Genomic DNA, 72,089 nt, shown 5'->3' with positions numbered 1-72,089 from the left:
TATTTATTTAAGATTTCTGTCTCTTCCCTGCCACCGCCTCCCATTTCCCTCCCCTCGCCCAATCAAGTCCCCCTCCCTCGTCAGCCCAAAGATCAATCAGGATTCCTGCCCTGTGGGAGGTCCAAGAACCACCCACCTCCATACAACAAAAGTATATGCTCAACTATGTTCATAGCAGCATTGTTTGCAATAGCCAGAACCTGGAAACAACCTAGATGCCCTTCAATGGAAGAATGGATGAAGAAAGTATGGAATATATACATACTAGAGTATTGAGTTCTTTATATATTTGGAGATCAGACCTTTGTCAGTTGCAGGGTTGGTGAAGATCTTCTCCCAGTCAGTGGGTTGCCTTTGTGTCTTAGTGACAGTGTCCTTTGCTTTACAGAAGCTTCTCAGTCTCAGGAGGTCCCATTTATTCAATGTTGCCCTTAATGTCTGTGCTGCTGGGGTTATACGTAGGAAGTGATCTCCTGTGCCCACGTGTTGCAGCGTACTTCCCACTATCTCTTCTATTAGTTTCAGTGTGTTCGGACTGATATTGAGGTCTTTAATCCACTTGGACTTGAGTTTTGTGCATGGTGATAGCTATGGATCTATTTTCATTCTTCCACAGATTGACATCCAGTTTTGCCAGCACAATTTGTTGAAGATGCTCTCTTTTTTCCATTGTATACTTTTAGCTCCTTTATCGAAAATCAGGTGTTCGTAGGTTTGTGAGTTAAAGTCAGGGTCATCTATTCGATTCCATTGGTCGACTTCTCTGTTTTTATGCCAATACCAAGCTGTTTTCAATACTGTAGCTCTGTAATAGTTTGAATTCAGGGACAGTAATGCCTCCAGACGATCCTTTATTGCATAAGATTGTTTTGGCTATCCTGGGTTTTTTGTTTTTCCATATAAAGTTGATTATTGTCCTCTCAAGATCTGTGAAGAATTTTGATGGGGATTGCATTGAATCTATAGATTGCTTTCGGTAGAATTGCCATTTTTACTATGTTGATCCTCCCAATCCAAGAGCAAGGGAGATCCTTCCATTTTCTGGTGTCGTCTTCAATTTCTTTCTTCAAAGACTTAAAGTTCTTGTCAAATAGATCTTTCACTTCCTTGGTCAGAGTTACCCCAAGATATTTTATGCTATTTGTGGCTATCATGAAAGGTGATGCTTCTCTGATTTCCCTCTCTGCTTCTGTATCCTTAGTGTATAGGAAGGCAACTGATTTTTTGGAGTTGATCTTGTATCCTGCCACATTACTAAAGGTGTTTATCAGCTGTAGGAGTTCTTTGGTAGAGTTTTTGAGGTCGCTTATGTATACTATCATATCATCTGCAAATAACAAAAGCTTAATTTCTTCCTTTCCAATACGAATTTCCTTGATCCCCTTATGTTTTCTTATTGCTATTGCTAGAACTTCAAGCACTATATTGAAGAGGTATGGAGAGAGTGGACATCCTTGTCGTGTTCCTGATTTTAGTGGGATGGCTTTGAGTTTTTCTCTGTTTAATTTAATGTTAGCTGTCAGCTTGGTGTAAATAGCTTTTATAATATTTAGGTATGACCCTTGTATCCCTAATCTCTCCAAGACCTTTATCAAAAAGGGGTGTTGAATTTTGTCGAATGCTTTTTAGCATCTAATGAAATGATCATATGGTTTTTTCTTTCAGTTTATTTATATGGTGGATTACATTGATAGATTTTCATATGTTGAACCAGCCCTGCATCCCTGGGATGAAGCCTACTTGATCATAATGGATAATTTTTCTAATGTGTTCTTGGATTCGGTTTGCTAATATTTTATTGAGAATTTTTGCATCGATATTCATGAGTGAGATAGGCCTGTAATTCTCTTTCTTGGTTGGGTCTTTGTGTGGTTTTGGTATCAGGGTAACTGTAGCTTCATAAAAGGAATTTGGCAATGACTCTTCTGTTTCTATATTGAGAAATACATTAAGGAGTATAGGTATTAGCTCTTCTTGGAAGTTCTGGTAGAATTCTGCATTGAAACCATCTGGTCCTGGGCTTTTTTTCGAAGGGAGATTTTTGATAACAGTTTCTAGTTCTTCACGACTAACAGGTCTATTTAAATCATTCACCTGGTCTTGATTTAGCTTTAGTATATGGTACTTATCTAAAAAAAAATGTCCATTTCTTTTGCATTTTCCAGTTTTGTGGCATACAAGCTTTTGTAGTAAGATCTAATGATTCTCTGAATTTCCTCTGTGTCTGTGGTTATGTCCTCCTTTTCATTTCTGATCTTATTTATTTGCATGTTCCCTCTCTGTCGCTTAATTAGTTTGGATAGGGGTTTGTCGATCTTGTTGATTTTCTCCAAGAACCAACTTTTTGTTTCATTGATTCTTTGGACTGTTTTCTGTGTTTCTATTTTGTTGATTTCCACCCTCAGTTTGATTATTTCCAGTCTTCTACTCCTCCTGGGCGAGTCTGCTTTTTTTTTTTCTAGAGCTCTCAGGTGTGCTGTTAAGTCCTCAATGTATGCTTTCTCTGTTTTCTTTAAGTGGGCACTTAGTGCTGTGAGCTTGCCTCTTATCACTGCTTTCATCATGTCCCATAGGTTTGAGTATGTTGTCTCTTTATTTTCATTAAATTCAAGGAAGACTTTGATTTCTTTCTTAATTTCTTCCTTGACCCAGGTGTGGTTCAGTAGTTGACTGTTCAGTTTCCATGATTTTGTCAGCTTTCTGGGGGTAGGATTGTTGTTGCCTTCTAACTTTAGTCCATGGTGATCTGATAAGACACAGGTGGACACTGATATTTTTTTGTATCTGTGGAGGTTTCCTTTGTTTCCGAGTATGTGGTCAATTTTCGAGAAGGTTACATGAGCTGTAGAGAAGAAGGTATATTCTTTCCTATTTGGGTGGAGTGTTCTATAGATGTCTGTTAAGTCCATTTGCTTCATTACCTCCAATAATTCTCTTAATTCTCTATTAGGTTTCTGTCTGATTGACCTGTCCATCGGAGAAGGAGGTGTGTTGAAATCTCCTACTACTAGTGTGTGTGGGTGTTTTTATTATAGATGATTATTTTATTAACATATATTTCTTAATTATATATTACATTTTTTTATTGAGAAAAGGAGAAAAAAACAAGTTTCTGCCTCTTCCCAGCCTCTCATTTCCCTCCCTCTCCTCCCACCCTTCTCCCCCTCCTCCCACCCTTCTCCCCCCCCTTCTCTCCCCCTCCCTCTCCAGTCCAAAGAGCAGTCAGGGTTCCCTGCCCTGTGGTAAGTCCTATGTCCTCCCCCCTCCATCCATATCTAGGAAGGTGAACATCCAAACTGGCTAGGCTCCCACAAAGCCAGCACATTGAACATGGCGAACAATGAGGGCTGATGAGAAGCCAAGGACAACGGCACGGGGTTTTGATCCTACTTAGTGTGTGTGGTTTGATGTCTGTCTTGAGTTCTAGTAATATTTCTTTTACATAAGTGGAAACTTTTATATTAGGGGCGTAGATATTCAGGATTGAGACTTCATCCTGATGAATTTTTCCTGTTATGAGTATAAAGTGTCCATCTCGATCTCTTCTGATTGACTTTAGTTTGAAGTCAGTTTTGTTAGAAATTAGTATGGCCACACCTGCTTTTTTCTTAGGACCATTTGCTTGAAACACCTTTTCCCAACCCTTTACTCTGAGTAGATGCCTGTCTTTGTGGTTGAGATGTGTTTCTTACAAACAGCAGAATGTTGGATCCTGTTTTCGTATCCAGTCTCTTAGCCTGTGCCTTTTTATAGGTGAATTGAGACCATTAATATTAAGTGATATTAATGACCAGTGGTTGTTTACTGCGGTTATTCTTATTGTTTTTGGTAGTAGAGTTTGTGTGTCTCCCTTCTTTGAGTTGTGCTGGTGAAGGTTCGCTAGACGCCTGAGTTATTGTAGGCATTGTTGGCAATGTTGGATTCCTTGGGTTGTGATTTTCCTTCTATTACTTTCTGTAGGGCTGGATTTGTGGCTACGTATTGTTTAAATTTGTTCTTATCTTAGAATGTCATGTTTTCTCCATTGATAGTGAACAATAGCTTGGCTGGGTATAGTAGTTTGGATTTGCATCCATGGTCTCTTAGTTTCTGAAGTACCTCTATCCAGGACCTTCTGGCTTTCATGGTTTCCATAGAGAAGTCAGGTGTAAGTCTGATCAGTTTACCTTTATAAGTTACTTGCCTTTTTTCCTTTGCAGCTCTTAATATTCTTTCTTTAACTTGTACATTTTGTGTTTTGATTATTATATGGTGAGGGGATGTTTTTCTTTGATCCAGTCTGTTTGGTGTTCTGTATGCTTCTTGAATATTCAAAGGACTATCTTTCTTTATATTGGGAAAGTTTTCTTCCATAATTTTTATTAAAAATATTTTCTGGGCCTTTGAGCTGTGACTCCTCTCCTTCTTCTATCCCTATTATTCTTAGGTTTGGTCTTTTTATTGTGTCCCATATTTCCTGAATGTTTTGTGATGAGTATTTGTTGGCTTTGCTGTTTTCTTTGATCAGTGTGTTTATTTTCTCTATGGTGTCCTCAGAATCTGAGATTATTTCTTCTATCTCTTGTATTCTATTGATTATGCTTGTTTCTGTAGACTTTGCTCGTTGACCTAGATTTTCCATATCCAGCTGGTCCTCAGTTTGTGTTTTCTTCCTTGCTTCCATTTCAGTTTTCAATTCTTGAACTGTTTCCATTACCTGTTTGATTGTTTTTTCTTGGTTTCCCAGAGTATCATGTACGTATTTCCTCATTTCTTCAAACTTTTTGTTATACTTCTCATCTATTTCTATAAGGGCATTTTTTACATGTTGTTTAAGGGACTCTATTGCTTTCATAAAGTCAATTTTTTCCACTTCTTCTGTGTTAGGATGTTCAAGTCCTTCTGTTGTAAGATCATTGGGTTTTGGTGTTTTCATGTCGTTTTTCAGATTGTTGGGTGAATTCTTGCCTTGACATCTGCCCATCTCCTCCTATCGATGCTATCTAATGGGTCTTTAAAACCGGATCAGGTTTCCCTGCTGGCCAGGAGCTCCGCTTACAAAATGCCCTCGCTCTGTTTCCTGGCTCCTGCCGTGGGCCAAGATCCCTCTCACCACTCAGAGGGGTCTTCAGGAACAGGACCAGGCTCCCCGTTCTCCAGGGACCTCGACAATAAAAGGCCTACCTCTTTGATTTAATTGTAGTGGGGCGATCTGCTCTCGGTGTTGTGTGCCGGTCCCCGCCGCTTGCGTGTCCCTCACACTGCTGCACGTCTGCGGCCGTAAAGGACAATTTGTTTAGGGCTTCCTCATCTGCAAACAATTCCTATACTTGATATATAAGTGGTACCTACGTTTGGATCCAAAACCATGGCTCTGAATCCCACTGTGATAGTTCAAATGAGAATAGTTCCCATAGGCTCATATATTTGAATACTTCATCTACAGTTGTTGGAACTGCTTGAGAAGAATTAAGAGGTGTGGCCTTATTTGATGAGGTGCTGTTACTTGGAGCAAGCTTTGAGGTTTCAAAAGACTTTTGCCATTCCGTGTATGTGTGTGTGTGTGTGTGTGTGTGTGTGTGTGTGTGTGCCTCTCTGTGTGTTTATGTGTGTGTTCTTCCTACTTGTGAACCAAAATGTGAGCTCTCAGTTACTGCTATAGCACCACGCCTGCCTGCTTGCTGCCATGCTTCCTGCCATGGTGGTCATGTACCCTCTGAAACTTTAAGCCCCAAATTAAACATTTTCTCTTATAAGTTGCCTTGGCAATGATGCTTTAACACAGAAATAGAAGAATAAGACACTCCCTAACAAATTAAAGAAACAATCAATAGTGAAAAGCAGGAAAGAAAGATTGAGAGATCAACTCTTTGCTTCAGTCCCTCAGACCACTTTCCATGAATTCTGCCGTGACTGCTCTGCTGCAGTCCCACTAAACAACACAAGAGGGCACCCTATGAATGCCGGTGACTAGCTCAGCAGAGAAGTGGGTCTCCAATCTGGGATGTATGGAGGGTGAAATGAGGACAGAAACACGGGGTTCTGATGTAAGCTGACAGGATATCAGCGTCAGGGAAGGTTCTTCTTCTCCCCTGAGCTTCAAACCTCAGTCTTTTATTGTAAATTTTACACAAGGAAAATGATTATTTTTTTTCTTGCCACAGGTTAATCATTACATGGGCAAAGCAGTTCACACAAAGTATAAAGATTCTTTGAAATCAGAACATCAGTATTCATCATGACATTTTGCCAGTTCCCAATTTTTAGCTGAGTTAATCATAAAACAACTTCTGAGGCTTTCACCGCAGAGGCTAACTACTTGCAGTTAACAGAAGCATAGTTCAGTGGGTTTTACTCCATTGTTATATCTTTCCCATTGTGTTCCTCACAATTCCAATTTTTGATTTATAAGGCCATAAGCAGTCAGCCCAAAAGCCCTAGGATCTCAGAAACTTAATTCATCATAGCTAAGTTCTTTTCTGTTTCAGTATAATTCTTTTGCCAAGTTTTATAATCGGGCCAACAACAATTTCTGCATTTTTCCCAATTCTTTCATCAGGCAGATTTCCCCCCCCCCCCATAACCTGCTTTACAGCCTTAATGCCTGCCCACCCTATCAGATCAGGAAGACTCACAACTATTGTAGAGCACAGCCATATTTTCAGAAGCCACTGGTGTGGAACATAAAGAACAATACACTGGTAGAATTGCTATAACCAGAATCATCTACAACATTGCCTAATGCATATGCAGATGCTATAGAAACAGTCCTCGGGGCATGCAGATGTTTTCTCACTAGTACTCAAGTAACAAGCTTGTTTAGCTGCCACTGGGTTGCCTGAAGGGAATTGCTTCCTGTATTTCAGGAACTGCACATGGAAGGGGGCTACGTTTTGCCATCTCCAGCATATGAAGGCCTGTTGATGTTGACTTATGATAGTACATCGGGAAGAGGAACAAAGAGGTTTATTGACTCCTCCACCAAGGCCATCTTCAGGTATCATGAGGTTTAGTGTTAAACAAAGTCGAGAGTCCATATCTCAGCAGTGCTGGTCAAGGTATTCCCTCCCTCCTGACCCCCATTACCATTGTCTGAGCTTCAGCCTCTCCTGGAAAGTGATATGACAGATTTTAAGTCTCTTTCCAGAAAATAAGTCCTTCTTTTGGCTTACTCGAGGGTCTTAGCTTGTTCCGTTATCCCATCATGAGATTCTTGGTATCAACAGTATCAGCTGTCTTATACCAAAGGGAAGACTAAACATGTCCTTTTACATTATTTCATGCCTGCCAGGATGATTATAGAAGTAGATGATGCTTTGTGACTAGGAACCACTGCTTTGAGCCCTTACACTTCCTCCTTCCTCTATAGTTTCCACATATGGCACAGTAGAACACACACAATGAAATGACAGAATTTACCACGCATCATAAATCCTACATCTAAACTAAGATCTACAAGGGGAACTCAGATCTAAGGATGTGACTTTGCCCTCAGTGGAAGGGTTGGCCAAGTGTTTAAGACTTCTGCTTTATGTCTATCCTCCCTGCTTAAAACACATGTGAGAGTTAAGGTGGCTTGAGAAATAGGAAGTGGGAAAAAGAGATTCTGGAAATCCCCCAAGAATTTCTGGAGGTGAAGACATATGGCTGTTAAAGCTATCTGCAACTAGGGCTGGTGCCTGCGATGTCAAGAATGACAAAGGAAGGGGGTAGAAAGCTGTACCCCACGTGTAATAGAAAGCAGAGACTTTATATGTAACCATTCTTTCAAAAGTAAAAATATTCTAAATAAAATTTTGCTTTCTTCCCTTTGGCTTTCTTACCATCAAAACAATGATAGCCTATAAATTGGAATTTCCTCTGGAATATCATGGCAGAAAGAAATGGCTGAGGCCATGGTGTCAGCCCATGGGGAATGTTATTCTGTGAGACATACTTCTCTCTCCCGTTTTTCTAAGCCCAAGCTTTGGGCATGTGGTTAATAGGAAAGAAAGACAAATGTTCTAAATATTTTGGATGCAATGGAGGGTGATGCTTTTCATAAGATAAGGAACACTATGGGAACAGACAGGAAGTTTAATTTCATTTAAAGATCTTTAAGTCTAAGATGCTTGTTATATATGTAAGTAGAAAATCCAGGTAGCAAACTGGATATATGATTACAGAGTCTGTGAGAAGCAAATACTAGAGAAATGGTAAGGATAGGAAACCCAGAATTCAGAACATTTTTGGACCAAACCTCCCCATTTTCTACCTTCTACATCTGTATTGCTAGAAGCCAAGAACTTTCTTTGTTGCCTCTCATTTCACCATTGGCCAGCCACACCTTCCTGAGTGCAGTATTGATGAGTAGGTGGATATAAGGTGCTTCGAAGTGAGAATTCAAAGAAAAAGTGAATGTGAAGAAATGGGAGCATGAAGATTAAATGATATAGAAAATTATTGTGACAAGTTTGAAAATGCAGTGAAGCTATAGGAGGTTACAAATCAAGGGGAAATTATTTTTTTAACATGAGATGAATTATAAAATACTGATCTTACTAGTGAAGATGTCTCAGTAGTAAAGGAAAAATGTTCAGTTCAGTAAATTATAGAAATTACCCAACAAGTCATGGGCAAAACAGCAAGGATCCAATGTCTTTACTTTGTGAACATAAGAATAAGAAGGGAATTTCAAGGGGAGTCCCACCTAGGCCATAGGGAATTGCAACTTCAGGTATAGTTCAGTTCTAACCGCCAATAGAAGAAAACAGGGGGAATTGGATGGAGAAAACACTGGCAGCGTACTTACTGAGAATCCAGTACATTACCTCTGCTCAACGTGATGCTCCATAGTGTAGAAGGAGCTGCAGGCCTGATTTTTGTCCCACCTGGCTCCCGCACAGCTAGCTTTACACCCGAAATAACAACACACAAATTGTGTTCTTTTAAACACTGCCTGGCCCATTATATCTATCCTCTTCTTGGCTAACTCTCATATCTTTCTCAACCCATTTCTAATAATCTGTGTAGCACCACGAGATGGTGTCTTACTGGGAAAGATTCAGCATGTCTGATCTGTTGGCAGGATCCATGGCGTCTGACCTCACTTCCCTTCTTCCTAGCATTCTATTCTGTCTACTCCACCCACCTATGTTATGCCCTATCAAATGGGCCAAGGCAGTTTCTTTATTAACCAATGAGAGTAACACATAGACAGATCATCATTTCCTCCATCACTTCCCCTTTTTTTCTGTTTAAACAAAAAAGAAAGACTTTTACTTTAACATAGTAAAATTAAATATAACAAAACAGTAATCAAGCAAGAATTACAGTTTTAATATTTATATCTATTTTTTATTTTATCATAACAAAGGAAAACAACTATAACTATAACTAACTATTTATTTTTCAACTCCATCAAAGACTCCAGAAAGATACAATACCCTTTATAGGAGAATACCATAAAAGGCAGAGAAGGGAAGACAGCCTCAAATACAAGAGCACAGAAAATGCTTTTCAAGGGAAAATACCTAAACAAAGAAGAGCTGAGAAAGAGTTCATCATATCTAGCACAATAAATCAGAAACCCCTAAAATAATTAGTAGGGAGAAAATCAAACAATAAATGTTGAAGGAGCTACGGGCTGTGTTCCGCTGCCCAACTCCTGGCTGCCTGGCTAGCTTATGTCCCGAAATAACAACACACAAATTGTATTGATTTAAACACTGCTTGGCCCACTAGCTCTAGCCTCTAACTGGCTAATTCTCATATTTTGACTAACCCATTTCTAATAATCTGTGTAGCACCAGTCTTACCTGGAAAGATTCAGCATGTCTGACCTGGCGGCTTGCTTCATCATATCTGACCCAGAGCGGAGAGGCATGGCGATTATATCACTTCTTCTTCCTTCCAGCATTCTGTTCTGTTTACTCCACCCACCTATGTTCTAACCTATCAGGCAAGCAGTTTCTTTATTAGCCAATGACCTTCCTCCATCAAATAAACAGCTAACACAATTATCAGACTGAATAAATATAGTTTAGTAATAACATTAAATGCAAGTGGATTCAGTTCACCAATGAAGAGAAAAGAGTGGTTGACTGAGTTTTAAAAAAAACAACTAGATCCAACTTTCTGTTATCTCTAAGAAACACACCTTACTAGGAAAAACACACACTTACACACTTACTAGTTAAGATAACCACAGACAAATAACCAAAAGATGGAAAACAATCAAGTTAAAGGAAACAAATGAATCTAACACAGCCACTCTTCTACCAAATGAAGTAATTAAATTCGAATTTAGAAAGGCTAACGAAAACTACTTCATAGTAAAAAATGGAACACTTATTGAAATATGGCAATGTAAAAATATATGCATTAAATATTAGTGTCCCCAATTTCATAAAACGAAGTCCAATAGACATAAAAGGTCAGGTGGAACCCAATACAATAATATTGTGTAATTTCAATGCCCCAGTTTCATTTCAAGGTAAGTCATTCAAGCTAAAGGTTAAAAACATTCTGAGTTAAACCATACTTATAGTAAATGGAGTTCACAGCTGTATACAGAACATTTCATCAACAGACAGTAAAAACATTCTTCTCAGGAGTTTGTCAGCCTTCTCTAACTCAGACTACATTCTAGACCATAAATCAAGTCTTAGCAAAAATAAAATTACCAACAGAATATCTTGTGTCTTACCAGATTACAGTGCAAAAAAGAAAAAACCTATAGTTAAGTAGCAAGGGCAAATAAAAAATGACACAAATACAAAGAAAATGAACAGAACATTCTTGAATGACCAGCAGGCCTTTTGAAGAATTCAAAAAACCCTATAACCAAATGAAAATGAAACTACATTAGATCAGAACTTCTGGGATATAACTAAGGCAGTTTGATGCAGAAAAATATAGTTTTGAGTACTTTAAAAAAAACCAGAAAGATCTAGAATAAATAACTTAAGGATATACATCAAGGTCTTAGAAAACAAAAAAAGTCCAAACTCTAAAGTAGTCTATGGCAATAAATAATTAATGTCAAGGCAGAAAATAAGGAAACAGAGATGAAAGGAATATTATAGAGAACCAATAAAAAGTTTGAAAAAAAAAAGATTGTCAAATCCCTACCAAACTTTTCAAAAAAGAGAAAAGACTCAAATTAAAAAATTAGGTAAAATGCAGGAATCATTAAGTGGTACATTGAAAACGTATATACCTTCCCAAACTGAGAAATATAGAAAAATGGATAAATTTGGAGGCAAATTATCTACCAAAATCCAAACAAGAAGTTATAGAGAACTTAAACAGAATCATAATAATAATTATGAGTCAATTTCTCTGATGAATATTGATCCAAGTAGCTTCAATAAAATTCTTGCAAGCCGAAATAAAGAACATATTAAGAAATTCGTGATCCTAGAGAAGCGAAATAAGAAGGTGAACCCAAAGAAAAACATATAGTCATCCTCTTGGATATTAACCTTCATCAGGCGATGAAAGGAGACAGAGACAGAGACCCACATTGGAGCACCGGACTGAAACCCCAAGGTCCAAATCAGGAGCAGAAGAAGAGAGAGCACGAGCAAGGAACTCAGGACCGCGAGAAGTGCACCCACACACTGAGACAACGGGGATGTTCTACTGGGAACTCATCAAGGGCAGCTGGCCTGGGTCTGAAAAAGCCTGGGATAAAACCGGACTCACTGACCATAGCGGACAATGAGGACTGCTGAGAAGTCAAGAACAACGGTACTGGGTTTTGATCCTATTGCACATACTGGCTTTGTGGGAGCCTAGGCAGTTTGGATGCTCACCTTACTAGACCTGGAAGGAGGTGGGAGGTCCTTGGACTCCCCACAGGGCAGGGAACCCTGACTGCTCTTAGGACTGATGAGGGAGGGGGAGTTGACTGGGGGAAGGGGAGGGAAATGGGAGGCGGTGGCGGGGAAGAGACAGAAATCTTAAATAAATAAATAAATAAATAAATATGAAATACAGGATCCCAGGCAGAAAAAACCCCACAAAAAATAAAAAAAATAAAATACAAAAAGAAAAAAGAAAATCGTATACAAGACCAAGTTGGTTTCACACCAAGGATGCATGAATGTTTCAACATGAGTAAATAAGTATAATTTAGAACATAAGTAGACTAAGAGATAGAAATCACATAATCAAAGTAATCAAAGAAAAAAAATGGTCTTGGAAAAAGTCCATCATCCCTTCATGATAAAACCCCAAAGAGACTAGGAACATAAGAAATGATAATTTAAAGATAATAAAGGTAGAATACAAGCATCAGTGTTGTACTAATTGGGGAAAACTGGGAGAATTTCCTCTAATATCTATAATGAAAAAGGGATGCACATTCCTTCTGTTGTTATTAAATACAAAATCTTAGACATTAAGACAGAGAATTGAGAAAGAGGAAACAGACTATAAGGCAGGTGGATTCCTGCCATCTGCAGACAGCACCACCTTATACTTAACAGACCCTAACCTAAAGCTTCCACCAGGAAACTATAAGCTCTGACAAACACTTTCAGTAGAGGAGCAGGATATAAAAATTAACACACAAAATAGTACCCTTTCTATATATCAATAGTAAACTCACTGGGAAGGAAGTTAGGGGAAATTCCATTCATAATTGCTTTTAAGAAATAGTTGGGAATAAGCCCAACCATAAAAGTAAAAGACCAATGAGGAAAATTTAAGAAACTAAAGAAAGAAATTGATGAAGATACTAGAAGATGGAACTACTTCTTGTTCTTTCAGATAGGCAGAATATTGTGTATATGGCTATATTACTGAAAGCAATGTACATATCCTGTCAAAATGGCATTCTTCACAGAACAAGACAATCCTAAAGCTCATATGGAAGCCTGGAACTCCTGATAACTACTGTAGCTCTTAGCAGAAAGAGTAATGCAGAATATGTCACAATATCCAATCTCAAATTGTATTACACAGTTATTGTGACAGAAATAGCATTACACTGCCACAAAACCAGATATGTAGATCAGTGGACTAGAATAGATGACTTGGAAATAAAGCCATATAGTTACAGTCATCTCATTTTGGAAAAGCTGTCCAAAATATAAATTGGAGACAAAATAGCTCCTTTAAAAGTGATTTGGGGGAAATGATTTACATGTAAAAGGACACAACTAGATCTCTCTATTTCTCACCCTCTACACTATCAATCCAAAATGAATCAAAGACATCAAGATGAGATGAGAAACTCTGCAACTGTTAGAAGAAACTCTGAGTAAAACACCTGAGGATACAGGCATACACATTTTTGGAAAACGACTTTAATATATAAGAAATAGTTCTAAGAAGTAACAAATGAGAGATTACGTGAAATTAAAACATCTAATTCACAGCAAAGGAAACAACACTAGAATGAAGAGATAAACTACTAAATGGGGAAAATTTATCAATTCACAAAAGACAAGTCATTAATTTCTAAGATATATAAGGAACTGCAAAAATGGAATGTGTAAAAATGAAGCACCTAAATCAATAAATGTGTCAATGAACTAAATAGACTATTCTCAAATGAAGAAATACAAATGGACAATAACTACTTGGAAAGTGTTCAAAATCATCAAAGAGATACAAAACTGTTTTGAAATTCCATTTCAGTCCAGCCAGAATGACAATGATCAAGAAAACAAATGTAGAAGAGGATGAGCCAGGGAGGAGAACCCTGGTGGGAAATCAAACCTGTGCCGCCACTGTGGAAATAAGTATGGAGGCTCCCCAGAAAACTAAAAGTAGAATGATCATTTCCACCTCCTATGCCTTTCTTCTGTGTATATTTGGAGAAGACTAAGTTAACATAGCATAGAGTACCTTACCTACAGATCCACATTTATTTCTGTACTATTTATAATTGCCTGAAATAGAACCAGGCAACAATAAATGGATAAAGGAAACACGATACATAGTCACAGTAGAATTTTATGATTCTATAAATAAAAAACGAAATCATGGCATTTGTCAGGAAAACAGGTACAACTGAAATCATGATGTGAAATAAGTTGAACTCCAAGTTGAAAGCCCAATACCACACTTTCTCTCGGATGCAGGACTCACATAAATCTGTTTCTCATGACACCAACTTCTCTAGGACTAGAAATAATATTGTCCAACTAGCAGTCCTAAAATATAGATTTAACCATGTTGCTGTCCTATTTTAAGCCTTTCAAATGTCCCTTTTATTTTCAGCTCACAACGCAGTGCTCAAAGCTTATAACCTGGTCCTCAAGGCTACTGTGGTCTGAATTGCCCTCTTCTCTTAACACAACCCTCTGTACACTAGAGTCCACACTTTAGCTCAGTGCAAAGCACTCTTGTTGAAGCACACTTATACACTTCACAGCGCTGCACTCTCTGACTGGTGGCATCTTGTGTATCTGTAAAAGCCAACTTAATGCCAGTCTTCTCAGATTCCCCACCTTTGTCTTTTGTATTATATTGTATGGTGACACTCTGCAGTTGCATTTTTTGTTGGTTCACATTCTGAGAACGGTGTTAATGACTCCAGGAGTCAGGTTCCCGGAGCCCAGCTCAGGACCTGATACGTGGCAAGTACTCAGTAGGCAACAAATGGCTTGGTGCACAGCTGTCAATTCTCTGTATTTTGCCCCTCGGTGAATGTTTAGGCCTTGACACTTGTAGAAAATTGCCCTCGAGAGACCCAGTTTCAGTTGCTGTCACCAAGCACTTCTGCTTCTTTGGTTATGTGTGCCTTTTGCCATTCCATTCTGGGCAGTGGAAACCCCAAGGCTCTCTACCACAATGACTTAAAGGTCCTCTTCAATGAGGCCTTCCCCTTGTACTTCCCCTGAGATGATATTTGGAGGAAAAGAGCATTTTCCTTTTGCTTTGTTGAGCAAAACTTAACAGAAAAGCTAATATAGCTTTGGGTACAATATCAACCTGAGTTTATATCAGGACATGAAATACTCAACCTTACTATAGAATCCAGTGAATATTTATTTTGTATTTTGTATGTACCAGTCCCTTAGCCAGGTCTTCCAGCTATGAGCTTGTATCTCAGGTCAAAGTGTGCAGTAACCACAGCATAAGACAGATCATGGCACTTGCTATCTGCATACCTGCTTTCATCCAGAACATATAAAGAGGTTTGTTGGTTTGTTATGGGATATTTGGTTGCACTGTGAACCTGGAGATTGTGTTAAAAAAAATCCACCTTGGGTCAGGAGACAGAGCCAGCAACTAGATGACAGGAATTAGCCATAAAGAATATGAAGGAGCCAGGAAGACAGATAGAGAGACACACAGGAAGTAGTAGGGAGACTTGGAGTTTTGTCATTCTTTTTGGTTTAGAACAACTGGAGAAACACTCTCTTGCTGGGTCGCCAACCAAAGATGAAGGTCAATTGGTTGCTTTTAGGCTTCTCTGAGCTAGTAGGTTTTCACCCCAGTGTCTGACTCCTAGGTCTTTATTGGTAAATAGAGTGATAGAGACTTAGTTTAAAAACTACATTTCGTGGCAGTGGCCAAACTGGTGCCAATGGAACCAGATAGTCCCACTAGGCTGCAGCTTGAGCAGAGGGGCATTGGCTGTGGGGCTGCGGACCGTAGTTAAAATAGCAATAGATTCAGATGCAGCTGCTAAGCTGATGGTATAACAACAGAGGTTTCCTGACTGTATCCTCAAAGGTAATCTCACCCCTGGCTTCCTACTCCTTGGTTCACTTCCCCTATCCTTTCCCGTTCCATTCCCTTGCACCTCTATATCCTTAGATAACACTCCACCCCACCAGCCAGGTGGCACGACACTTCTCTTTCTCAGGTATCAATCCACTCACTGAATTCACAACTAGTTGGGTCTCTCCAGAACCCTCTTGAGTCTTTCCCCTGAACACAGGAAGAAAATAAGGGGAACTCCTGCTTGCAATTGTGCTCATTAGATAGCCTGAAGTTCAGTCTCCTCAGTGAGAAAAGCAGCTCCCACCAGAAACCTTGTCACTCTGAACCTCTAGTTTTTGTTTTAAACAAAATCAAAACAACATTTTGTTTAATGTTGTTTTGGATTTGTTTAAAATAAATTTTTTTTAAAACAAAAAATTAAAAAAAATGTTTAAAAAAATTTTGTTTAGGGCTGGAGAGATGGCTCAGAGGGTAAGGGCACTGGCTGCTCTTCCAGAGGTCCCGAGTTCGATTCCCAGCAACCACATGGTGGCTCACAACCATCTGTAATGAGACCTGGTGCCTTCCTTGCCAGCAGTACATTGTATGCTTAATAAATAAACCTTTAAAAAATGTGTAAAATTACCCATGAGAAAAAAACTATTTAAAAAAAAATTTTGTTTAAACAAAATGTTGGGTCCAGGGGGGTCGAGCAAAGATGGGGACAGACCACCAAAGTTTAATAAACCAGAAGCAAACTTTATTCCAGAAACCAGAATCCAAATAAAATAAAATAAAAAAATCTCCATAGAGCACAAAAAGCTTTTCAGCTAGCTGAGACTACAGCCAGAGGTGGGCTTTTTTTTTTTTAAAGGCTGTGGCTGAGGCTGGTTTTTGAACCCATCTTTTTAATGTAGGGGCACCAAGCATTTGGTCTGAACAAAGGAATTTTTACAATTTTTTACATTCCTTTTTCTGGAATTTACATTTTTATATTCTTATCCTTGGACCCTTCAACAAACAAAGCAAAAAATAACCCAGGGAACTGGTTTTTCTCCAATGGATTTTTCTGACCATGAAGGCCTGACCCCACAAGACTGAAGGAGGGCATGGGAGACACACTGATGGGGTTCTGTGTGTATTTCTCTTACTCCTTTTGTGCTTCAACCGTGTTATTAGTGTTAGTATGTCACGTCCAAAAGAAACTGGGGACAAATGACTAACTGTGGTACCTCTAAGCATATCAAAGCACATGTTGGTCCCCAGGCTCATCCATTGTTGGAATGCAAACTTGCACAACCACTTGGGAAATCAATGTGGAGGTTTCTTAGGAAACTGGGAGTCAGCCTACCTCAGGACCCAGCAATTCCACTCTTGGGAATATACCCAAGAGATGCCCAATCATACTATAAAAGCATTTGTTCAACTATGTTCATAGCAGCACTATTTGTAATAGTCAAAACCAGGAAACAACCTAGGTGCCCCTCAATAGAATGGATAAAAAAGGTGTGGCAATATACACTTTAGAGTTTTACTCAACGGTAAAAAACAATGACATCTTGAATTTTGCATGTAAATGGATGGAAATAGAAAATGCTTTATTGAGTGAGATAACCCAGACCCAAAAAGAGGAATGTGATATGTACTCACTCATAAGTGGATTCTAGCCATAAATAAAGGACATTGAGCCTATAATTAGTGATCCTAGAAAAGTTAAATAAGAAAGTGAACCCAAAGAAAAACATAGTTATCCTCCTGGATATTGGAAGTAGACAAGATTGCCAGGCAAAAGTTGGGAGCACGGGGGTGGGGGTGGGGTGGGAGTAAGGAGAGATGGGGAGAGAGAAGGGAGAAGGGGAGGATTGGGGAGAGCTTGGGAGAATGGGATGGTTGGGATGGAGGAAGGGTAGATATGGGAGCAGGGAAGTAGATATCTTAATTAAGGGAGCCATTTTAGGGTTGGCAAGAGACTTGACTATAGAGGGGTTCCCAGGTGTCCAAGGAGATGTCCCCAGCTTGTTCCTTTGGCAGCAGAGGAGAGGGTGCCTGAACTGGCCTTATCCTATAGCCACACCGATGAATATCTTGCATATAACCATAGAACCTTTATCCGGCGATGGATGGAGATAGAGACAGAGACCCACATTGGAGCACTGGACTGAGCTCCCAAGGTCCAAATGAGGAGAAGAAGGAGGGAGAACATGAACAAGGAAGTCAGGACCACGAGGGATGCGTCCACCCACTGAGACGGTGGGAGATCACTGATCTAATGGGAGATCACTAAGGCCAGCTGGACTGGGACTGATGGAGCATGTGATCAAACCAGACTCTCTGAATGTAGCTGACAATAAGGGCTGACTGAGAAGCCAAAGACAATGGCACTGAGTTTTGATTCTACTGCATGGACTGGCCTTGTGGGATCCTAGTCTGTTTGGATGCTCACCTTCCACCTGGATGGAGGGGGGAGGACCTTGGACTTCCCACAGGGCAGGGAATCCTGACTGCTCTTAGGACTGGAGAGGGAGGGGGAGTGGAGAGAGTGGGAGGGAAATGGGAGGAAGGGAGGAGGTGGAGATTTTTAAATAAATAATAATAATAAAAAAACTTGTTTCTGCTTTCTACGGATTAGGATTATACTCTGGGTCTCAGGACCACAGCTAAAAACTAGAGACTAAAATATTCCTTGTAATCTCCTGTCTTTACTAAAATTGGTAAGCTGTAACTGATTGGGTAAAGTGTATGTCCAAATTAACTTATGTGTCTAATTTAGATATACCCAACAGGTAAAGGTGCCCTGATCCTCAACTGCCTTTACAGATCTGAGAGTATGGCATTAAATTTTTAAAAAGCGTCTTTTGTGAGAGAGACATGCCAGCTCCTGCAGCATCCTGTAGCTCCTCTAAGAAGACACATGGCTGCAAAAGAACTTCCTCCTGGAGGCTTGCTTTGGATGTGACAAATTCAGTCACACAGAAAACACCTGCCTTTTATCTCATTAGCTGCCTGGGGCCTGCCTGGAGCCTGCCCGGAGCCTGCCTGGGGTGGACAACAGGACACTGGGAATTTGATTGCCTCATCCTGCCAAGACAGGAGGACCACACCCTACCCTCACAGGAAAACCTGTCAGGCCTCCTGGGCTCAACCGCTAAAGGCAAGTACCTTCTGAGACCGGTGCTAGCCAAGAGCATGGAGAGACTTGGGATTGCCTGGGTAACTGGAAAAACTGTGTCACTTCTTTTCATTTACTTATCCCTCTCAGATCTGTCTGATGGCATCTGATGAAGGGTTCTGGTAGTGCATTAGTTTATGTTGGGTCCATGGGGGTTGCACGAAGATGGGGACAGACCAGGAAAGTCTAATAAACCAGAAGCAAGCTTTATTCCAGAAACCAGAATCCAGGAAAAAAAAATAAAAATAAAAATCTCCATGGGGCACAAAAAGCTTATCAGCTAGCAGAGACCACAGCCAGAGATAGATTTTGTAAGGCTGTGGTGAAGGCTGGTTTCTGATCCCACCTTTTTATAGTAGGGGAACCAGGCATTAGGTCTGAACAAAGGAATTTTTATAATCTCAAGGTAAAACTCATATTGCTTTACTTTACAATCTCCATTAACAGAGTTTCTTAGTTAAACTAGTGTTTGTACTTAATCTATTGTCTTCCTTGGTACCTCTAGGAAGTATTACTGAAGCCCCATGGTCTCCCCTTTGATGCCGCCAGTTTCATATAGCAGGGATACTGTGTAACCCAGAGGTCATATATCCATCTCCTAAAATTTAACTCAGCTCATATCCGTCATTAATCAAGGATGGCCTGGGGTGTTAAGCTCTCAGTTTGCAGAGAGATGCTTCAGCCTTGTAAATAGAGCTATGGGTTATAAAATGAAATAACCCATGGTTAATAGTTAACCCTCAAGCTGCTGAGAAAGCTGCTGACAGTCTGTTCTCATTCTCCTATGCTTACAACTTTATATTTCTTTATTTCTACATTCCTATTTCTGGAATCTACATTTTTATATTCTTATTCTTGGACCCTTCAGTTTATTAGTTAAGTTTCCTGCTAAAAATAAAGGCAGGTGTGCCTCTTTCACAGGTTTCATAGCCCAGGATTAACAGATTTCAGATGTAACTTCAGAGATTCAGACTTTTAAAATTTCCTTCGTCTTCTAAAATGTTCATGCCTTTTAACCTAAAGCCATAGCCATTTGCTATGACACAAAGATGTAACTCTGTTTCAGCTGTCTTACAGATAGATACCTGCAGATTCCTGGGAGAAGTTCTACTGCTATATCAAGAAATCTGGTCTGATAAAATCTATCAGTCTCCAAAGCCTATTTTGATCCCACCCATTTTTGAGCATATTTTACAGGTCACTCCTGCTATTTAGGCCAAGACCAACCTACAGAGGGTTCTCCAGATATGCCAGCACCTGCACCAGTTCCTGAGACTTCACCATTGGTACCACTTCTCTAGGCTCAAATGGGCACCTCCCAGTAACTAGAATCTGGTTTTAAAGGGCTCTATTGTCTCACTTAGTCACCCATGCCTCTCCTGTACAACCAGGGTACTCCGTTGCATTCTTTCTGGAAGGTAATCACCCTTTCCATGGCTATCCTCATTCCTAGGACTGATAATAACAGTCTAATTTTTCTCCTAGCAACCTGCCTTCTCAGTTCTCCCCCAAAAGAAGATGCCTGAGGTCTCCACAATGGTAGTTAACCAGATGCTTCTTCACCCACACCCCCTGCTGAGCGTGAGCTCACCAAAGCACCAAATCCCAACTCCTCTCTCCCCTGTCATCCTATGCCTGCAGGAAGCAGCCAGATATGAACCTGTGTCCATATACCCAGAGTCTGGGATGTTCTGGGAAAAGCCTCATCCCAGCCCCTGGCATCCATATAACAAAAGAGTCTGGAATGTTGGGGTGGAAGCTCCACTCCAAGCCACCTCCCCATCTCTCTCCAAACCCTGTTACATCTCAAAAAGCCCACCAAATGATGACCCCTCTCGCAGAGATGCTCAAGACCACTCCCACAAGGTATTCAAACTGCCCTGCCCCCGAGAAAACAGACATGTGGTTTCCCCATCTTTCCCCTCTCATCTCTGGGGGAGAGGGGGTGGAAAGCCATCCAGGAACATTGTATCTATTAAACCTGGGCTTTTTCTAATTTAGTTTGATTTGGTCTCATTTGCAGAGCAATATTTTGTCTGATTTGGTGGAGAGGCTTACCGAGGTGCATAAACTTTTTATTGTACTCTCCTTCATATCTATAATAATAATAATAATAATAATAATAATAATAATAATAATAATAATAAACCCAAAACTTTTCCTCAACCATACCTTGGAGAGGCCGTCATGTCCTCATTTTATATAATGAAAGACTATTGTTCTGGACAGAGACTCTGCCTTGGTCAGGGGCTTCAAAATAGGGAAGTAGCTAAATTCAGAGGCGTTTAAGAGCCAAACAGAGTGAGAACTCCCCCAAGCGATCTCCAAAGAAGCAGCAAAAAGCCCAGCAAAATTTCAGGTTCCTCCTTTGGGGAAAAGTGAAGTTGACCTCAGCAGTTTCTTTTGAAACCACTTGTCTCACCTACCTTGTCATGCAGCTTGTATCATCGTGGATACTCATCACTTGGGATCTTAGAGTTCTGTCCTCTTGTCTCCTATCACAATCGTCGCTTCTTCTTGGTCAGAATAGAAAAGAGTCCCAACTGTTAGGTCATTTCAGCCAAGTCCTAGACATTAAGGAACAAATACTAGTTAGCCCTATTGGGTCCTCTCAAATGTCAGGGTCACGAGAAACACCCCCACACCCCCACACATGTAGAAAGCCACCTGATTACTATTTTAAACCATGAGTATTGAGAGGGTGGCTTATTATAAGCATAGACAATTGGACATAGGAGTACTTTTGCAAGTACAGTGGAAATATACAAGGATGAACACACTAATAAAACACTGACAGCAAAAAAAAAAAAAAGAAACGATGCAAAAAGATGAAGTTTTTAACTCACTATTAAGATGACACATATTCTCCTTGCTGTTTTCGTGGCCATCACTAGTAGTTCATTCAGTCCTGTCTGGGCTCTCAAACTTCTCCAATAGAAGCTTCTAGATAAAATATGCACAAAGAAAGACTTAGTCAGGCCATAGATACTTTTCTTTCATATTTGTGTTGTTGGAGATTGAACCCAGGCAAGCATGCTAACCAGCTGCCCTACCGATATGACAAATCCCAGGTCCTAAGTCAAAGGACTTTTTAAATATGGAAATATTGGCAAATCTTTCCCTGTCATCTCTATCTCCCCAATTAGCCTACCCCACTTAATTCACAATGAATAAAATTCAGAGCTTCAGAACTGTCGCACAGCTTCAGAGTCCAGCTGCCTTAGCTTTTAATTTGGGAAGTATCTATATTTGAACCTACTAGAGTGGCTTCTTCATTCAACAGATCCTTGGACTATGCATGGCGTGCTATAGTTTTTCCTGGACTAAAACTCCTTGTAGGCTGGAAAGTTTTGTTGTTGTTTAATCTAGTACACACCAGTCCTGGTACATTGTTCCTTAGTCTAAATTTATGGAGTAATACAATAAACATACGGTTTTCAGTTTCCACCTGTTATGTCTGACCTGCTCAGAGTGTATTGGGGTAGGATCTATTTTACACAAAATTCTACATATAGACCCAGCAAGGAATGAAGACTCACGGCCACAGACTGTAGTGGTTAGTGGAAAATATTTTCCATGTTCTTGTATGTGCTTCCTGTCAGCTACATGCCTCTTACCCTCATTGCCCTCTGGGTGCTACTCTGCCTCCTAGACTTTTTATATTATACTTTATTGATATGTAAACTTCCTTTTTCTTCTTTTTTTTTGGTGGGGATGGTAAAAATTTTTCTTTCTCTTTTTTATCAAGTCTTAAAATGCAATTATTTGGAAAACCTCCAAAATAAATTAAATAAAGCACAAAATTTTTAGAAACATTAAAAATAGCTCATTTTTGATCAATTTTTTTATAAATATAAAATCTAAATAGTCCTATAGTTTTGAAGTAAGTCTATTTCACTTATTCAACAAATATCCACTGCTTGCCTTTCCTGGGTCCAGACTTGGGCAATAGATGGAGCAATAAGAGATGCAAAAGGTACCCTTGACCACAGAAGACTTATTGAAATTATTAGGCAACATTCTTCCATTACTTTGTCAGAAATTCTGAGCATCACAGGAATGTGGGGGGTGGAAACAAACCTTGTATCATTTTAGTGGTCCTTAGGCTACTCAAACCTGATTAGAAGCCAGAAAGGAGTTTGCCTTTAGCCTTGTGATTCTGTGGGCTAACAGAAATAGTCACAGAAGAATTTTGCATGGTAAAATTTTATAGAAATATAGTGGCCCTATAATCATGAATTGTTCTGTTCTGTATGGGTACTCCAAAAAGAAGAGTTTATGTTAAGTAGATGTGCGGAGATAGCCGAGGGAAATGCTGTGAGAGGAGGTGGGGACGGAGCCAGAAGAAACTGGCAAAGCTGCAAGAGAGTAATCCAGGACTGATCCTTGTGAGGAAGGAAGCAAAGTATGAGAAGTAGGCTCAGGCTCTGAGAGCACTAGGAAAGTAGAATAATATAATGTACATGTCGTATAGGAAAGTTGTATAACCTGTTGTATAGGAGTGTGGCTTCACAGTCCTGCCTTGATGTCACTGGCTAGAAACAGACTATGGGACCTGTGGCAAAGTTGGTGGTAAGTTTAAAACAGATCAGCTGGGGCTCTGATAGCTCCTATGTTTCCATGGCTACCACATGTTTCTATTTCCGAGCACCCTAAGCAACCTCTCTCCCTTCCTCCTCAACTCTATTGACTGATCATAAATACAAGTTGCAAATGTATTTTTCTTCCATGTTTGCAGTTGCTCATAACAATCTGCTGCAAAGAATTAAAATTACAGCATATATGGAGGGAGAGTGAGAAACACATTTGATTTTTCCCAGGATATAACTGTCTCTATTTCTCCACCACTGGCTCTTTAGTTTGAAGCTGTCAGGTAAGCACAGCTCCTCACCTCCCTGCATTCAGCAGCTGCCTTCACTGCTACACACGTACTTAGGTGAGGAGACGTAAGCTCCAACCCAAAGTCTGCAACGTCGCTTTAGTCACCGATTTCACCATCTCCACCAAGCTTCTCTCTGAATCGCTACCAAAGCTCAACAAAATGCGAGATTTGCTCTTAACTTGAAATGGTGGACCTCTGGAGTTCTGTACTCACTGGGTCAGGGGGCAACCGAGAAGCCGAGCCATCACTAGTTCATCAGAGAATGAAGGGCAGCACCACTGAGCCCCTACATCTCACCAGACACGGTGGCAGTCATGTTATCTAGGCCATCTCCTTTAGTGTTACTTCAACCCTCTAAAGTCATTCTAGATGGCTTCCTTTTTCAAAGTACAGGCCCCAGCCAAACCACAGGAAACAGGAAGAAGGACTTGTCTACAACTGATACCAGGCACTGTGACTCTAACATCATTGCTCCTTCTAATTTCTCCCATGATTTCTGACCCAGATACAGGGTAATACATATGATTGAAGAATATGTATGAAGGACTAGAAAGGGAGCTCAGTAGATAAGAGCACTTTCTGCTTCTTCAAGGTATCCCAGCACCCATAGCCTGCAACTTCAGTTCTAAGGAGCCCAACACCCTCTTCCAGTTTCCACAGACACTGCAAGTGCTTGCTGCATATGCATAAACTCAGGCACAGGCATAAAACAAAAGTAGATACTTTAAAAAGAATATTACTAAGTTGGGCATAAAGCTAGGTTGTTTGCTATCAGAAATTATAAATATGAGAAGAAAGGAGCTAACTTTTTTCTCCTCTCAACCTAGTGTATCTACATTTCAAGTGTAGTATTGTCACAGGCACTCTGAAGGGCCTCTGGTTCCCAGGAGCTTACAGGGATCTGATTCTCTACATCCTCTCATTCTTGGTGCTTAAAATGAATCATAAGAGGAAGAGGAAGTGGTGTTTCTCTGAAACATTTTTTTCTCTTTCACAGTTCTAACTTTTGCTTTCACACACAGCCCACATACGTAAAGAGAAATTCCAGCAGTGTTCAAATATGATCACCCCATCTGCTGCCCAACCTTGTCTTTGTATTAGTTGCTGCCTTGGCCTTCGGGTGGACCGTTCCAGTTAGCTCTGCCAGGGAAGATGACTGACTGCGAGTTCATGTATATCCACTCACTGGCTGAGGACTATCTTCAGTATGTACTGCAAGTTCCTGCTTTTGAATCGGCTCCAAGCAAAACATCCAGGGTGCTACAAAGAGTTGCTTTCTCAGTTCAGAAAAAAGTCGAAAAGAATCTGAAATTATACTTGGATGATTTTGATGTGGAATCCATAGATACTGCCAGAACAATATTCAATCAAGTAATGGAAAAAGAATTTGAAGATGGCATCATCAACTGGGGAAGGATTGTGACTATATTTGCTTTTGGGGGTGTTCTCCTTAAAAAACTTCCACAAGAGCAGATTGACTTGGATGTGGACACTTACAAGCAAGTTTCCAGTTTTGTGGCTGAATTCATAATGAATAACACAGGAGAATGGATACGCCAGAATGGAGGCTGGGTATGTGTGATGACATTCTTTTTACATTTCTCTGCAAAATTGGAATAGAGAGTTTCCTTACTAGTTAAAACAAATGAGAAAATTCTAACTAAAAGATTGCAGTCTGTATATCTTATTTTAGATGCTATTAATTAAAAGTAAACAAAACAAAAACCTCCCGGGTCATTTCCAGTGGACCCTACAACTTTATAGTTGGCAAACATTTGTGTCTCCAGCTTTTCTTCTCATCTTGTGAACTACATTCATGAGGTCTGGGCCTGAAAGCAGCAGCATTTTGCTGAATCTTTGGAATCAGCAGCGCAGACCCCCAAGCGTCTGCCTTTTGCTGGGATTCTCACGCCAATGGAGAATTAGCACAGAAAGAGCTGATGTTAGATCTTGTTATTTGTACTTTGCTGTACTGTAGTAGTCAGCTGCATGGTTTTGTACATTCATTACTTACACACTGACATGTCCTCATCTATAATACACAAATTACAGGCTATTCAAGTTTCATGATAAAAATAATGTGTTGCCTCACTGGAAGGAATCCTTTTAAAGCAAATTCAAATATAAAAATTTGCTTTTATTTTCTAATCAGTATCTCAGAAAGCCAAGACTATGCCAAGGTTTTGGAGCTTGGGTTATTGGGAAGCCCTTCCTGGCTAGACTTAGATGCTTAACTTTGTGTCTTAATATGCTTACCACAGAGTTGGAAACCATTTCTATCCCCATGTAGTCTCTCTCCCAGCCCCAGTTTTTATCTCTCTCAAGCAATGCCCACTGTTACTATTGTATATACAAGGCATGTTTATTGAACACACCCAAAGAAAATATTTGTAGCATCTAACACCCCCATTTGAGAGATCTCACCATGTTGCCCAGGCTGGCCTCCAACCCCCAGAGTACAGTGATTCTATCACCCTTGGCCTTCCTCTTATCTGGGGTTCTGGATGTACACCATCAGGCTTGGCTAGCAAGACTCCCCACCCCACCCTGCCCCCAGCCCTTTGTCACCAGGGATCAAACCTAGAACCTAACACAATCTGAGCACATGCTCTATCACTGCACTGTATCCTCAGGCTCATGATAGTCTTTCTGAAAAACATTTTACAAATTAGTATTTGGGCTACACATGGCAGTGCCCATCTATAATCCCACAGCTCAGGAACAAAACAGAAGAGGACCAAAAGGTCAGGGTCATCTTCAACTCCATAGAGAGTCAGTAGAAAGTCAGATTTGCCCATAGGAAGTCCTGCTTAACCCCCACCTCAAATAGTATATGGACTTATTCTGTAACTGTTTCTTTTTAACCCGGGGCACTAAAAATAGCACTTTAAAGAGTACTTTAGGGACTGGATCAATTTTTTTTTGTGGAACTCCTGTGTTGCATGAACAAGGTCCCTAATACAATTCCTAGTACATTAAATAAACAAAAATTAAGAGAGTTCTTAATATGTTCTGTTGAATGTACATGCTGTCAAAGAGCTGGTTTCTTATTTGGGTTATTTCCAGAGTTTTCTGTCACAAGCAATGTTTCTTTGAATATACCAATATCTATCCTTCCTTTGTGTAGGATTTTTCTAGGGTGGATATTTGGCCATAGAGTTGAAAACTCTATGATGTGTATTCATTTTGAAATTACTAGATTTTTTTGGCACCATAGTGGTTCTGCCAGCAGCATGTTAGAGTATCCAACATTTCCTTGGTCCAAGGAGGTATTAGCTGTAATTTCGCCATGTTGTTGTACTAAATACAAACATATACTTAGTGTTCTTATGTTAATTAATTTTGCCCTTGGTTACTAGTACAATTAAAGTTCCCTTCATGCTGAGCTCAAGTCCGTGTTCAATGACTGATTCTTACTGTTTATTTCTTTTGCTCAGTTTCCAATTATTTTTTATTAACAAAGGAATTCTTTGAACAATCTGAATGCAAATTATTTTTATGTGGTAAACTTCTTTTAGTTTGTTGATTAACTTCTAAAACTGTAGATGTTTTCAATAATTACAAGTGTTTAAACATTTGATGCAATTGACTTTATTGAACTTAGACTTAGTTCCATTTCTACTTTTTGTTCAAAGTCTGCTTGCTCAGTGCTATGTCTTACTGTAAAGCAGTCCTCCTTTTCAATTGCCTTCAACTACCTGTAACTCTTCTTTTTAATTGATCTTGATTTGGGTCTAGGTGAAGCATGTCAGATGTCTGGTTATATTTCTTCTGGTTGGCTGTGGGAAGGACTCAGAAAAATCTCCACTGCACTGTGTACACCTTAAGTGAAGGCAAGCGTCTTCTAGCATAGAGGCCACAAAGAAGTCTGTTGAGAATCATCCTACAAGCTTTATAGGTTTACTCTATGTTCCCACTGTCTAGCACATAGGAAGACACAAAATATGTGTCACTTAAATATATGTTAATATATCATATTATGTGAATTCTTAGAATTCAAAATGAATGAAGTGTATGGAATGGTCTCTTAGAATTTCTAGAAATGTGTTTGCCTGGGAATCATAAAGGTTATTAGCAGATATACAGTAGGAAAAACTTATCTTAATGGAGATACAAAAGTACATCTCATACAACACACATATGCACACACACATACACACACACACACACACACACACACACCTCACCCTTCATAAAGCTCCTATGTGAATTCACAGATTGGTTTTATTTTTATCTTACGCTGTAGGTATGATAGAAGTGCTCTTTAAGATTCTTTTAAGCAATCTCAATACTGTATTCCAGCCTAGAGAAATCACTTATTCTGCTCATGGCAAATAGTGTTATAGTGAGCCAGTACACACAGGCATAGCAAACAAATACCTTTTTTTTCCCCACAGTGCTATTGACAAATTTGCTCTGATGAATGAGTTTACTCTGAATGATTCATTTTGTAGAAAATGCTTATGTGTATGCTAGTATCCAGGGATCCTAGGAGAAAGGGGAAGTGGGTATTTTACACTTTTTTCCTTTTTCCTTTTCTGAAAGAGAAACCTCTAAAATGATCACAAAACACGAAACCTATGATTTTGTCACACTTGAAATATGCCTGAAACTCTATGAGAAGTTTCAGACCAAGTTGTGATAGAGAAGTACAGTGTAGATATTAGGAGCACCAACTCCAATTCAAGCAGGGCTGAGCTTATTTCAGGGCTCAGTGCTTCCGTGTGACTGGAACAACTTACATAACTTCTCTATACTTTGCTTCCTTGTCTGTAAAAATAAGCCATCTTGCAGCCTATCATCTGGGGCTGGCACAAAAATCACATGATTTACACACACACCAAGCATCCAGAGCAATTCCTACAAGTGAGCACTCAGTTCAATTCCAATACTATTGTTATTACTAATAAATACTAATATTGAATAGCTTCCATTTATCAAACCCAAGTATATTTCAACACCAAAAGTCATATGGTGCACTTCAGTTAGATATTAGTCACTATGGGCCTCCGCCACTAAAGGGAAGACCATGAGACTGATGTATTAATCATGGGATGCATAAACTCATTCCTCCTTTTTTTTTTTAAATCAGTTTGAACCTTTCCTCCTTCCCTCCCCTCCTCACTCTTCTATCTCTTCCCTTCCCCCTCACCCTTCCTCTGTTCTTTCCTTCTCTTCCATATCCCCTTTAGTTTTCAATCTGTCGCCTGTTTTTCTTCATCCTCTACACTTTTTCTATTTTCTCTAGTTCCCTCTACCAGTTTGAAGTGCACAGTTGGACTCATAATAGGTGGTAAAATATTTAATGCGATTTTTTTTAAGTTATCACGAGCATTTGGGAGGAAAAGATAGTTCCTAAAGCTATTAGCGTAGATTTTAGGGGCTGGTGTCTCTAGTCTCAGCTACACAGGACAAAGGCTAAAGGAACACTGCTTGAGCACAGGAAAATTTCAAGGCCAGTGTGGGTAATATAGCAAGACCCTGTCTGTGAAACAAAGAGTGTGCTTAAGATGGAACTCAATGGCTCACCCCTTGGGAATCATTCTTTAGTTTGATTCAGGTTACTTTCCTACTTCCATATTCTTGAATGAGTACTTTTCTGTGTCCAGACTTGTATAATAGAGAAGAATATTTGGTCATTAGTCCCACAGAGGGGGACTGTATCTACTATTCACATCACTATATCCTTATGCTTAGCATAGCGTCTATTGTACGGAAGGCACCTGACAAATAATTATATATCTCAGGAATTGACAATGAAATCTGAGGCCTGAACTTCAAATTACCTGCTTATTAGAGGCATGGCTTAGGTTAGGTCACCTAGGAAGTACTCCAAGTTTCAGGTTGCCTGTGCCATATGTATAACAACATAATATAGCATAATTATGTAATTTATATAATGTAATAATAATAATAATGTTGAATAAACATAATAAAAATTAAGACAACACCTATATGTAAAGAACCAGAAAGTTTTCTTGTAAAAGTACATCATGAATATGTAAATAGAGGGATTATGTGGGAAATTCCAAAAATTTAAATATACAGTTTTTAATAACTGCTTTAACTACAAAAAAAATCCCTTTTATAAGTGGGGATATACTGAATTGGCCCCTTTCAAGTAACCAGAATAGTAAGATTAATAAGAGTTAAGCTAAGCCATCCTCTCCTCTTTTCTTCCCCTTCCTCCCCTCCCGCCTTCTTCCTCTTGCTCTAATGGTGTAGTAAGTTTGGTAACAAAGTGAATGGGCAGAGTGGATAGATGCACAGAGATGTATAGGTGATTGATTCATCATTCTTCTCAGGAAAGGCATTTCCAAAGGTCTAAATAGCCAAGCCCTGTAAATGTTAGGCACATACTCCACCATAAAGCGATACCCCCAGCACACCGAAGCAGCTGTCAAATGAATAACTGAATTAATAGTCTCTAGAGGAGTGACCGTGATACCCACTTATGTCTTTAAAAAGAAGTCAGGGGTTTTAATTTTCTTTGAGTTATTGGTACAATATGTGTTAGTCTGCTTTGTAATACTATAATAGAATATCACACAGTAAATAATAACAAAAAGGAAGTTGTTTGGGGAGTCTGAGAGTGCCAGCATCCAAGGGCTCCAGCACTGAAGGGTACCAGCATTGAAGGGCTTCAGGAAGAAAGGCAGGGATGGAAGGAAGAAGGAAAGATGACTAAAGGGCTGAACACATCTTTTGCTAACAAATCCACTCCTTGGATAATAGTCTTGATATAGTCATGGAGGGGGTGCTCCCATGACCAAACCATTTCTTAAAGATTCCAACTTTAATATTATCAAAATAGCAATTAAGACTCAACATGAGTTTTGGAAGGTAGGAACAAACCATGGCAACTTGGTATATTACTTTACGCTTTAGGGTTTCTCAAAATCAGAGTAACCCAATTTAGCAAAATTTCACTACTCCAAGAAATAACTGGACCTGGGCATTTTTTGTTTATTACTACATTACTGATGTGATAATGAATTCTTATTTGTGTATTTATTTTTATGTAATGCCCTTAAGATTCAAATTGCATCACTAAAGGAAATAGTTTTAAAAGAACCTGTTGAGAAAAATATTTTTATAGCTATAAAAAACTGATTGTGTTGTAATGTAAAGCTCTTTAATTGCTCATAATCTTAAAGTGTTTTCCTATGTATTATTCATAATTTAAGTCTCAGTGAACTTCTCTTTTTAACTGTTATGGCCTCATTAATTTTTCTTATATTTGAATGAACTCTTTCCTGATAAATATATTTTCCTGGTTTTCAGTTCTTTTAATTTTAGTTTTTTATAGATTTGTAAATATTTTATATTTTCATTTAGCTTTTTCTTTTACTTTCTTTACCTTATAAGTTGAAAATATGTAAGAAGTTAGCATGTTAACTGCCCAGAAATGATCAGTTTTCCTGTTAATAAAAGGACATTTTAAAGGTTATTACTTGCCTATTTGTTATAAAATTACATCTATTCTTGGAAGGGGAACAAGAAATGTCTAAATACCAAGACTGTGGATACTATGTGAGAATATAAGGTTAGAAGAAGAGGAAACAGGGAAGTGAGCAATTTATTTTTTTCTGGTGGAACATGACATCATGTGTCTCACAGCTGACTCTGCACACCACACACAGACACTTTCCCCTCTGGTGGCTGCCTGGTTTGGTGATGATTCCACGACTATTAATTTCAAGATCTGCAGAAATTTTCAGAGTCCTCTGACTCCCAAGAAGCTACACCTGATTCACTTTTTCGGTATTAGTCCTATTATGACATAAACATTTGGAGACATTGTAATCCTGGAACTTACAAGATGCAAAGCAAATGTTTACTTAGATGAACAAAAAAAAAATATCAGGGATGGTGGTACAGAGAGTGTGTGAGCACAGTCTGGGGATATAACTCAGCTGGCAGGTTGCCTGCTTAGCACGCACAAGGTTCTGCTGTCTATCCCTAGCACTGCCTGAACCAGGCATGATGGGGCATGGCTATAACTCCAGTGCTAGGAGACAGAGACACAAGATTCAAAAGTTCAAGGGTATCTCTGGCTACTTCGTAAGTTCTAGAAAATAAAATGGGTATAAATAAAAATAAATAAACAAATAAAAGAAGTGTTTTGAACAGTTTGTCATTTGAGCTTGTTTTGAAATATACAGAGTGAAAAGAGTATAATGTTCGCATCCTAACCCTGGGCCAGGCAAAAATTATATTATCTTTTATTTATTTATTTTTTTGGTACAGCATCTTGCTGTGTAGCCCATGGTGGCTTGAAACTCACTGTGTAGTCAAGGCTTGCTTACAGTAATCCTCCTGTCTCCATCTCCCAAAAGTTGAGAACACAGTATGTACTGTTACTCACCATGAATTGTATTATCTTAGCTACCTTTTCCCCAAGTGTCAGTGTTCTCATTAGATAATAAAAGTTAGTATGAGGCTAGAAGCAATATCTAATGAAGATATAATTATAGATTTCAAGTTGCTAAAATATTGTTACAGTGTGCTATAGTTCATTGTTGTTTTTTTTTGGTGTGTGTGTGTGTGTGTGTGTGTGTGTATTCTGTAGCTTGAATTTAGGAATTCATATATCATAGACAGGCATTTATATCAGCCTGGATTTTCCTAATTAAAAAAAAAAGACCAGCTTCAAAAGTAATTATGGTGGAAATACACAACATTCTCTTAGAATCAAGAACATTGGTTCAATCTGGATTTACTATGAGTCCTTATAATTCTCAATACAGCTGGGCAGTGGTACTTTAATTCTAGCACTCAGGAGGCAGAGGCAGGCAGATCTCTATGAATTTAAAGCCACCTGGTTTACAAAGTGAGTTCTAGGGTAGCCATAGCTGTTATATGAAAAAATCCTGTCTGGAAAACAAAGCAAACAAAATAATAATAACAATTTTTTAGCATAATACAATTTATAAATATAAATTCATTTTTTTAGTGCTATGCAACTGAAAGAAAAAGAGAGAAAAATAAAACAAAAAAAAAACCCAGAGAATTTCTTTCCCTGGAGCTTATAACTAGTGAACAACAGAAACAAGACTAATTTGAATGAAGATGAAAGTCCTACTCTTTGGAAGTCTAGTATATCTCAATAATGGCTTCATACTGTCTATACCCTGAAAGATATTCATATACTAAATACACATTGAACTAGATATGTGTTCAAATTCTTTCTCCTTTTTTCCTTCTGTGGTGCTTTGAATAAGAATGATTCCATAGGCTCATGTACTTGAATGCTTACTAACAAGGGAGTGGCACTATTTAAAAGGATTGAAAAGGATTAGGAGGTATGGCCTTGTTGGAAGAAATATGTCACTGGGGTTTCCAAAGCCCATGCCAACCCCCTAGAGTCTCTCTCTGTGCTTATGCATCAAATCAGGTTGTAGCTCTTGAGCAGCTACTGCATGCCACCATGCTCCCCGCCACGATGAGAATGGAACTGTAAGCCGGCCTCCAATGAAATTAAGAGCTACCTTGGTCATGGTCTCTTCAAAGCAACAGAAGGTTTACAATGACACTTATTAATATATGGCTTCAAAACCCCTTGAAACCAACATATAGAGCTCAAACTGTATTTCTATTGGGCAGAGTTTCTAAAGGAGTTTAGCTTTGGAGTAGTGAACAATGCTGAGAATAAAATGACTACACATAGGGAAAGTATAGAGAAGATTATTTCACTGATTCTTAAATCTATGCTTTGTTCTCATAGGAAGATGGCTTCATGAAGAAATTTGAACCTAAATCTGGCTGGCTGACTTTTCTGGAAATGACAGGACAGATCTGGAAAATGTTCTTTTCTTCTCAAGCAACACTATTGACCAGAGAGAACCCTGGCTCCTGTGACAATGGTGACCAGCACTTAGTACTTCCATGTACACACAACTCAGATGAGACCTGACTTTGCGGAGTTGCAGATGTTTTGTTCTCACTTTATGGAATAAATTACTGATATTTGTTTCTTTTTGTGCTTCATGTTTTAAAGTTTTGAGTCTGCCTGGAACTTCAACAATACTCAACACAGGGACAGGTACTGAAGTAAGGACTGATGATGATCTGGAGGGTAGTGTCTTTTCTACCTCTTCCTTGAGGGAGAGACTTCCATACAAGGATGCTTGTTAGTCAAAGTTATTCTAGGCTAAACCACATGGGGGCTAAAATCTGCTTCCTAACAATTCCTGAGTCCACACTTCCTCTATCCTCAGAGGTCCTGGTTGCTTAGTTTCTCATTGATGTACTCACCTCAACCTTTACTCTCTGGCCTTTCATTTGGGCTTCAATGGATAGGGCAGTCAGATACACAGTGTTGGGGTCAAAAATGATGCCCTAAAAGGACAGCCTCAAATCATTTTTCTCTCTGATCCTCTCTTGCCTTCTCTTCTTTCAGCACCCCCCACTCCATTTTTGCCCAGGCAAGACACAAAAAGCAGAATTCATTTTCCCCAAACCAAGTCAATAGTCAGACTATACATGATCAGTCTGCCTTTCTAGTAGTTAGGAAGAATTTGCTTCTCTTCCTGCTCCTACAGCAGGAACCTGGAGCGGTTTGAACAAAAACAATTAAATGAATATCAAGCCATTTTTAAACTTGTGTGTGTGTGTGTGTGTGTGTGTGTGAAAACTGTCTTTTGTTAGCCCCTGCTTCAATTTTTAAATAAAGTTTGATGGCAATATAGAAATCCTCTGTTTTGGTCTAGAGCATAAGCATTACACATCCCTTGAGTCTATTAATAGATCCAATAACGACAGAGCCCCTTTTCTCAAGGCCAGGCATGTCTTTACAGGCGACCTCAGTTATCAACACTACTGCGGTGTGATTCTTAACTGAGGGAATAAAAACACTGGGACAAGTCACCAAGGACCGTACCGCCTGATCCTTCTGTCTCCACATCCCAAGGGCTAGGATTACAGACACCTCATCAACACGTTCAGTTCAGTTCCTGTGGTGTGGTCCTAGAGGACCAACACCCCAGGCTTTGTGCATGCAAGGCAAGCACTCTAGCAGTGGCGCTTCATCCTAAACAGCATGGACATTTATTTTATTTCCACCGTTAAACTGAGGAAGGGAAAAGGAATAAGTTTGATGACCAGGGAGGAAGTTACTTAAAATCCTATTGAGGTGAGTTAGACCAAGATAGCACCGTTGAGCTCTGTTGCCCACAGTGACTGACTTGTTAGAAATGTTCCAAAGCACCCCAAAACAGTTCCACCAAATGAAGACTAGGTGTTCAGACACAAGAGACTGTGGGTGGGGGAATTTCACATTTAAACATGAAACTGTGTTTGTTTTAAGACAGTCTCCGTGTGTAGCTTAGGGTGATCCTGAAAGCACAATCCTTCTGCCTTAGTCTTCTGAATGTGTGTGTGCCACCACTTTTAAGATGTCCTATGTGAGGTTTCTTTGGCTTTGCTTTATTTTGAGTCAGGGTCTTCCTATGTACCTATGTAGCTCAAAATGGCCTAGAATCTTCAAGGTTCAGATATTCTACAAGATCTTTAAGAACCTGTTTCCTACATGAACGCTTGATCTCTTCTTTCGCGTCAGTTACCCTACAGTGCCAAGTATAACATCTTCCCTTAGTGTCTGCCACCTTTATGTTATTGAGTCTTCCTGTGATTTTGATTTCTGCTGGCAATAAAGGCTCCAGAGGATTGAAAACATGGGTGAAATGGAGACATGAGTGATTCTGTCATGGAGCCTTACCTGTGAGAGGACATGCAGAAATCTTTTGAGGATTCATAACTCTAAAGAGCTTTACACCTAAGGTTGCATGCATTTACAGGTGCAAATATATCCTTGATGAAAATGAACATATGGAACTAAAGTATTTTTTTTTGTGTGTGTGTGTGTCAAAGACTGGAATGAAGAAAATTCTTTCTCCCCTGCCACCCTGGACAAAGCTATTATAATTTTTGCACCACTGGTGATCAAACCACGAGCCTTGTGAATGCTAGGCAGGCAATTTACCTGAATTCAGCAACAGCAATTTATCAATAGTAACATGTACAATTCTGTGTGTGTGTGTGTGGTGCCTGTGATAAAACCTAGGACCACCTGCACGCTAAGTTTTGAATTTCTTCCTGCAGATTAATACCTGCTACACACATTGATTTATGGTAGTGATTCTCAAACATTAATATGGATAAGCAGAGATGACATGGCCACACTGACTTGAGTCGGTGGCATGAAGAGGAGACCACAGATGTGAGTGAATTCAGTGCTTGTTTTACTGTCCATACGAATTCTGTTCATCTTTGTTCTCCCTCTCCCACCTTGCATTATCTCCAGGCTCTTTAGATCTTACTGAAATGCCTTTTTACGTGGGTGCTGGAGACCTGAACTCGACTCCTCGTGCTTGTGTAGAAAGCATTTTTACCAACTAAACCATCTCCCCAGCTCTGGGGAATTAACTCTTAAAAAAATCAGTACCCAGCTATGGCGTGGGTAACATGGGGGTGGGGGTGCTATAAATCTGAGTCAGCGCTTCTCACACCTACTTACTTTACTCTGCTCCCCACTCAGTCAAAGGCCATTAGAGAAAGGCATTGTGTGTCTCTGAACAGCAGGTTCCAACAGCAGCAACAGCTGGCAAACTCTTCAATAATAATGAACAGGGTGACTGAGTCCTGAGTTCCCCAGGGAAGGAACGTCCTTCTCCAGAACCGGCCTGCCATTTGTTGTATCAGCCTATCAGTAATGAACCAATGACTGAAAAAGGGGGAGAAAGGCACTTTGTGGTAAAGCAGAATGTTTTATCCTTTGACCAGGAGGAGCCGAGTGTCCACCGGCAATGATGTGCACCCATCTGGCTTGCGTCGCCCTTCGGAGACCTCTTCAACCCTGCACTCCACGTTAGGGAAATTAGATGGGTACTGAGTCCGCGAGGGTAACTAACGGCCTTTGTTAGACCTTGGGCAGAAGCACGGCTACCTCCGTAGGCTGTGAGGGAGGGTAAAGGTACCTGGCTACCAGCACAAACGCCAAGGACGCCAAGGCACGCAGCCATTCGCAGGCACAAGTGGGGGGGCCGGCTCAGACGGCCAAGTGGTCAACGCACCTCTACTGGGCCACAGGGGCCACGCCCCCGTCCCCTCCCACTCCGGCGGCCGAGCACGATGGGCGTGGCTGGGACGGTGCTTGCCACGTGATGGCGGCGATCGCAGCAAGCAGCGCCAAGCGGAGCCTCCGGACGGAGCTGAAGCAGCGTTTGCGGGCCTTGAGCGCGGAGGAACGGCTGCGCCAGTCTCACCTCCTCACCCAGAAGGTGCGAGAAGGCTGCGGGGAGTTAAACGCCTGGAAGCTTGGGCTCGGCTTGCATGTCTGCGCAGGCGCACCTCCCCCCCCCCCCCCCCGCCTTTGCGTGCGCGTTCTCGTGGGCGCGCGCTCGCACCTCTGGGCTGGCCCGGTAGGGCTCCTGGCGGACACCCGGTGCGCAGCGCCGCAGATTTTCAGGGCAGGCCGACAGGCACGTTTGTTCATTCAAGCCGAGCTCTTTTGCTGTGGTGGATACGCATTGCCGCAAGCTTTAGTAGATGTAGAGAATGTCGAACCACGCCTGCAGATTTCGGTTTAAATTTAATTCATTCACAGGCGTTTAATACCTAGCAGTAAACCGTTTTTGCTGTGGACTGGGATTATAGAGATGAAAAAGATAAGATCGAGCAGAGGAAGCGGGAGAATGAAAACTTGTAGCGTTAGGGATAAGGCTCAGTGATACAGCTGTTCAAAAATGTGTTATATTTTGTTTGTACATACTTAGACCGTATATTGTATTTGGGTCTGTTTTTCTAGGAGTTTTAAATTGCATCTTCCTATATTATTGGCAAAACTAGAATCTGAGTTTATCTATGGGTAGATTAATTTTCACGTTTTGCATCGCAGTCACCCCTTGGGTTTCTGCTTCTGAGTTAGGGTTGTATCTGGAATCTATTGCCTTCTTTCTCATGTACTTTTTCATCTCAACTTTTAAAAGGGTATCCTCAAATTATGTTTAAAGAAAATACCTATGTGATTGGCAGCCTTTATTTTTAGTTCATATGTATGAATGTTTTGCCTGAATGTATGTATATGTATGTATGTGCAGTGTGTGTGTGTGTGTGTGTGTGTGTGTGTGCGCGCGCGTGTGCTTGGTGCCTTTGGAGGTCAGAACCATTGGAATGGTTGTAAGGATGGTTGTGAGTCTCCCGTGTGTGCTCTTAGAATTTGAACCCAGGTTGTCTGCAAGAGCATTAACTGCTGAGCCATCTCTCTAGACCCCAACTTTTTAATATAGTTAAAAGATTTTCAACTTCCATTTGAATGCTCAATTGATTTCAAGTTTTTAATTATTTCTTTCTCATTCTGTGCAACATCTATGACTTCCAGTTTTATATCTTGTAGCTTAGTTACTGTTCTGTTGCTGTGAAGAGACACCAAGGCAACTTAAAAAAAAAAAAAGAAGCATTTTATTTGGGGTCTGCTTACAGATTCAGAAGGCTAGTCTGTAATCATGGTGGGGAGCATGGATGAAAGTTTACACCATATCCACAAGATGAAGAGAGGGAGAGAGAGAGAAAGGGAGGGAAGGAGAGAGAGAGAGAGAGAGAGAGAGAGAGAGAGAGAGGGAGGGAGAGACTGGATTTACCATGGGCTATGGATTTTGAAACCTCAAAGCCCACTCTTGGGGTCTCTGTAATCCCAAAGGCAAGAAGAGTGTCATTAGCGTGAAACAAGGAAGTCTGGCTCAGCACAACTCACTGACTGGTTTTAGCTCAAGCTTCTAGAGCCCTAGACAGGTCAGTTTGTTTTAGGCATGTTTAAGCACAGCACATTTGGGGGGAAAGTTTTCTGGTGATAATTAGTTCAAACCTGTGTGTATAATAATTAGGACATGGTTACACTGAAACTCTTTCCAAGGTACATGTGTCTTATTGACCAGATGTGACATGTTAAAGGTCTGGGAAAGATCTGGGGTGCTCTCGGTCATCCAGATAGTGCAAAGGTCACCAGGCTATTAACCACCTTTGCTCCCATTTGCGAAGCACATGTGACATCTCCCATAAAGGTGGGTCCCACTGGCTGAGAAACAAGGCTCAAGATAAGGGTCTAGAGTGGGTGACCAACATAAGAATGTGTGAGAACCGTGTCTGGTCTGGCGATAGAGATAGTTCAGAGGTCACCAGGCTATTAATCAAATCATTCCCAGCCTCCTGGGCAGAAAACAGATGATACCTCTCTTCCTTCAAAGGACAACCCTTAGTGTTTAACATCCCGGTTTCCCTCCTACTCATCCGTGTGTAGAAGGACTTTATGTCCTCTACAGCCCACCCTGCGTGACACACCTTCTACAAGAAGGTGCACACCTCCTAATCCTTCCTAAATAGTTCAGCAAATGGGAACACCACATTCAATGTATGAGCCTATGGTGTTCATTCTTACTCAAATCACCACATCTTGATTACTAGTTTTCCTTTGGATCTTTCAGGAATTAGAAAGTAAATTAATTAGAAAGTAAAAAGTCTGGATTGAACATTTTTCTGTGTCTCTGAACATTTTTCCTTATTTTTTTTCTAATTGTCTCTCTGTGCAGATGGTAGTGAAGCCTTCTACCACTGAATGAAACCCCTGGTTTTTCTTATCTGCACATATTTATGAATGAAAGTGTGTTGGCTACAAGATTCCCTCTGCTTTTGTAGGCACAGGTTAGAATTCTAAGAGAAGAGTGGATTCTGCCTTCCTCCTGTGTCCATATTTTAGTGCTGCTTTGTCTGTAAATACTGTCTCTCCCTCCCTCTGTCTTACAGGACTTAGATTTCTGCTTCTTTGTCTTTGTTAAGATGAGTTCCCTTTTATCCTCCCTTCTTAACAAATAGCATGTAGATGGGCTGAAGGAAGACAGGCAAATGCATAGTCTCACACCGAATTCCAGCTGTGAATCTTACTGCTTATTCAGCTCTTGGTTCTCTCTGCTCTGCCTTAGAGAGATTAAGAGAAATACTTTCTCGTATAATAAAGGGTGTCAAAGTCTTAGGCCTACTCCAGATCTGGGCAGCCCTCTTTCCATTTGTTCCGCTTCTGCCCAGCCTCCTGACAGCTTTACAGCTTCTCAGAAACCAGGGGTTGACTTTCTTCTGTAGCCGTGATTTGATATGCTTTGCTTGACTTCTCTCTTCCTTTGTATTAAATGTAACTTGGCTTTCTTTACTTGTATCTTTCTGCCAGTCATACTGTAAGCGGCTTTTGCGTTGTCCTTCCTTTAGTTTGGAGGACAGGGGAGAGCAGAAAAGGAATGGAGAACAAAAGGGAGTTAAGGGCCAGCTTCTGAGTCTGGGTAAGTTCCTAGGTTTAAAACTTAGCTCCTTTTGCCTGATGAGGGATTCCACTAAATAAGGATTCTTATACCAGGAGCCCCATGGCCCCATTTTAATGAACTTTGTGAACACCCTCTTGAATGGAGAAGCATTGGTAGAGCTAAGAGACGGTTATAAAGCATGGTCTCTGTGGGAGCTTGTGAACGGATTCAGAATCCTTTATTTAGGACACAGAAGCAGTGATTCACTTATTTATGATTTACCTCATATAGACTGAAGTGCTGAGTTGTGTATCAGTCTAAATGTAGAAAAGGTTCTGCTGAGGTCAGGAAGGTTCGGCTTAAACGGGTAAAATTGATGGGAGAAATGCCCAATAATCCAAAGTTTGGAAAATGGGTGAGATCCAAATTTCAAAGAGAAAATAAACCAGAAATCCTCTGACATGTACTGGGAACTGGGATCACTTCAGGAATTCTGGAGATAGACAACTTTCCCACTTCATGTCTTCTTAATGATTAATGATGCAGACAGTAGGCCTAGCAGAGAGGTAAAGGGATCATCAGATTTGCAAATCTTGAGTCTTGAAATTAAAAAACAGGCATCAGAACATAGCATGAACTCACTGTATCACTTTACTTGGAGAAAGCTGTGACGAAAGGGAGAAATTGGTCAGAGGAGTTTCTGGTTTATGAAAAATATAGTCTTAAAAACTATAATTGCTTTTATTTCCCACTTAGGTGATTGCCCACAGTCAGTATCAAAATTCCAAAAGAATTTCCATCTTTTTGAGCATGCAAGATGAAATTGAGACAGAAGAGATAATCAAGGACATTTTCAAACAAGGCAAAATCTGCTTCATCCCTCGGTACCGATTCCAGAGCAATCACATGGACATGGTGAGATTAGCATCACCTGAAGAGATCTCTTTACTTCCAAAAACATCCTGGAACATTCATCAGCCTAGTGAAGGAGATGTTCGGGAGGAGGCCTTATCCACTGGTAAGGCTTCGTTTCTCACACCAAAACACTTACCTAGATGCAGCCTATATCTTCTGACCTTAGATACTAAGTGTGGTCGGGCTTGGCTAGTTTGGGGGAATTGATGTCTTTGAATGTTTCATACATCAAACGTAAGTATCAAGTAAAAAACAATGCTGAATATTGAAAATATTGAAGTTCAGGAGTTGGTCTTGAAAATGTGCATTCCCAATATGGGTTTATTCATTTTCACCCTCTGCTCTTTATTCATGCCGTGTTTGTGGCACCGATGGCTTTTGCTCCCGTAATACTTGCAACCCACATCGCAGTGAAATGGAGTATGATACTTTAGATTCTCTCAGTTGTGGTATAAGGCAGAGAGATCTCTGCTGTTGCTTGTGGAAATGTCTGAGCAGGCAGGCTCGCTGTTTGTTTCTTCCTAACGTCACGTTCTCAGTGTGCAGTTTTACTTACATCAGCAGTTTAGAATGCGGCAGGTTCAGTGCTAAAGCATAAAGGTGAGCTTCCCTGTTTGAGATGAGCTGATTGGAGGTCAGATTGCCTTTGCTGCAGCCTTTGTGGTCTGCTCGTCTTCCTGGTTTGTTTCTGTTATTTCGGTTTAGAAAGGGGTGAACTTATGTACCCTCAGTTGCAATTATGAGTTCTCAAGCAAAAAGTTCACACAAGGCATTGTTGTTTTAGGCTTACAGCATACCAACCCAGCTGGTAAATGAAATAGAGGGGCTATATCTTGATTGAATTTAAACTGAGAGCTGCCTAGACAATTTGATCATCTGGGAGTCCTTCCATTGAGAATTTATAGTCTGATTCAACCTTAATCAACTTGGCTTAAACACAAGTAGGATAATATTGGGGCAGAAACTGAAGACTACAAAGAACAGCCAGCCTTAAATGTGTCTGGATTGGTTGGTGTCCTTAGGAGTCAGTCTGTCTTTGCTGTGACTCTGTATCTGCAATAGCTTCATGTCTACTGTGGTCCTTGGCAGCTTGGACTTGGAGATCACCTTTTTAGCTAGAATTTTTAGCAGAAAAGAGCAAGTCTGGTTTTCTAACAGTTTTAATAGAATTCTGGTCTTAACTCTCATTTCCCCACGGCCTGGGTTGTACATGACCATTTCTGACTAGTTTTCCATGATCAGGGAAGAGGGCCTATGACCACCTCTCCAGCCCTCTTCAACCACTAAGCTGAATGATGGGGCTGAGGTGTGAGTGGCATGTGCTGTTCTAGAACAAAAGAGAATGGATAGGACACTGCCAGTAGTCAGACTCCCCGTAGTGTTAACCATTTCTGAGATCCTGGAGAACAGACCCTTGCCTATAATGTTTAGTGATGGTTTTATTGTCTGATTTTTCTGAGACATTTTAAGAATTCATGTCTGTGTGAGAATACCCAAGACACAACTTAAATAGGTGACTGAGATGATTTTATAGCACTGCACTGTAGCATTTTATGGTCTTAAAGGGGCACCCTGGGGGCAGGGTCTATGAATATACCCCTCTAGGTTGAGCAGATCAGTACCTTGGGGGAGGCTAGAATCACTCATTCAGAAGAGTTCCCATTCAGCTCTCCCGTTTCCTTCTTTATTAGGACTGTGTGGTACCTGCAAGATTTTGGGAAGACAGTGGGCATAGGTTTCATGCAAATAAATAAAAGTCAGCACAAAGTCGTGATAGGCTAAAGAAATTTGAATTGTGTCACAAAATGTGTGAAAATGTTATCTTATCTTGGTTTGTTTTGTTTTGAGATGGTGTGGTGATTTAAAAGAAAATGGCCCCCAAAGGAAGTGACACTATTAGGAGATGTAACTTTGTTAAAGTGGCTAAGGCCTCATTGGAGGAAGTGTGTCACTGTGGAGGTGGCCTTTGAGTCTCATATAAGCTTAAACCATACCCAAAAGATGTCTCAGACCACTTTCTTTTCCTGTGCAAGATGTAGAACTTAGCTACCTCTCCAGCACCATGTCTGCCTGCTTGCCGCCATGTCCCGCCATAATGATAATGGACTGAACCTCTGAAAGTGTAAGCCACCAATCAAATGTTTCTCCTTTATAAGTGTTACCATGGTTATGGCATCTCTTCACAGCAATAGAAACCCCAACTAAGAGAGACATTGTATAGCCCAGGCTGGTTTAGAATTCGCAATCCACCTGCCTCAGCCTTCAAGGATTATAGACTTGCATAGCCATTTGGCTGGTAAATATTTATTAAACACTTAGTCCCATGGATCTCAACCTTCCTAATGCGGCAAGCCTTTAATATAGTTCCTCATGTTGCGGTGACCCCAACCATAACATTATTTTCATTGCTATTTCATAACTGTAACTTTGCTACTTTTATGAATTGTAATGTAAATATCCTATATTCCAACCTTTGTGAAAGGCTCATTTGACCTGAGAAAAATTTGCTACCCACAGACTGAGCTGAGTATCTATGAGAAGCATAATGGAGACTTAGTTCCCATAGTAGTGGCGTTAACTAGCCTTTTGTTCTCACAGGGGCAGGTGTTTGCTTGCATGTCATAGCTCCTCTTCTCTGAGCTGTCCTGGTCAGCTTGTGTTAAACATCAAGATGTCCCACTACTCCTGAATTCCATAGTTCTAAATTTATTCTTTTTATTATATTTCTGTTCATAGCTAGCTTATGTCCATAAAATTATTCTTGTCTCTCTTTTTATAACCCTGTAATTTTCAAGTATTATCAGGTTTTTCTTTGCCGTATATTAGTATGCAGTGCATACATGTGGTATGTGTATATGTGTGTGGACGAGTGTGTATGCCCATGTGCAGGAGTAGAAACCACAGGACGGTGTTGCGTTCCTGCTCTCTCACTCTCTACACTATTGCTCTGAAGCAGGGTCTCTCACTGAGTCTGGAACTAGGCTGGCATCTCGCAGGCCCCAGTGAATCCTCCCATTTCTTCCACTTCATAATGCTGGGTTACAGACACAGCCACACCTGGCTTTTTCCATTGGTGCTAGGGTTTGAGATCAGGGCCTCACATTTATGCAGCAAGCATTCTTAGCCACTCAGACATTTCCTCAGCCCCTCTTTGTAAAATTTCTATTTCCTGCTTCGAACCCAAGCCATCTTTTGTCTCTAACTTTTGATACATCTTTTCTCCTAGAGAGAATTTCAAACTGGTTCCCTCATCCTATTAATTCCTCTCAATTGCCTTTTTACACAGCTTACCCATCTGTTAGGTGTTTTCTTGTACACTGTGATCATCTATATCTCTGGCTGAAAGTACTTGCTGCTGATCTGCTGTAGCCAAAAGCAGCGACATTGGACAACTCCAAAGTTCAGGCCACTGTTTGAACTAGTATTTCCCCATGCTCCCTGCTCCTCCCCAGTGCGTTCTGGTTCCTTTCCTTCTGCTGAAGGACAGCATTTCATAACAGTGGGCAATGAGAGATTCAGAAGTGATCTCTAGTTTTACTCATTTCTCACTGTGTGACTTCAGCCCCTGAACTCGAGTTTCAGATACCTCACAGGGACATGGAGCCCTTGAAGCCTGCCCATGGGTTGTTACAGAGATTCGGCAAGACAGTGGCTAAGAGGTAGGAAGGGCGTGGCAGGCGCTCTGTGAAGGTGCCCTTGCTGCTGCGGCTGCTGTTTGGCTGGGGTCGAGTAGTCTGTGAAAGTGACGCTTGCTGTTTCCCAGGCTAGAACATGTCACCCATTTCTTCAGAATAGAATTTTGCAGTTCAGTGCCTGAGATCACTGGCTTTCAAGTTGCAATCTGGGTTCACTTCTTTACCAGTTGGGCAAATCACTTAGTATATGAAAGCACCCCAGAGCTGGGAATACTAAAACTGTTTTGTAACAGGGTAAAGTAGGATGATACACAATTAAATACTATACAGTGTGTTGTCATGAGGAATCAATAAGACGAAGCCATCACCACTAAGTGCTGAGTATTTTTCCTGGCTCAACATCCTAGTCTTTTTCTTCTGTGATTCTTAAATCCTTGGCGCTTACTGTTGATCCCCCATGCTTCATTATTTCTTTTTGTGCTAGTACACTTAATCTCTTCAGGGGCCAAGATCTTAGTCTAAGATACTCTGCCCCTGGTACCCTAGTATCATATGGTTTATAGTGTGGATAGCCATCCTGGCAGGAATGAAGACAGGTCTAAGGAGACATGCAGTGCCTTTTCTTCAGCTATCAGGTTACTGAAGCAATGCCCCCCCCCCCCCATTGGAATTCCCCCAGAAAACTCATGCCAGGATATAGAAAAAAACTGAAGCCCATGCCAGCCAGAGAAGGAACTTGTCTGCCAGGAAGAGATGCCACACAGTTCTGACATCTTTCCAGACTACCTTGCATGAGAGACTAGAGCTGGCTCAGTGATGGGGCAATGACCCCAACCTGAGTGGGACTGTTTATTTTTATGCAACTCTTGCCTGCTATTTAAACATAAATGTTGGGACTGGCGAGATGGCACAGTAGGTAAAGGTTGCTTGTCACTACGCTGAGGACTCGAATTTGATCCTGGAACCCATATGGAGACTCATACAACTTGACTTCTGACTCCCTACATGTTCTGTAGCATGTGTTGCCCTCCTTCATGACTAACTGAATAACTAGCGAAATAAGTAATGCATGCAAGAAAATAAATGTAAATCTCATGTTAAGACCTGAAGAAGGATTGCGTAGGGCAGAGTTTATTGAATTTCTTTATTTCTTTTTCTTCTCAGTGCGGCCACATTGGATTAATCTTCTTTCCCTGCTTTTTATCATTGTCTGTTTAAACTGACTGAGGGCAGCGACTGAGCCTGACTTGTTCTGGTTGCTAGGGTCTGTGCTCTGACCTCAACAACTCTAGCAACATGTTGATTCATACTGGAAATTTCTCAAAGTGAATCCAGTATTTATTATAAATTCAAAGAATGCTTATATCAATGAATAGATGACCAGTCCTTTATAACCATGAAAGAAAATCTGAAATTTCAAAGTTACAAGCAATGAATGGGAATTGTTTTATAGTTGCTGTGATTTTTAAACTTATATCATGTGTAAAATGTCAACATTATCCCTGGGTTGGGCAGGGCCTTCCTGGGAGATAGTCTTGAAATTTATCTTCTCTCTGGACTGGTCTTGAGAAAGTCGCTGAGTTAAGAGAAACACGGAATGATCTCTGGCTGCTGATGCTGGCAGATCTGCAGTGGAGGCTGGGAACTGGCATGGATACCTTGCGTATTTGTCGTGCTAAAGGTCTGTTAATGCGGTGCATTTGTTGTGTTAAAGGCTGATGAGAAACAAAACCTGCAGTTTTGTTACTGGAGTGTTTAGGGTCGAAAGCCTGGGTTCTAGAAGGCTCAATAGCCAGGCTTGGCCACCTATCTCCAGTTCTTCATGAGAGGACAAGCAGAAAAGAGTTCCTCCTCTGACTGGCACCAGGCCTTTCCCTACTTGCTGCACGACATTACTAGAGAAATTCCAGTTCCCCGGTGGTGACTGTTTCAATTGTCTGACGGCAGAGATGACCACAACCTTCTCTCTTTAGAACATCTTTGTTCCTGCTAGGTGGTTACAGCTTGTTTGTGTCAAGGTGACCTACTCCACCATGCTTCTTTCTGTACCCCAGGGGTACACTGGCCTCTGGGTACATTGAGTTGCTAGGCCCCAGATTAGATGAAGATAACACACCTGCCATATTTCTTCTTTTGTAGGTCAAACAAATGTGTTAATTTTTAGACTGAAAGCCTGGGGCGGCACCTAGGCCCAAGAACCGGGCCAGACTGTCACAGCTACAGCGTTCTCAGCAAGCTGGTGATAACTTGGGGACACTGCCATGCAGATGACTATCATCTGCTCAGGAGAACTTTTGGTTTTGGTATAGTTTTTGCTAAACGAAGAAGTACGTTGCTAAAGCTCCCATGTGATTGGCATTTGATGTGGTTTGTAACAGCCTTTGTCTTACAGGAAGTATGCTTGCCAACTTATAGCCATCTTGTTAATCCTGAGATTCGAAAGAGAAAAACCACTTCCACAGTTTCAAGCCAAGTACTGACTTGTGGGCCCTTTTAAGGACAAATCTGTTCAATCACCATATTTTCTGTAGAACTTTGTACAACTCCCAGCACTTCCCAGGAATTTGCCTGGTCTTTGGGCAGGTGGGGCTTGCAGGTTAATTTTGGTCTTACAATGTCTCCTTTATACAACAGAAATGTTATTAATTGATTTTTTTTTGGAATTTTTGAAATAGCTTGTCTTAGCTAAAAAATAAACAGCTATCGTTTTTATGTGCACTTTTGTACATTTCTCTGTCATGATGGCAGTTGCGGTGGCTTCCTTCCCTGGACCAGAGAGGAATTTCCTTCAGATTTAGAAGCTTGTAAAGCAGAACAATTGGAAATTAGAAAGCAGACCAAATCCTTACAATCCTTGTACACTCTCCGCTGTGTTCCAGTGAGTTAGCTGTAGCCCAGAGAGGTGGACATACAGGCAGTTAGCCAGAGTGGGAGGCCACCCAGTTCTCGGTTTTTCACCCTAGTGCATCTCCCTTTTGCAGTGAGGGCTCAGGTGGCCCAGGCAGGTCTCGAGCTTACTTACTGCTTAGCCGAGGGTGGCCTTGAGTTTATGCTCCTCCCACATCTACCATCCAGATGCTTGGATTTCAGGCCTCTGCCACCATGCCCAGTTTGTGTCGTGCTGGAAAGTGAACTGCAGCTTCTTGCACACAAGCTCACGAGCTGCTCATGAATTAAAATCTCTTTCTGTAGCCGTTTTGTACTCAACTAAGCACAGAAAAGTCAGCTTTGGATTTTAATTTGAACGGTAGGTGCACGCTTGTTAGGTTTCCCTGGATCTGTTTCAGAACGTTCTGTTTTATCTTTTGTAGCAGCGACTGTAGAATACATCCTGATTTTCCCAAGTGGTAATTTACTTCTGGTTAACTCCCAGTGCATTGAGGTGAAAAGATCCTTCCCTTAGGGATTGCGGTCAATCCTTGCCAAGTGGGTTAGCCTGCTGAATGTCTGTTTAGGCACAATGATTCATTAATGTGCTATTAAACACTTGCTTTTTCTCTAAAGGACTAAGCCAGGTGACGCAGAACTTTCTTTGTAAACCTGAAGCTCTTAGAGTACTTTTCCCATTCCTTTCTTATTGCCTGTGAGTAAAACCATAAAATTATGATTAGGTTTAAGTTTATGTACACATTCAATTATTAGAAGCCCCAGACTTTTAAAAAGAAGTAATCAATTAATAAAATTAGTTATAATATATTGTAGTATTTCCTAGAAATTGTGTTAGAATTTTTTTTAATTGAAAAATCAGAGTAAAAGGAGATTTTACATAAACCTTATCTGTAAATGAGTTTGCGTTTACCTTTGTTGACCTTAACAGACGCTGAATTCTTTTCCACAGGGTAATGAAGCCTACTCACTAGCTGCCTTTCTTTAAATATTCTTGCAAATGTGACCTTACCTCAGCATAGCATTACTCTACCATGTGGAAGTCGTTTTCATTGCCTAGAAACTAATTCCAGATTCTATGGCAAAGAAGAAGAAAAGAGGTGCCTTCATATTTTCTCCCTTCTCTTTTGGGGGGTTGGGTCCGCTGCCTTCATTCATCTGTTTACCTCGACTGAATGTCACCCTTCTTCTCTGACTGCTGGAGTCTTTCATCTTTCTTTTGGGTGAGAGGGAAGTGGAGTCTATCGTCTAGATTGGCCTTACACTTAGACTCTTGAACATCAGCTTCCAAAGCTGAGACTGACTGTGAACCACTCTGCCCAGTTCCTTCTCAAATCCTAGCTTCTGCTCCTTTGCGTCTATCTAGCAAGGACTTTGATGTCAGGTGTGTACAACTCTTCCTTGTTTATGCCATACTGGGGATCGAACCCAGGTCTTCTCTTCATGAATGTGAGGCTAGCAGATTGGTATTTTTTTTTTTTAAGGAGTATTAGTTGTTGTCATGAAGTACTAGCCATATGTGGTGATTATTGAATGATCTCTTCTTCTGATAGGGTCACAGCTGGACTTTATTTCTAGCATAGTATAATATAGGCAGGTAAACTAATTCAGTGAATCTCAACATTCCTAACACTGCGACCCTGTAATACAGTTCCTCATGTCATGGTATCCCCCAACCATAAATTTTTTTTTTTTTGGTTTGTTTTTCGAGAAAGGGTTTCTCTGTGGCTTTGGAGCCTGTCCTGGAACTAGCTCTTGTAGACCAGGCTGGTCTCGAACTCACATAAATTACTTTTGTTGCTACTGCAGAAATTTAATTTTTCAAGCCGGGCGGTGGTGGGGCACGCCTTTAATCCCAGCACTCGGGAGGCAGAGGCAGGCGGATCTCTGTGAGTTCGAGACCAGCCTGGTCTACAGAGCTAGTTCCAGGACAGGCTCCAAAGCCACAGCGAAACCCTGTCTCGAAAAACCAAAAAAAAAAAAAAAAAGAAAGAAATTTAATTTTTCTACTGTTCGAATCATGATATAAATGTCTGATATGCAAAATATCTGATATGTGACCCTGTGAAAGCATCATTCAACCTCCAGGTTGAGAACCACTTGTCTAACTCTAGAGAACATTGAAACATCTGTGCTTTGTTCAATAGATTTATTTTCTTAACTTCTTTCTGTGGTTACCATGCTGAGGGGTTACGGATGTAGAGGGCCAGGGGTCCAGTGGATAGGTGGGGTGGGGAGTATCAGTGTTGGTAAGAGTGATTGGTTAAGGAGGAAAGGGCTGGTCAGGGGTTAGCTGGGTGAGACACAGTCCTTGAGCATTCAGAGTTGGGGTCAGGGACTATGAAGAGTTTCTCATGTGGACAGGGATATGAAAGGACACAGAGGTGATGCCCAGCTCTTCTTCCCCTCCCCAGGGATCTTCCTTTCCGTCCCTGTTCTTCTCTCCTACTGTCTCTGTCTTCCCTCTGTTTCCTTCAGCTCCTTGCTTTCCCCCTTCCTCTCTTTGTTATCTATGCCTTACCTACTCTTTTTATAAATCATTCAAGCAATCAATATTTTGTCCTTGTTATGACCTTGCTATTAACCCGTAATTATTTCTTTATTCCTTATTCATCCATTTATAATACAAAGATAATAGTAGTTAATATTTTGATAGAAATGATTTTGGTCTCATTGTTAACTGATTTATCTTAATAGTATTAGATGCTTCATTGACCCAAGCAATATTTAACATTATTATATGTCCTAACCATTTTCTTATCTATTCCCCTTGAGTAAGAAAATATTGGCACAAATACTTTAGAACTTTTGGAATTTATTAAAAATTTCTTTGTTGGTTAATATATTTGATTTGGTTAGTAATGGCATTGGACTATAAGAAAAAGAAATCTTATAAAGTACAGTTTAAACAACAAAGGGGCTTATCTATTACTTGTTTTTATGCAATGAGAATAGACTTTCAGTGGCATGTGGTTGTTGACATTGGCCTCTCAGTTTAAGGAGGTGAAAGTGTGGGCTACCATTTTCTTGGCAATTCTTTCCTACTGTGAAATGGCTTCTGTGGATCCAGCCATCACATCTGTAGTGAGCAAGAAGGAAAACGGAGCTGATGGCACTGGATGAATGTTAGCTGTCCCTACTGCAGGAGGTTTTTCTGCAGATCCTTATATCTCATTGGCTTTAACTATAACAAGCCTAAATATAGGGAACCCAGGAATTTTCTCTCATTTATATATTTTTAGACAGATTATAGGATGGTATTGGGTCAGTAGATAGCAGTTCTTATCAGCCATAGTTTTATAGACTTGCAAAATAATTTGTGTTTTTGTGTAGGGGACAAAGTAAGCTCTATGGCTGTATACTCAGGTGAATTTCATTCCTGGGCTTATAAATGGCATCACCTAAACTGGCAACAGCCACAAGAGGAGGAAGACACAGCTTTGTATGGCTCCACCTGAGGATTTCCTCTCAGAGATCTCCACTCCCGTGAAGCCAATATTCTTGATGCCATCACAGGAACGATTTATAGGACAAACATTTTGAAATAGAGTTGGGCTTTATTGGGAAAGTTTTTAGTATACATTTGAGTACCAATACTGTGAGAGTAGGGTGAAGAGGGAGAAGGGGAAGGGAGACAACGATAAACAGATGCATTTAGGAAAAAGACAATACACACTTAAGTGTACACACAGACATCTCAGTGGTGAGCTACCCTTAAGTGTCTTAGGATAGCTGTGTAAACATTCTGGTGGCTTTTAAAGTTACATTATTCCAGGTCTAAAGAGATGGCTCTGCAGTTCAGAGTGGGTACTTCTCTTGTGGAAGACTTGAGCTCCGTTTCCGGTACCCACATCAGGTGGCTCTAAAGGGCCCAACTCCCTCTTCTGGCCTGCACAGGCATCTGTACTCACATGCACTTACTCACACAAAATTAGAAATTGTAAAATAAATCTTTAAAGTTAATGTTTCAATATTTAAAGCGTTCAGAGAGTAAGTTAAGATGTTTTGGTATATTTGTTCTTCTGTCCGAAACTTTTTTTTTTTGGTAGTTTCTGAGGTACATTGAATGGAATTACTGGCTGATAAGATAAAGGCACACGTAAGTCCAAAGAGTTAACAGAATTTTTTAGGATAGTATCCTCTGTGTGTCCCTGTACCCCATCCTTTCGTCTGCACATTTCCTTTAATGTATTTTAAGTGTATTTTAACTAGTTTATATTTGTTATTATTGTATGCAGATTTTTTTTCCTTTTTATATATTGCACATATGTATATTCAGTGGGGGGAGTGTGTGTTTGTGTTGTGTGTATGTTTTGCTAGATAGCACCTGGAAGTCATTATTGTCTTTATCCACCCCCTTTCCCTTCCCCCCCAGCTTCCCCCCATGCTGTGACTACACAATGTTTCACAGCTGGTTACTCTCTTATGTTTTAAGTGATTATTTCTTTTGTATAGAAAAGCATAACAGCATAGACTCAACTTTTCAAATCTCTAAAAGAGTTTCAAAAATTTTTATAATCAAATTATTTCTCAAGTTTGGTGAAAACAAACATTGAAACTTTGATTTGATAAGAAGCATGTATCCTCGATGAACGTTTGCAAAGCGAGGAATGCCAGCTGTAGTTTTCAGGATTGTTTCTTAGATGAATTGCACGCTCTTCTCCAAGTCCAGCAGATGTCAGTGTTTCACAGATGGAGTGCGCTGAAGCAGGGCCTTTGTCCACTGTCTCCATATTTGTATGACCCTTAGTCATTTGATAGTGCAGTGAGAATCACTGAACTGGGAGTCAACTGGAGGTCTCCAAGTCAGTCTTTTACCTTTGTAAAGGAATGCGCCCCTGTGGAAAGTAGTTCATCAAAGACACAAAGTGAACAATGAAGTCAGCCAAGTGTTTTTGTTTCTAAGACTCTCCATCTTCAAAAACTAATCAAAAATAGGTACCAAAATCATGGGGAACAGAAATGTATAATCCAGAATAGAATTCCCACTTTGGAGGAGAAAGGGACAAATGCTGGTCCATTTGTTTGGGCATATAGACAGCAGTTCAGTTGTGATGAATGAAATGCTAGATTCTTAAAGTGTATAATTAGGTGGAACCATCTGAAAACAGCTGGCTGGATATGGAATTACTGGATGTGAGAGTGACCTTTGAAAACCATTCTCCTCTCCTTTCTGACTTGTATGACACCAGTGTTGGTACTTGTCTAATGCCAGTAGAATAACTCCTACATTCTCTCTGCACATAGCCTTATTCATTTCATCCGAGCAAAATAATACAAACCATTTAGTTCTGTGTTGAAAAACACTATCGAGGAGTCTATTACCTTTTAAATAAGTGCATGGGTTAATAGACAAACTATGCTATTTCCTTCTGTGTTATAGCTAGAGACGAATAAGGGAACACTTAGGAAAAGTCAGAGGATGATATCTGTTTTAAAGAAATACCTCATCTTTAACCAGCCCACAGCATCTTTTCAAAATATGTCAAGGAATGTAAGACATGTAATTGCTAGGCTTCAGAAGGTTCTCCCTCATTATGTGATGAGTACCCACTGTACCCCTGCTGACCCAAGTGCCCTGCAGAGGAACTCCTTTAAGCTTCTGCTTCTGAGCTCGTGGAAGGGTCTTAAAAGGAGTCAGTTTGTCTGGTGGGGTACAGGGGGTACAGGTTACTGGGGTCTGATTACAAACCAGTGAGGACCTTCTCCTCAGCCTTCCTTCAGAATGCTCCCGGGAGTGTGGGAGTGCTGTGCAGCTCAATACTACATTTTCATAAGGAGTGTTTGCTTATGTAGGAATATGTTAATGTAGCATTTTTAAATGCCAGGAGTGATTTTAGACTGTTTCTCTATGATCTTAAAGATGCTTCTCACTTGTCCCGGGCCTTCTCCACCTTGCGGTGGAGTTTCTTTCGCTTGGAGATTCCATTTGGCCTCCATGGCTACTCATGTTCTCCTGATTTTCCTGTCAAGCTCCCCAAGGGCTTCACTGGTTCTCACTATAGAATTTCGTGGGTTTCTTTCCTAGCCTCTGGAGGCACTTTTCCACATGGTCCATATATATGCGCCTGCTATCTTCTTTTCCAGAGGCAGCCATCACTGTCCCTGAATACATGCCAAGCTCTCCATATCTATGTTTTTTCTTGTTTCATTTTGATATCACAGGCCATTGCTGCTCCTCTTCCAGATCCCTGGAAGTTCTAATTCTTCCAGCACCCACTTCCTTAATGTCATCTTCCTGGAGTTAACCCCTTTGCCAGTGAGATGCAATTATCTCCTTTCTGTGTATTGCCTTGGCACTTGAATCACCCCATCCCTATTATAGTTTAGGTGTTTCTTTTTTTTTTTTTTTTTTTTTTTGGTTTTTCGAGACAGGGTTTCTCTGTGGTTTTGGAGCTTGTCCTGGAACTAGCTCTTGTAGACCAGGCTGGTCTCGAACTCACAGAGATCCGCCTGCCTCTGCCTCCCGAGTGCTGGGATTAAAGGCGTGCGCCACGTTTAGGTGTTTCTTTACACTCAACTTCCTGGGTGTGTTTTCAGCTGAGCAAGTTGTTAGACCTAATTGGTATATATCTTTCCCATGTTCTTTATAGTTCCTTGGGTGGGACTGACATTGTGTTTATCAAGTTATTAATAATGGCTATTTATTGACTTGATTCCGTTGAATTTCTGATAGAAGGTAAAGCTTTAGGAAATTTTTTTCTGCTTTCCCCTTGCTGTCAAGCTGGTTTTAGGGTGCATTAAGGGTTTCAAGATGAAGTGTTTTACATACCAAAAAGACGTATTGAAGCAGATAACAAGGCTAGCTGGAGTGAAAAAAAACCACCACAATTCATGGTAAAGGATGTTATATAGACCTAGGTGACACTTTTTCATAGCATTGTCTTATTTTAACTTGAGTTTCGCAGCAGTAGAAGTTGTTCTAGTCACACAAGGCTCATATCAGGTGAGCTATGAGGCCTATAAAGGAAGGAGAGAGCAAGCTGAAGAGATATACTGTGAGTCTGGTTATGTTTGCGGAACCAGAGATACTGCTGGGCTTTCAAGCGCATGTTAGGCATTTGGGTAAAACAAGTGATGGAAGTCAGCGAGCAGTTCCCATTTTGCTAAAGTCTTGAGGCTGAGGAAATGAGCAGCACTATAACCGGTGAGGATAATGACTTCCTGAGCTCTTCATGTACAACCTAAGGTAGATAGCAAGAGGCCCAAGGGCACTCTTACCCTGCACCTTGAAGAGATGCTCTTCGTTACTCTAGAGCAGTGGTTCTCAACCTTCCTAATGCTGCGAGCCTTTAACGCAGTTCCTCGTGTTGGGAGACCCCCCAACCATAAAATTATTCCTTTGCCACTTCATAACTAATTTTGTTAGTGTTATGAATTGTACTGTAAATATTCATGTCTCCAATGGTCCTAAATGATTCTTGCGAAAGGGTTATTTGACCCCCAAAGGGGTTGCAACCTACAGATTGAAAAACACTGCTTTAGAGAAAGCCACATTTTCATTCCTTCATTAGTTCAAGGTCAGCTGGGTTTACAGAGTGAGTTCCAGGACAGCCAGAACTACACAGAAAAACCCTGTTGTAAAAAGCCAAAAAAAAAAAAATCTCTTTTGGGGACCTGAAAGTGCCCACTGATAGTTAGCACATGCACCAGATGACCTTCCCGCCAGCCTTAAGGAACGTGGTTCTTCTTTCCATTTCCCCATTTCTGTGAGTTTGGCTGCTTTAGATACAAGTGGGGGTTGTACAATATTTTGTCTTTCTGTGCTTCTCTTGTTTTGTTTCTTGATTGTGTCACGTGGAAGAAGAGTGCTGAGAATTATTAACTTAGATTGAAGAGTTTCTATCTTCCTCTTTTTTTCTTTTTTAAAGAAAATTACATAACCAGAGGTTACTCAAGTTAGAGAAAAAACATTCATTTTGTCCCACTTTTATTGTCCTGTTTAGACCCATCTGACTATGAATGGCAGCAAATGCCTCCCAAACTTGGTGTCAAAATAACATTTAGGAAGCTGTTTGATTAGGTAACACTGTGTCTGTGTATTTTTTGCATTGAAAATAATTTAATATCCCCTTCCATATTATTTATTTTAGTCAGTATCTTTTAAGATAAGGTGAATTGAAGTTTGATTTTCTCTGTGCTTAAGCCTTAAGGGAGATGCCCAGATCAAGGGCTGGCAACCTCTTCTGTGGAGTGGCAGGTAATAAATGTTTGGGGCTTAGTGGCTAGTGCTGCGTCTGTTTCAGGGACAGACTCTTCCATTTTCATGACAACATGAAGCATGGCTGGGTTCAGGTGAAATTTTATAACCTTATTTGACTGGTAGACTGTGGGCTGCAAACCCACGTGGAGAACTGGGTGGTGCAGAGATGCTCGGTGGGTGAGAATGCTGGGTGCACGAGAATGGGGACTGAGTTTAAACCCCAAACACAAGCAAACGCCAGGCCTGTTCTCTCAGGACTGCGGGAAGGTAGAGACCAGAGGATGGCTGGTACTTATCTCCGTCTCAAGAGAGTAAAGCATAGAGTGATAGAACATTCGAAGTCCTCCTCTGGCCTCCATGTGACTGCATGGGTGCACACTTACACGCTGGCTTGTGGTAACTAGTTTGGTATTTTTCATATATGGTTACGATTATTGTTCATAGGGATAGCAGTGATGGTCATGGTGTCTGATAAAATAATGTCAGATAATTGCTAGCTGTTTCCTGTTGTCTTAATATCTGAGGCATATTTTCTAGATAAGATATTGGTCAAGATACAATTAAACTGTTAGATGCTTAAGAAAATAGCTAACATGATTTGAAATATGTCTCCTGGTGAAGACTGGACATATTTTAGAGTATTCACACACACACACACACACACACACACACACACACACACAATTTACTATTTACTAAAAGAAAATAGCTGTGCTCTATTTTTACATGAACTTTTTTTGGGAAGATGTGAAAAGGTATCTATTTACCCCAGGTGTCGCGCTAACAACAACCAAAATGAGGAGTCCTGGTCCAACGCAGTAAACCACCGAGTATGTTTACTAGGGTTGTTTATAGGAACATGGGTGAGGGGTTACTTACTGGAGGGTGGGTGGCCCCCAAACAGCTACATCACTGTGAGGCCCCACTCCATCATGGATGGAGTGTCATGAAAGCTGTTCCATGGAGTCTCACTTTCAGTTACGATTTCTCTTTATATACTGTAGCGTCTGAGAGCTCTCACAGCTGGTTTGTGGGAATGAGTAGTGGCTGAAATCCCAAATGGGGAGCCTGTGGTCATCCTTCACCTCTTTCTATTGGGGGTGTCCATAACCCTGCCACCATTACCATAGTCCTTGCATCTGTTGTAATTTCATTCTTACTTTGTTACCATGGCTATGGGCCAAAGTTTTCTCTAGTCTTCTTATAGCACTGGGACAGTCTTTTCATGTCCAAATAAAACAGATAAACAAACCCAGCAGTGTTGATCATAAAGATGAGACATAAGGTAGAAGCTAAAAATAATCCAAGTCTCCATGCCCAGATGTAACCACTGATAATAACCATTTAAATCTGTTTGTTAGCTTCCGCTAGACTCACAGTCTTTTTCACTTTTCACTTGATAAAAACCCACCAAGGGTGACTTTGTGGACGTATTCGAGAACAGAGGATGCTGAGGAGTGAGCTGGAGGGTAACACTGCATCCCCGTGCAGCACCCACATTCCTGTCCAGCAGCAAATCTGCTGGTACCATAGACCTTCTCTGTCCTTACTCCCACCTCCTGCATGTATGTGGATGGTCAGTGTTCCCCAGCGGTTACTACCTAAGCACTGCCAGCCCCCTAACTGTCCGCTTTATTGAACTTCTTCCCAGTTTTTGTGTCATCTGTCCCTACTGTGACCCAAGCCGAACTAGTATAGATGTCATATTCAGTGTGACTGAGCCTGCGGATTTAGTAGAATAGTCTTTGTGAGCTTTACCCTTCAGCAAAGAGCTCCCTCTTCCCCAGCACTGGAGTCTCAGCATCGCTGGCAACATGACTTCGTCAGATTACATCTTGATTCTCCCATTTGGAGAAAGCAGATGATAATGTGTCTTGAGGGGCTGTGGGCAGGAGATGTGAGGATGAGTCTGAAGTGGACAGCACAGCTGACCATGAGCTTCAAGGATTAATGCCACTGTTCCTTCTGTTCTTAGACATAGACACTTCCCAGAGGAGCCTCTGTAAAAGGAAAAGCGGTTTATGAGCAGAATGCTTTTTCATCACATCTGAGTAGAGCTACCATTGCCTAGAGCCTGTATGGTTTATCCTCTGCCCCTGGCTGTAGCAGCTTTTGTGAATGGCTTTTGCCTGCATATTTCTTGTTGACAGCAGGGGGCAGTAGAGAGTTAGGTTTGCTCTTAGAAAGGGTAAGGGCTGATAAAACAAATCTAAATAACTCTTTAAAGAAAAAACTTTCAGAGTCAACAGAGAGTAGGCACTTTCATATCCATAAGTATAAGAGAAGCCTGCACTTACTGAACACCTTACTAAGTTTTTGCATACTTCTTTTATATATTTCTTTAGTCTCACTGTTATGCTGGTACTATTTGGGTTTTAAGGAAGGCCTCAGTTGATTAGAAGTTTTTTAGATACCCGTGGTTGTTGTGGGATCCAAACCCAGTGGTCCATTTGGAAGTCAGTACATTTGACCAATTGCTAGACAGTCTTCTAGGCTTTTGCCTTCACACAGAATGTTGATATTTAAGAGGAGAAATTTACATTTCTAGTTCTGTGTGCCATGTGATAAAGATTCAGAAGGAACATTTTTATGGAAGTATAGGGTCCCCTTCTCATTCAGAGGCTTCTTTTTGTTCTCCAGCTTTTCATCTCAGGGGCAGCCCCTTGTCTGTGTATCCTTCCCGAGATGAACTCATAGGAATCCACAGACATTGTATGTCTTCACAGACCATCTTTCTTTGACTTTGCTGGGGTGGAGGCTGCTGTGTGGAAATACTCGGCAGTTAGTCCCTTAGGAACTTCAGCTTTCTTCTGTGTTTTAGCTGTGCCCAGAGGAGTCTCAATTCCTATCTCCTTTGACTCAGAGGAACGCTAGGGCACAGAGAGGATCAAGGTTTATGTGAGAGAAGTGATTTGGCAGAGACACAGAAGTTTTTCCCATCAAGGCTACATGTAGGAGACAGATGTACAAAGCTGAGACAGGCAGGCACTTTGTGAATGGCCCAGGAAGGGTAATGGCTCTAATGGCCCAGGAATTTTGAGCTGGGGAGTTGTCCAGCTCTCTGACTGCTACACTCGGGAGTGTTTTCTTTCTTAAGTAATGACCTCCATTTATTTCTATCACTGTCCATATTTCCCTGGTCTAATTCTTTGTTCAGAGACACAAAGACCTGAAAACCTCAGTGGGTCCCCTATGGATTCCAATCCAGGTCTGTAACTACTTCTTTCATTTAGACACATAGTGTTCATAGGATTGAGTCAAGCCTCACACTTATAGTATCCTTAGGTTTGAATGTAAGGCATATAGATAGGCTTCTTACGTTGTGATACATCACTAGCTGATCAGCCAAAGTGCCCTGTTATACACAGGAATGCATCTTACCTGGTGTTGTGTGCTTGGCCCAGTTCTCTGGTGATAAATGTCAATTCTGTATTTTCATGCACATCGGTGCCTATGTCAAAGCAAGAATTTTATAATAACAGTGATGAAATGAATAGTCAGGGGTCATTCTGTCTTTAAATGCATGATTCTACACTGAGATTCCCAATGGCCAAAACATTGGGACAAAGCAAAAATGCATTTATGATGTAAATATTTTTTAAATTACCTGTTTCCATTAGGTGATTTAGTTGATTAATTCTTCATGAGTTTCCAGGTTTCTTTTTTTAAAAAAGTATTTATTAAGTGTGTGTGTGTGTGTGTCTTGTAGAGTCAGAGGACAATTTGGGGGGAGTCAATTCTCTCTTTCTGCTATGTAACTTGTTGGCAAGCACCTTTAACCATTAAACCATCTTGCTAGCTCAGAAAAAAATATATTTTTAAAACAGTTTATACAAATAACTGGAAGTTGACTTACGTCTTATTGTAACACATAATTGGTTTGTTCTGAGTTGTTTTTCTGTGAGGAGCAAGCATCATGCATCAGTCTACTGTAACACAAACATGATGGGTTCAAAGTATTGATTTCTGAGTCTGTCGCAAGAGCTGTCATGTATTATGGCTGTGTGTTTCGTTTTGGGGTTTCAGGTTCTTTGTGCCGTGGAATCATGTTTGCTAGACGAGTCTGAGTCACTGCAGGCAGCCGTGTGAGCTAAGGACTAGGCATGCAGTGGTTGATTAAGCTGACATTTGATGTTAATAGTTCAGAGAAACTTGACATCATAGTATGTTTATTCATTCGAGGTTGTAGGTGAAGGTGGTTTTGAGGGGGAGAGAGAGAGAGAGAGAGAGAGAGAGAGAGAGAGAGAGAAAGAGGCAGGGAGAGAGCTGAGTTATAAGAAATCTAGAAAGAAGAAAGGATTTACTGGACCCCAGTGCAAAGACAGGTTGCAGCATAGTTATCGGACAAAAGAACTGCATGGACGCTTAACTGAAGCGTGTTGTATGACTATTGCTATGTAAATAAGGTAACCATGGGATGGAACACAGATACCCAGGCAGGAAATCACAAGTGGGTTTGTCAGATTTGTCAGACACGGTTCAGTTGATGTAACTGATGGCAAAAGAGTATACAGAGAAAATGATGTAGAGGTGATGTCTGGGAGACTAGAAGAAGATTTGCATAGCCAAGAAAGGGCAACTTAGATGTTATTATTAAAGTTACTTCTTTTTGTGTTGGCTCTTTTTGTTTTGTTTTGTTTTTTTGTAATTGTTATTTTTGAGACAAGGTCTCAGGTAACCCAGGATGGCTCTGAACTCTAGCGTACCCAAGGATAACTTTGAATTACAGGCTGGGATTACATACATGGTTCACCATGCCTGTTTTTAGGCAATGTTGAAGATTAAACATAGGGAATTTTTGCCCATAGGCAAACATTCTTCAATGGAACTACATTCCCAACCCTGCTAAATGCTTTTGAGCAAGGAAGAGACAGGAAAAAAAGCCTTCGTTGTAGGAAGAGGGATAAGCAGCTGAACTTTCCAGAGGAACAGTATGTTCAGAATCACAAGATGAGCTCTCTGGCCCTAGTGCAGTTGCGCTGTCGTGCTCATGAAGTTCCTGAAGAAGAGTGAAAGGGAGAGGGAGAACACTAAGAACAGTTCCTGTTGATTTCAGAGCCGAAAGGCTGTTCATATCTCTTGGGCTCCACCACTCATTCTCAGGATCAGGGTAGAGACAGTTCAGTGGCTGAACCAGTTCCATCCTGGAGACCTGTGTCCCAGGAGTCTGAGTTCAGGATGTCCTCAGAGACATCTGCTGTTATTTTACTGAGAATGATGCTCCCAAGGGTGAACTAAATCCTCAGAACGAGGGCTAGTAGAAGCATGCGTAAAATCCCCTTTCATTTTCTCCCACAGCCTGTTTCCTAGGGTTCCTTTTGCTGATGAAGAGTCCACAGCTCTGCCTGTTCCCCTCCCCTCTGTGTCCCTTAATCCAACGATTGCCTCCCTGCCACCCCTGAGAGATATTGTTCTTATCCTCTCCACATTTTGATTCCATTTCTGTTTGTTTCAGTAACTTCCTATATTCCATGACAGGGTAGCAACTGCAGCTGTGCGCCAAGTCTGTTTTAGTAAATAAGCCTAGCTAGTTATCCATGTATGCTGTCTCTGGCTGCTTTCACAGCGCAGAATGGACCTGCAGCCCACAGTGTCTCATAGCCGAAATTATTTACTGTTTGACCCTTTACAGAAAACAAAAATCAACAAACCTAACTCCAGTTCTTTACCTGCAGTCTCTTGTTTTTTTGTTCCCTCTTTGCCTGAGGAGGCCTCAGGGAAAAAAGAATGCAGGGATTAGTTCTAAGGGAGTACTAGAGTAAGTAGGTGTACTTAATTTCACTGGGAGTTCCAAAGGAACTCCATCCCCTTCTCTGCCAACCTGTTCAAGAAATGGTGCCTCATATTTCTTAATTCACAAGAGAAAGTCTCATAATACATGGGATCATCATAGACGGTACTATGAACTGTAGAGTTCATAAGCATTATCTAATTTAATGCTCATGACCTGCAGGTGACCAAGCAGATTTGCAGGTGGTAATGTTGAAACACAGACTGGAAAGTGGCTCGTCCTTGATCCCACAGCTAGGGAGGATCATGGTCCTTGCCGCTTACCAGCTGCCGTCAGAGAAAGTTGCTGTTTCAGAGCACTACCCAATAATGGGTAAAAGGAGGATTGCGAACAAACGCAGGATGTAATGTTGGGGTAAAGGTAAGATTTACAGTTCTGAATGCAAGAAAGCTAAGAAGCTACACCTCCCTCAAGAAGAATAGCAAACAATAAACTATGACGGTACAGAAGGGTCCCCAGAGACCTCTCCCTGAAGTTCCTGCTGCAGTCCCGATGATTGGAGCTCCTTGGCTGTCTTCGCTACATTCTACCCCGGTGGGGCCTGTGAAACAAGAGCACAAGGTGCTTAACAAAATCAGAATTGTGGTGACACTGTGCTGATATCATTATCCTCTGTTCATGAGCCTTTGGTGATTACAAACAGGGCCATGCCAGAGCTGTGGGAAGCATATGTATGACGAAGGAAGACTTTTCTGTTTCGCCCACTGAATTTTGACTTTGTGGTACATTAGGGTGTGTTTAGGGTCATACTCTAGTGTGTGTGTGAGGCATGGAAAGCTTATTGAGCCCATACCTGATTTTCTTGTCCCATTAATTTCTTCATCAATGCGGAAAGGAGGGATCCAGAAGTAGTGTTGTGTGTGTGTGTGTGTGTGTTTCAGGTGGGGGAAGAGGAGAAAGGAAAGAAAAGATCGTGTGTCAAGGCACAGGAAGGACTTCAACTACAGATGGTTTAAGTCAAGTAAGGAATGCAGTATGTATTCAGAAAAATGCTTGGACTCACCAAATAGCAGAAATGGGAGCACACCAGAAAAGACTTTCTAGGTAACTACTGGAACCAGGGGCCACAGTCCACAAATGGTAGAAGGGCGTTGGGTGTGGGTAATCCTATGGAGAGGGACACAAAGCCAACAGTTAAGTGGAATGCCAGGACCCGTGAAAGGCAGTTTCAGATCTCTGAGCTACTTACCAGAACAGTGGCCAGTCTCACTTCTGCTTATCGGTTCTAGAGTCCATATCAAACTTGCAGCCGTGCGAAGATAAATAAACTTACTTGTTCTGTCCCATAGTGTTACTTCTTTAATCCACGTATATGTACCTTAGAGTTATTAAAATAGGGGTTGTCCTGCCAGGATTGATCCATGCGAAGATAATATACTCGTCTCTCAGGGTCTTTATGCTCTAGAAGTCTATTAAAATCCAAACATGAAGGATGACTTGGAAAAAATTATGGCCTGCAAGGAAATTTGCTGTCCAGCAGAGTTGACAGAGACATACACACTCAGCTCTACAAGGTAGACTCCAGGGAGAGCAGCAGACCAATCACAGGGAGGAGCAGGGCAGTAGCAGCAAGCTTGACTGCAGCCTGCGGATGGATGATGGCTTTCCTCGCCTGTTTCCTTTCTCCATTCTCTTCTTCCACCAGCATAAATGTGTGGCTCCAAAATTCTGCCTTCTCCTAGGAGTTGGCAATGGTGGATATCCTGGCTGTTCTGTTGCCTTTTCTTTTTGTTGTTTTGCTTTTATACTTTTTATTATGTTAACTAGTATGCCATATGAGATGTCACCTCTTAAATTGTAGGTGTAGAGTGATTTGTTTTGGCTATAAACACAATGTCATGTCACAGACATCTAGAACTTTTCCATTTTCGTGACTAAAATGCTGAATGCTGTGTTGATCAAAAGCATCTTCCTCAGGTCCCTGGCAAATGTTATTCTTTCTGTTTATTAATGTTTTACTAGCTGCCTTTCAGTGGAATCATATAGTACATGTGTTTATTTGATTTTTTTTTCATTTAGCATAGTGTCCTCACAGTTCATCCATGTCCACCATTAGAAAACTTTCTTCTATTTTTATGGCAGATTAATATGTTACCTCATGTATGTACCATGGGATGTGATTTTTGTTATTTGTTTTGTTTTGATCAGTTGCTACTGTGATGGACATTTAGGCTCCTCTACCTTTGGACTGTTGTGTACAGTTCTATAATGAAATTGGAAGGGTAAAGATCCTCTGAGAGCTTGTTTTAAAAATCTAGGAGCGGGACTGTTAGATTTTATGGTAGTTCTACTTTTAATTTTCTGGGAGATATGCATGCCGTTATCCTACCATCTTGTACTTCTGTAGCTAGTGCTGGAGAGAACCACACACCTATCTCTCCTCTTAGACTTCACCCCGATCTTCCTTCTCCAGCAAACAAAGCTGCTGCCTGCCTCTTCTTCAGCACACTGCTCCTTCTTTTGTGACTCTTGATGTTCTTAAAAATCCACATCAAGTCAAAATACCTCATGACCTCCTGTTGCCCAGCTAGATTTACTTGCTCTCTGCCTGAGTCTCTAAAGTCCTTGTCTCTGTTGTATGGGACAATTGATAGACATGTTGTTTTGGCCTGAGTTTTTACTTTAACTGAACTACCATCTCCTGATGTATCTTCTCTGAGAACTTTGCAAAATACCTTTTTCTCTCCATGAAGAAGCAGAAATCATAGAAAATGTATGTGTGTTACAGGTTTAGAAGTCAGTTGCTCTGGAAGCATAAAGAGGACCCTAGGGAGTAGCTCAAGTGTACAAGACACTGTTCATTCCTGTAGAGATAAATGAATGTGATGGGGCAGAGAGAAAAGATCAGTGGCATCACTGTTTTCAGCCTGCAGGGCTTGGAATAGGCAGGCAGGCTTAGAGGGTCGGATTGGACTACACTTGAACAGTGTGGGACGTTGGCAGGTAGGGTGAACAGGACATGCCAGGGGCAGGAAGTGGAGTTCACCTCATAGGAAGTCAGCAGCTGCTTGAAGCAGGGACCAGTCTAACTGGCAGTCTGAAAAACACTACTTCTGGCTCTCTATGCTGGAGAGCCCTTGGCTTCCAACCATAGTATGCCTTGCCAGCAGTGCTGTCTGAGTGGTTAGCTCTCAGCTAAGCTTAAAGTCTGTGCCTACCCTTGCCTACCAATGGCTGGAAAGGGAGAGGAGTGGGCTGCTTGGTACTTTTAATAGCTCCATCCTTTCTGCTTTTTCCTTACCTTCTCATACCCCTCCAGATCTGTCCTATCCCACTGCTCACCAAACCAGGTTGGACAGGTGTGTAGAATCAACCGCATACTAGAATTAAAGGAAGTTCTGAGGCTCTGCCCATGGACAGTGCTCTAGCTGGTGTGGATGAGGCTAGAGTCACACCTAGCACACACGAGAGCTGCTGAAGGATGGATGCAGGACTGACTAAGTAGCTGAAAAGTTATTTCCTTCTTTGTCCAACCTGATTTTTTTCGTAATTTCACAAAGATCATACATTTCTTTAGAAATTAGAAAAAGGATTGATGTTATTAGAAATAAAACCCAGATGCTATCCTGAAGTGATCTTGTAACAACCATTGATACTCCAAATGCATTCCTGTTTCTACAGGGGGACTTGACCTCATCTTCATGCCAGGCCTCGGGTTTGACAAAGATGGCAACCGGCTGGGGCGGGGCAAGGGCTACTATGACACCTACCTGAAGCGCTGTCTGCAGCACCAGAAAGTGAAGCCGTACACCTTGGCTTTGGCGTTCAAGGAACAGATCTGTCCCCAGGTCCCAGTGGATGAGCATGACATGAAGGTAGATGAAGTCCTTTATGAAGACGCCCCAGCCTCTTAAGTCATCCCGTGACAGCCACACTCACTGGTTTGTACCAGTGTGTAGAAAGTGTGTGTATTTTCTCCTTGTCAAAAATGAGTCAAAATGGCACATTAAAGTGAATATGGATTGTGTTTCTTGCGTGTAAATATAAAATATCTGGCTTAAAACCACCATTATAAGTCAGGAGACGTGTGAATACTAGAATATTAATTCAAATAGAGGCAAAAGCTGTATGGTTTTCAGCTTAGCTTCTTGGTGTTAAGATGGTAAGTTGACCTTTCTGCTTTGCAGTTTAAATTAAATATTTATGAGTATTAAAGAAACATAGAAATTGTGGGTAAAGGCTCTATTTCTTAATGTCCGGTCGTAGGCCTGATTCCTGTGGCATATGGAGACTCATCTGTTTTTAATTGGTTTGGCAGTACTTCATATATTATACCACCTAATCATGGCTTTAGTTACTCACCTTAAAGTTTTACGTATGACACTCCGTAGCTACGTCTGGTGGCTAGATGGGAGCCTTTTGTGGTTTACATACTTTGATTCAGATGATGGTCTCTGGCCTTTAGGACTTTAAGATCTGATATATGTTTGTAATAATTTCTGTTGATTCATGGGTTCTATTTGAAAATGGAAGCTGCCGTGGACTGGACATTGCCAGATGGCTTCACAGCCAGAGAGAGGTCATTTTGTTGCGGGGAAGATATGGTTATCACAAGACACTCAGGGATCTTCCTGGCCGTGACTGCTTGCCTGGGTCCCATTCACAGCCTGTCACCAGCTCCTGCTGGTATTGCTTCTGGGATGCCATCTACTTCTGTTCTCTCCTTCCTCTCATCTCGCTGCTATTTTCTTCACCCCTCAGCATTTCTCAGCCGAAGTAGGGAGCTTTACGATCAGCTTTTTGCCTCCAATTTATTTCAGAAATGATCTGATGAGACATCAATCTGATGTGGACTCTCCCTGCTGAAGTATTTTAGAGACTTTGTAGCAGGTAGATGCCGTCCACTGTGGAAGAAAGCTCTTGTAAGGGCCCCTCTGCCCTTCTTCTATCATCTTTCCCCTCCCTCCCTATATTATCTTTCTGTGCACGCTGTGAGCATCACAGGCTGTTCCTGCCCTCTGCCCTGTGCAAGCCTGTTTTCCTTCGTCTCAGTGCTATCTTCTTTTGTCCTGGGGACTGCTGTGCATCTTCAGGAGGTCTTCCTTCGCCCCACTCACCAGTTCTAGTTCCTCTTCCTTCCTTGCTGTGGCCATTGCCCTGTTTATCACTTTGGCCTGCATAGCAGTAGTTAGTATCCATATGTGTCTCCTTCATGAAGCTTTAAGTTGAAAAAAGCCTCTTGTGTTTAGTACATAACAGATGTAGAGTATTGATAACATTTTTAAAGAGTAAACAATGCATGTGCATTTGTTTCATTTAAAACACAGATCTACTGTTTTTATATAATAAATAGTTTATATAGTATATAGTTTGATATTATATGCATAAAAGTAAAACTACTTTAAACATGTCAATTTGGCTAACAGTGGATCTCTACAATTTAGTATATACAATGAGAAATGAGAAATAGATTCCTACAAGCTATGATGACATTATTATACTGATTAATCTTCTTCTGTGTAAATGTTAATATAGCTGACATGACTGTGAAATAGTGAGCTACTGTAGGTCTGGAAACTTTGCTTTCTTAACCTGTGTTATTCTTGTACCAAAAGAGCCAGGTGTAGTTAGAGAAATAACTGGCCAGAAATTGCTGGGTACCCAAGATTCAGAGAAGTAAAAAAGCACAGGATCGCTTCCTGTAATGATTAATCTTGTCAACTTGTCAGGATTTAGAATTACCGTGGAAACACATCTCTGAGTGTGTTTATGAGGGTGTTTCCAGAAAGGTTTAACTAAACAGTAAAGATTTACCCAAAATGTGGTGTCTCTCTCTCTCTCTCTCTCTCTCTCTCTCTCTCTCTCTCTCTCTCATGAGGTGGGATCCTGGACTGATTGACAAGGAGAAAATGAGCTGAGCACTAATGTTTATTGCTCTCTGCCTCCTGACTGTGGGTGCCTCATGCTTCAGATGCCATGATGGGTTATATTGCTAAAATAAAGACCTCCCTAAGTTGCTTCTTATCAAGTATTTTGGTGATAGCAAGCATAGTAAGTAATATACCCCCATAAAACAACAGTAATTCCTGTGTGACCAACTGTGCACTGTGGTATCCCTGCTGAAGGTATTGGAAGGAAAAAGCCCCCACCCCTGATGATATAGCCATGATTAGGGCATCTCTGACCCAGGGAGTGAGCACTACAGTGCAGGGCTTCATGTGTTATGATTTGAATCTGAAATGCCCTCACAGGTCCATGTTTTGCACAGTTGTCCCTAGTGATGGCACTGTTTTTCAGGAAGTGCAACTTTTGGTGGTAGATCCTATCTGGCAGACATAGGCCATTGGAAATAGATCTGCTCCTGGTTCTCTGACTTTCTGCTTCCTGATCTGCTATGATGAAGTCCCCACTGCTGTGAGTGACACTTCTCTAGCATGCCTTCCCTGCCATCATGAACTGAAAACCTCTAAAACTGAGCCTGGCAAAACCATTTGTCTCTTGATTTGTTTTTGACAGATGTCTGTCACAGCAATGCAAAAGCAATGAGTACACACTGTAAGAAGGAAAAAAGTCTCAGAAGGGACTATCTAGGTAGAGGAGAGCCAGCAACCAGATAATAACTGAAACCTTTAACCAGGGAGGAACAGGAGACAGATCTACTCCCAGTGGCCTACTTCTGCCCAGCTAGGCTCCACCTCCTAAAGTTCCACTTAATCCCGAAGATTTGCAACACCAGAACCACAAATGGGTTTGTAGTGGATATTTTATAGAACTGTGCTTTATTGAGCTAAAGCTAAACTATATGAAGTTCTAGTCTATCAGTGGTTAAGAATAATTCACACTTAATCCTAATGTCCTCCAATATAAAGGACTGATTGAAGATATTGAGACAGTTCCTGGCCCCAAATATTAAGATATTTGAGTAGATATGGGGGGGGGGGATATGTGTTTCTTGTAGAGATTTCTGGAGTTCAGTTGCTCACGGAGTATTTGTGAGGGTATATGTTTATTTCTTCCACAAATCTGTAGCTCTTCAAAGTGCATTCTCTGACAAATTCATAATCATTTTGAGACCCAGTAGAGACCCCAACACAAAATAAGCATTAAGTAATTCCTGATGAGGGACTGAACCCAGGTCAGTGCTGTCCTGCTTCTGCTGTGCATGTGCTAGAGTCTGTGGTAGTTGCTAGTCACTGTTGAGATTCTGCTCCTTCAGCATTGCCACAGGACTGGATTATTCCAAAGCAAGTGTTCTAGTAATCCAGGGGCACTGTTTGGCCAGCATGTATCTGCAAGTTGCATTGTCTGTGTTTCTTTTCCTTGTTGGCAATTTCCTTCTTTGCATATTTTTTTGGCCATCTTCCTATGCCTGGAAGTTTTAAACCTTCTGCCCTATAACAGTGATTGTCATTCCCATCGGTATCTATCCACATAAATTCTTCTTTTGATGCTTAAATATTCTTCTAAATAATAAAAATGCACACCATAAAACATGCATTGATGTGGGAGTGATTTCTTATTAATAAAGAAACTGCCTAGGCCCATTTGATAGGCCAACCCTTAGGTAGGCGGAGAAAACAGAACAGAATGCTGGGAGAAAGAAGCTGAATCAGGGAGACGCCATGATTCTCCCACTCCAGACAGACGCAGGTTAAGATCTTCCCTGGTAAGCCACCTCGTGGGCTACACAAATTATTAGAAATGGGTTAGATCAATAAATATGTAAGAGCTAGCCAATAAGAGGCTGGAACTAATGGGCCAGGCAGTGTTTAAAAGAATACAGTTTCCATGTAATTATTTCGGGTATAAAGCTAGCTGGGTGGCGGGAAGCAGCCCACCGCTCCCTATTACAACAATGCATACAAAAAGGTATGGTTATACTGAAAAATTATAAAGTATAAAATTTGTTGTATGTTTTTAAAGGAGATACTGATATGGTAAAATTGTGTTTTTAATTCATTTTCACTATATCTTTTTAAAAATAGTATTTTATTAATTCTATGAGAATTTCATACAATGAATATATTTTGATAATATTTATTCCCCTCACCCCTCTCAGATCCACCCTACCTCCCTAACCACACAATTTCACCTTCTCTCTCTTTTATTTAAAACAAATCGATTCCAGTTTGTGTTGTTCAGTTACTCCTGGGTGTGGGGCCTGCCCTGTAGTGTGGTCTGCCTACCGAGAGTAACACCAAGAATGAAAACTGACTTTCTCTCTGTCAGCAGCTATTAAAGGTCAGCAACTACTCAGCTATGAGTGAGACCTAATGGCAATCTCCCTGCCCCCATGCTGCAATTTTGTCTGGCTTGAGCTTGCTCAAGATTTGTGTGTGATGTCACAATCACTTTGAGTTTACATGTGCAACTTCCCTGTTGAACTCATCTACCACTTCTGGTTCTTGCAGTTCTCTGTCCCCTCTGCCTCCAAGATTCCTGAGCCTTAGGGAGGGGGTACCATAAACACATCATTTAAGTTGAGCACTCAGCAGTCTCGTGTTCTTTGTACACTGGCCAGTTATGAGTCTGTGTTAGTGTCCATCTGTTTCAAGAAGTTGCTTATCTAATGAGGGCCTGTGGAGTGATATATGAATATAGCAATAAGTCTTTAGGAGTTACTTTAATACAGTGTCCATTTAGTGGAATAATAGTTCTAGGTTCTCCCCTAGGACCTATGATCTATCGAGTCACAGGTTCTTGGCCTTGAGAATGAATAACAGTGCCAGGTATGGGTTTTTTTCTCATAGGGTAGTTCTTACATATCTTATTCTAAGAGATTCCCCCCCCCCCCCCACACTTTGGTTTGGGTTTTTTGATGTTGTTTTAGTTCTTTGAATATTTCACACAATGTATTTTATCAAAATCGCCCCAACTCCTTTTCCTAACTCCTCCCAGATCTACCCTCATCTTTCTACCCACACCCAAATACATGCCCTCTACTTATTTATTTGTTTATTTATTCATTTGTTAATTCATTTAAAAATAGCCCATGAATCCTATTTGTGCTGCCCATATACTCCTAGGTGTGGGATTATCCACGGGAGTGTCATTGACTTGCCAGAACCCACACCCCTGAAATACATACAGTAACATTACATAGACTGAACAGGTTATATTTAGGAATATATGTACATGCAAACACATAGATTGTATATAATGCCAATTAATGAAGAAAGAGGCCATGAATTTGAAGGAGGGCAGGAAGGATTATAGATTATATGGGGAGGGTCTTAAAAGGGAGGAAAGGAAAGGAGAAATGTTGTAATTAAAGTACAGTATCAAAAATCAAAACAAAACAGAAAACTGACTCTTTCCCTCAGAAGCCATCAACTGTCCATGACTCCTCAGTTAGGGGTAGGGACTCAAGAATCTCTTCCTTCTCCATGCTAGAATGTTGACAGGCTTGCTCTTGTCGACCACAGCTGCTGAGTTCATGAGTGCAGCTGTCTTGTCATGTCCACAAGAAATTGCTTTTCTCTGGGCCTCTCTGACTTCTGCCTCTTAAGTCTTTCTTTCCTCTCTTCTGCAATGGTCCTTGGGCCTTGGGAACAGCTGTGATGGAAAAACATATGGCTGACCACTCCATTGACATTCGTTCTCTCTATGTTGACCGGTTGTGAGTTACTGCATTAATCATCTGCTACACCAGCTTCTTTGATGAGATCTAGTGTGTATGTGTGTGTTTACCATATATGTATACCTGACATTGAAGTTGGATCCTCTGGAAGAGCAGGAAGGGCTTGTAAATTGTTGAATCATGTACCTGGTTTTGAATTTTTAAGACAGACTACATACTACTGGGCTGGAGCTTTTCATTGTAGACCTGATGGCCACAGATTTCTTGTAGTCTTCTGTTGTAGGAAACTGTTTGTTCCCGGCTATTCAGCCCCAAAATAATCACACAGAAACTATATTATTTACAGTACTGCTTTGCCAATAGCTTAAGCATATTGTTAGCTAGTTCTTGCATCTAGAATTAATCCATTTCCATTATTTTATATTTTACCACAAAGGCTCGTGTCCTACCAGCAAGGTTCTGGCGTGTCTGTCTCCAGCAGGGGCTCCATGGCTTCTCTAAACTCCGCCTTCCTTCTCCCAGCATTCAGTTTAGTTGCCCTGCTCTGCTAGTGGCGCAAGACAGTTTCTTTATTAACCAATGATATTCACAGCATACAGAGGGGAATCCCACACCAGTCTTCCTGCCTCTGCCTTCCAAGTGTTGGGATTACAGATGTGCTCCACAGCAGCCTTTTTAAACTATGGGAGTTGTGTAACTGAGTTTAGGGAACTCTCTCTCTCTCTCTTTCTCTCTCTCTCTTGTGCGGCTCTCTCTCTCTCACATACATACATACATACACACACACACACACACACAAATTGGCAGAGGTTAAAGGTTTTTGAATGTGTGAGAACTGAACATTCAAAATCAAACGTATTTTGGATCCAAGCCTTTTCTGGCAGTGCTTGCTTGCGTTGTGTCACAGGCCTTCATCACAACCTTGGTTCCGAATGCATGATGTGCATTTTACATTGCGTATACCATCACACCAGTTAGTGCCAATGAATATTTTCTGCAAAACCTCTGCTTGGAGATCCATGTATATTTTGACTTCTAGTGCATTTGCTATTACTATGCATACAAAAATTTCCACTCTCATAGAAGCATATTAGTAATTGTGGAAAACAAAAGCATTTAATATTTTCCTGCCATCATTCCTCAGCATATGAGCATCATTAAACTGTTATATCTTTGGG

General features: G+C 40.9%; 2 protein-coding genes across 3 annotated transcripts; both read left to right on the top strand.

The window, feature by feature from the left end:
- Positions 1 to 24,705: 24,705 nt before the first annotated feature.
- Bcl2a1 (BCL2 related protein A1) lies at positions 24,706 to 33,648 on the top strand. The gene is given in 3 exon segments (XM_041646670.1): positions 24,706 to 25,247; positions 33,403 to 33,486; positions 33,488 to 33,648. Coding segments are annotated over 3 exon segments (528 nt in total). The 5' UTR covers positions 24,706 to 24,827; the 3' UTR covers positions 33,512 to 33,648.
- A 3,150-nt stretch (positions 33,649 to 36,798) lies between these two features.
- Positions 36,799 to 65,358, top strand: Mthfs (methenyltetrahydrofolate synthetase). Of its 2 annotated transcripts, none has more exons than XM_041646660.1 (3): positions 36,799 to 36,955; positions 40,718 to 40,979; positions 65,013 to 65,358. In XM_041646660.1, exons 1-3 carry the CDS (start codon positions 36,839 to 36,841, stop codon positions 65,243 to 65,245), a joined length of 612 nt encoding a protein of 203 aa, XP_041502594.1. In that variant the 5' UTR covers positions 36,799 to 36,838; the 3' UTR covers positions 65,246 to 65,358. The 2 variants fall into 2 exon arrangements, with proteins under 2 accessions (XP_041502594.1, XP_041502595.1); XM_041646661.1 differs by lacking the exon at positions 36,799 to 36,955 and adding an exon at positions 39,911 to 40,000.
- Positions 65,359 to 72,089: the final 6,731 nt, after the last annotated feature.

This window comes from Microtus oregoni, unplaced genomic scaffold (genome assembly GCF_018167655.1).
Source record: "Microtus oregoni isolate MIOR12 unplaced genomic scaffold, Mior012 000139F_ref0000186, whole genome shotgun sequence".
NCBI lineage: Eukaryota > Metazoa > Chordata > Mammalia > Rodentia > Cricetidae > Microtus > Microtus oregoni.
The sequence above is the reverse complement of the archived record's forward strand: the minus strand, read 5'-3'. Positions and strand labels throughout refer to the sequence as shown.

Excerpts from the sequence above, each read along its gene's own strand:
- Mthfs (XM_041646660.1), top strand. The coding sequence starts at position 36,839 with ATGGCGGCGATCGCAGCAAGCAGCGCCAAGCGGAGCCTCCGGACGGAG. Across the intron at positions 36,956-40,717 it reads CTCACCTCCTCACCCAGAAG|GTGATTGCCCACAGTCAGTA; the intron begins GTGCGAGAAGGC and ends TTTCCCACTTAG. Across the intron at positions 40,980-65,012 it reads GGAGGAGGCCTTATCCACTG|GGGGACTTGACCTCATCTTC; the intron begins GTAAGGCTTCGT and ends CTGTTTCTACAG.